This window comes from Corapipo altera, unplaced genomic scaffold, assembly GCF_003945725.1.
Source record: "Corapipo altera isolate COAL_440 unplaced genomic scaffold, ASM394572v1 66, whole genome shotgun sequence".
Taxonomy (NCBI): domain Eukaryota; kingdom Metazoa; phylum Chordata; class Aves; order Passeriformes; family Pipridae; genus Corapipo; species Corapipo altera.
Window position 1 is genome coordinate 2308327 of NW_020884924.1, and position 72089 is coordinate 2380415.

General features: G+C 35.4%; 2 long non-coding RNA genes across 2 annotated transcripts; both read left to right on the plus strand.

Annotated features, from left to right (window-relative positions):
- Positions 1–6347: 6347 nt before the first annotated feature.
- LOC113953857 lies at positions 6348–20864 on the plus strand. The gene is made up of 3 exons (XR_003530043.1): positions 6348–6465; positions 6761–6838; positions 20274–20864. It is a non-coding gene; the product is annotated as an uncharacterized LOC113953857 (long non-coding RNA).
- A 4161-nt stretch (positions 20865–25025) lies between these two features.
- On the plus strand, positions 25026–37452 carry LOC113953858. The gene is made up of 3 exons (XR_003530044.1): positions 25026–25120; positions 32095–32230; positions 35556–37452. It is a non-coding gene; the product is annotated as an uncharacterized LOC113953858 (long non-coding RNA).
- The last annotated feature ends 34637 nt before the right edge of the window (positions 37453–72089 follow it).

Genomic DNA, 72089 nt, shown 5'->3' on the forward strand with positions numbered 1-72089 from the left:
TGAGGCTTTTCTTTAATGTTCCAAACATCTTGTGATTCGGATAATGCCAATTGACAGTAAGGCCAAGATCTATAAAGTTAAATCTTCTGTCTACTAGCTTGGCATTTTGTAAAATGTGATATAATTTTTGCTACTTTTCTCACTTAGTCATCTAGTATGATATTTGCAAATTCTTAAATGATTCAAAAGTAATTAAAATGTAAATTAAGAGAAGTACTGTCTTATGGGGAAAACCAGAGGACTACTGGGTGGTTGTTTTTTTTTTTTGTCTTTAGGGCTGCAATTTTTAAGAACTTTTATCAGTCAGCTGTTCTGGACAGAATAAGTTTTGCAATCAGCATGGATGGCACCAAACACACCAAGGGGATAGAAGTCTCCTGGGTAAATAAATTCAATAAGTTCATTTAGTTATAATCCAGATCCATCAACTTCTGCATTAAAATTATAATTTACATAATTTGCAGTTTGGTAATTGCATGGTTTAGGTGATTCAAATTTCAATTAATCTGAAGTCAGTCTACAAAATGGTAAAAAAATTTGTGCCAAGTTGAAAATTGATTACAGAATAACTATAGTTCATTGTATATCTCTTTAAAAATTAACAGGACACATACAAATTAATATTAAAATAACTATCAAGATGCCTGCTTGCAACTCTAAATGCCCTAAAATGCTTAGAAGATTTCAGACCGCGCCTGTATGAGAAAGTATAGTTGCACAAAGGAGTGGATGTGTTGGGCTGGAATTTAAGGAACTGGTGCTTGTGAGGACTTGTGAGGATTTCCTATGGACAAGATACAGTATGGTCTAATGAGACTCCTCTAGCCAGCAAGTTGAGTGCAGGACTCATGATCCTAAGTTGCATCTTCTGACAAAGAAGTGATCGGGAGATTGCTTCACTGTAAAACCACAATGAGAGCTGAGCTAGAGCTCTCCTGTAGCAACATCCTTGGGGACTCAATAACCCCACGAACACTTTATCAGCCAGTTACACAGGTTTCTATGGCCTAGGGAGCCATTGCTCAGGTTTTCCCGAGCAGATATTTCTTGAGCTATACCAGGAAACTCACAAGTACTACCAGAGAACAGAAAAATGATGGATGTCCCAGAAAGCCTCACAGACCCTGTCAGATACTACTCGAAAATATGAAAGATCTTATCCAGCATACAAGACTGGTGTCCTTGTATGTTTTTGTAAAATCTACTTGATTTTATAGCTATCATTGGGAGTTTGGGAAGTGATGGCATTGAAAAGACTGCCAAGTTTTTAATTGTGTTCATTCCAATGTTCTGTCTTAAGCTATGCAAAACTCCCAGGAGTCAGCCATATTTTAGAAAATCTTGGCTGGCATATGCTTGCTATTAAGTACAAGTGGATGATAGTAAAATTACCTATATATCTGTTAGACATGAGTTTAAGGACCTTTCTAACTTTGAAATTTGGGGTGTTTAGAATATTTTTTATGGAAATAGAATATAGTGACACTTGCCTAGTTTTATCAGTATTTACAAGAGCTTTTCTGAATTAGTGCTTTCAAATATGCCTTAACTGTGCTAATACTGAACTTTCCATGGGATTAATATGACATTTTTAACAAACAAATAATCAGTTTGTTTGCGATCAGACTATAATTTAGGTATTTACATGTACCTTTTCTTGTCTGAGAATAACAGAATTTATGCTTGGATAGCTCATCTATACAGTTCAACTTATTGACTATTAAAAAATTGGTGAGAATGACTGCAACATTGTGTGGGTTTTTTTTTTTTTCTCATCAAAGTAATACGTGAATTAATTATTTTTATATTACCTGAGATGTTAAAGTCACTTTGTATCTGATTATTCTTATGATAGTTTAAGACAAATCAATGGACATTAGCAATGATTATCAGTCTAATAAAATATGTGTGTATGTGCTTTTCCATCCTGGAAATAAAAATAAATGTTCAAAATACAGCTATTGCCAACAGTTATTATCCAGTAGCCTAAAGTATGAAATTCTCAAAAAATTATGCATGTATTCAGCTCTTCATTGTTTTTCTTAAACCAGCTCATGACAGAATTTTAAATAACTAAAGGCAATTTTCTGAAATCACTGACTGGGAGGTGAGGTGAGAGTAAGGGCAGTGCACATATAACAAGTTAGCAGATATTTTCAGGTTTTCTTTCACAACATAATAATAGTAATTTATACCAGGCAGAATGAGTTTTAATTGAACATCTTTCAAGTTGCAGTACAGCGAGTAGCTTGGATTAATGTTAGCAAATGTAGAGAGCTTAATGTTCAGTTTCAGAGCGTGCAGTAACTTTCTGTTTTATCAACATGCCAGACTGGAGCTTAAAGCATATTTGGCATATTTACATATTCATAATGCACTGTTACTTTGCAGATTCTACAGTGTCACATTGGCACTACATGGTGAGAAAATGCAAAAGCAAGTTAACATTATGGCTGTTTATAATCTCCAATATTTTTCCAATTGTCTTTATTTACAGATGGCTTCTTAGGCCAACAGTTTGCACAATAACTAATCAAACTAATTTGTTGCTGGCTCAGAATGTAATGCTTTGATTAGAAAATTTAGTTTCAGATCTATACTTCCCATATATAAACTAATTGTGGTACAATTTGTAATTACTTGTTTCTCCATGCAGTTCAAGTTGGCAGAATTATGGATGAATACTCTAGAGAGAAAAGGCTTAGGCTCAGTGCTTAGAGTTTTGGAGTTATTCACTTCAGTAGACATACTGAAACCACAGATATCTGAATGGAAAGACGTTTATTCCATAGATATAACCTATATCTAAGCCAAACGTATTCATTCTATTTCACTTATAAAAGCAGCAACCTCTCTGTATTGTCATTGGATCCCCATTTTTTTGTTCAAGGAAATTGGCTGTTTCAAAGATCCAAGTTGTACTTGGATATTTTGCTCACTGACTAAGGAATACTGTGATTTATTTAAATAATGTGTCAGTGCAATCCTTTGATTTGTTTTCAGTGAGGAGATAGTGAAATGTACTGCTGTATTTACACTTATTTAAAAGCACAGAGAAAAAACACACACGTGTGTGGTTTCTTTACAGTTGTGTATATATATATATGCACATGTTTCAAGAAAAAAAAAAGGCATAGGATCAGTATCATATCTCACCTTCAAACAAATATGTTAATTTGAATTGAAATAGGCAAGATTCCTTGTTCTTGAGAAGTGCAGTGCATGTGAAAACAATATACTCTCTTGTCCTATTAGTTAAAGCCCAACATATTCTATTCAGAGGAAACAATGGCTCTGGACTGTGATTTGTCTCCCTTTCACTCTGTTAGATAGCTTCCTGCTTCCTTCTTTGTGTAAAGCATGAAAGAAGAATATGTCCCACAAATACCTTCTTCGTACTGAATGAAGTTTAAAGGTAGGTAAAAACGTGATCAGTATTGATAAATCTGCATTTAAATCGACAAACATAATTCTCAGGTTCTCTCAGTAATCACATCATTTTTATAGCATTAAACCTACCATTATATATCCTTGCTTCACTGTGTGATTCAATGTGAACACTTCTTGGAACAATTAATATGTCATTATCTTTTAAAAGTATTAATTGTAGAAGAACCAAATGCATTCCTTTAAAGTATAGAATATTAAGAGCAGAAAATTTTACTGTTAGTCCTCTTCTGATTTCAAAATTTATGTGACAGTGAATGCAATTAGTCCATTTTCTCATTAATTTTCCTGAGAAAATATGCACAGGCATGAACAAGAAGCAGACTTGACTTAATAAAAAAATATTTTAAACTAAGTTTATAAATGCTTAAAGTAATGTTTCAAAATTTTAAAAAATCTGTCAAGTGGCTTAAATTTTCGTATTTCTGTAGCTTTGCTCTTAATATAGCATAAAAGCAGTTCTGTCAGATTAAAAAAGGCAAATATAAATGTCTGATTAATTCATGTTTATTTTGATCACATCATGTTACATCAGACCAGAACAACATAACACAAGCTGACAGAAATGTAACTTAAACTACACTATTCACTTACAGTCAGAAGTATGAACTTTTGGAATGAAAATCAAATTGATTGAAAGTTCATCATCCCCTTCCCTTCATCTTCCTTCTCTTCTGTTTTCAGAGATAAATACAAGTATGGTGGTATCGGCAGAGAGGTTCGGACAGAATTGCACACAAATCAATATGATTGGCAAAAATGTCCCCTTTATTAGAGGAAAGGCAGCTTATATACTGCCCGTGGCACAGAGACATGTGATTCTTCCCCAGGTTACATTGGATACATAAGGAAAACATACTGTGGTGTACAGTACTAATTGGATAACAGTAGGTGTCCATAAAACTTGTTTTCCTGACAGAACAACTCCTCCTTCACCTTGGCACAAGGCCTGCAGCCATACCAGTGGCGCAGTGTCTTTTACTGTCTGCACCAAACCATGCCAAGGTGAAGGTCTCAGAAACGCAATAGAAATTGTTCACACAATTTCTGTCCTCCGACATGGTGGTGTTATTTGGGAAAAATTTTCTGGGAGAACCAAGTGAAAAGAGGCTGGACAGAAGAAGAACAAGGGAAAATATAGGACACTACATTACCATTTGTCAAAAAACACTTTATATTCTGCAAAAGGAGTTCTAAAGATTATTATATTAAGAGTAGCTAAGCTTTGCTTTTGGCTTTATACTTCTAGTAATTTTTAAAATGTGGAGTTTGATAGGAATGACCATCTGTGGCATTCAAAGCCCATTAATTTTATTGCAGATATAAGTATGTACCAGTGACTTACGGAAGATGACTGTAGTCCAACTTAGGAAGACTGGCTTTTCAATTACTCTCAGATGTCTAAAAACATACCCTGATTAATTCTACCTTGCCAAGGCAAGTAAGTTTCCAATAGTCAGATAATTGGATCTTTCAAAATGGAAATAAATAGCAGCACCTAGTTACTGAGCTGTCCCAAGTCATGACTTGGATGTGGTTCTTTTCATAACAGGAAGTAGTAGACCCCAGAGCAGCAAGACTCATCTCCTGGAGAGCTCAGATAAATGTCTGGAGTTAAGTAAATATATCTAGAACTGTCTCATCCTTTAGCAATAAAACACCACTGAACCTCTCTCAGGACTGGTTTCAGTTGTCCAGCCAGCAAAAGGCTGACATGTACATGCCGACACCAGGATCCTCTCATTCTTCCAGGATGATTTGTAACCACTTTGCTAAATTTTCCTTCTTGTCTATTCCTACCTTAAAGTATAAGTCTGAGGTATAAAAAGAAGTTAATGTAGGTATGTGTATTCTTTCCTATCCTCAACTTGCAGCAGTCAATAATGTTGACACTAAAACAGGCTACAGAGAATTGCTTTGTTTTGTGTTGAGAAAGATCAGAAACCTGAAAACAATGGATACCTTATCACAAGACACAGAGTAAAGCTATATACCGTGACTATTCTGTGGTATATGAAGTAGTGCATAAACTATATTGCTATTCTGGAGGTCATTTCTCAATGGCAACACTCATTACTGTCTAAGGCAAACATTTCATCCTGTGAACCACAGCCTGGACCTATAACTGAAGCAGGTATAATGTTTGCTCTCTCAACTGTATTTTGTAATAGATGAAAATACACAATATGTGTCACACAGATAAAGTTATTGGTTTAATAACAATCTGTTCTTAATTACGATGTATAGCACTGACAAAAGAAGCACAATAGCTTCTAGGTAATTTTTTGTGAAATACTGGGTTCCAGGTCAGCAGCAGTTTCTTTGGACTGTAATGGGAGTTAGAAAGCTATATTTCTGTGTATTGCCTTGAAAATTTAGGGGCAGATGTCATGCAACAGGCAGCAAACAAAGCTGTCACTGGCCTAAGCAGATTTCGTCAATGCTGTGGTGTTGGTGACAAATTTAAATATCTGAAGAAATAGCACAGTCCTTTATTTCTGACACCAATTTGGCAAATTTGACTGTTTCACCTTTGCTCATCTACACCCTTCCCTAATAAGAATTTCATCCACAGATATTGCTGATAAGTGTTCTTTTCCCTCCCTCGTAATATTTACATCAGGAGATAGCACAGAAATAAATATTTTCTCATAGATTTTTAGTGACATTACCTGTTAGGAATCATGTAGGCAGACTACTTTACTCTTTTTCATTCATAAATATGAATTACTGTAGACTGTCAAGCACTATTCTCTATTTATTCTAGGAGCCATGATTTCTGGGGGCAATCTAGATGTTTATTAGATTTCATTAACATTCTTTGTGACTTTTTAAGTAATAATGACCAAAGTTCAGACCACTATTCAAGGATTAATGATTAACTGGAAGTTACGAAAGCGTGAGGCATAACAGAAGACCATTAGCTCCAGGTTCTTTTACAAAAGAAAAAAATTCCCTTTCCTCCAAAAAAATACTCAAAAGCCCCAAAGCATAGCAGAACCTTGAGAGACAGAGATAGTAAGTTTGAAACATTGTTTGAAATAAAGCTGTTAAAACTGAAAAATTATAAAGAACTTGCACATGGTATACAAGTTTGATTAACATTCCATTCGTCTTCATGCGTCTCTCTAATATTAGCTGTTAATTCCTCTGCAATAGGTGTACATTAAATATACACTTCGTTCATAAACAGCATCTAGAAATGACTGGGTAGAAATAAAGTAAAAAGAAGATGCTATAAAAGGAACATAATAGAAGAAACAAACATTTTTGTTTATGATTTGCATTTCCTTTTTATTTTTTTTTTTGGCAGCACATACTAGGAAGCATCAGAACATTGAAAACCAGCTGTTATTACATTCTAATGGGAAAAATCCAAATCATTTGAAAGGTAAGTTTTCCCCTACTCTTCCATGATAAATTCAAGTCACTTTATTTCCATAAAACATCTTTCGTGTAAAGTACCTGAAAATTATCCATACTGAAACATAAAATAATGAAATGGCATTCATAGGAAGGGTTTCAATGGGTTTTATAAAGATAACAGGCCAAAATAAATGAAATTGGACCAACTTACTCACAACATGTACATGAATTTTCCAATAACCCTGAAGATAAGTTCCGATTTACACTGTGAATCCTGTTCCTTCAGCCCTCACAGGATAAATTTAAGTTTCAATCTATTTAAATTTATTTGACGTTGTTCTTTCCTGTTTTGTTTTGTTTCCTTTGCATGTATATGCTGTTATTATCATTTATCTTTTTGTTTTACTTACAATAACACTAGTAAACAATCAAGATGAAACAAAGAAAAATGTAAAGAAAAAACACTAACTGCAACACCGATTAAATCAGTTCTGATCTTCATATTTATAGCAGACCATTCAACTATTCTACTTCACCATATTACGAAAAAGTAATTTGACTATACATAAGTGGTTAAAGGGGGAAAAAATCATACAATGCAACTATTGTTTACGTTCTACTATATCTAATAAACAATTTGAATTATTAGCAATGGCATATTTCTCAACTACTTACTGTTTCCGTAAAGAGTTTCAGAAAAAAAAAAGAAAAAATTATTTTTTTCTTCAGATCTTTATTTTATGAAAAGAAGGGATTGATTAGAACATGTAAGCAGACAGATATCTTTTGCTATCTGTAAATCTGATCCCAGTAGAACATAGAAAGAATTCATGTGACTTGGTGACCAGATGCACTTTGACTGACCTTCCCTGTGCAAATGTCGTGTCTGATATTTCTTTATCATTTGTGCTCCTCTTTAACAGTTAAACAAGACAGATAAGCAATGCTGACATCTGCATGTTTAGGAGTGTCATGGTTTGAGATAGCTCCAAAATCTAATTCTATAGTTCCATCCCCCCTCCCACATCTCAACCTAATGTGAGATGGGTTTTTCCAGACAAAACACAACCAGACTCAGAATGGGGGAAAGGGAATATATTACAATGACTGTACAAATAAATACTATAACACATTATACACAAAATCACAACTATCTCTACCATGACATATTGTATTTACAATGGATCAGATCTCTTCTCCCCTCCAAATAAAAGTCCAGGAGGGAAAGAAGGACAGATCCCTTCCAGTCTCTCAGGGCAGCAGCTTCTTCTAAGGCAGCAGGTCTTCTCATCTCATGCATGCAACAGTAACTGGATTGTTGTAGCTGGATCTCTGTTCAATACACACAAGGGGGTCTCCAAACCCCTCAGCTCTCCTTCGGTCCAAGCGAAAGCCTCACCTGTGGACTGTGAGCAGGGACCAGACTCACGTCACCACAGGTATATCATGAAATGCAGGGGCATCTTCGTGAAAGTCCCTTCCTCAGGGGATTCAAATTCCCCTTTGCAGAGCTCCGTGCTCTGTCTCAAGGCTGCTAGCTTAGCAGCAGCAGCGAGGGGGGTCAAGGTCAACCACCCCCCCCCCGCATTCCTTCTCCGTCCTGGTCCAGCTTCAGGACGCCTTTGAGCTTCTCAGTTCCTCTCTGCAGTGCATGCTGCACTTCAAGGCTCTTTCAAGTAAGAGTCCATCATCTTCCTCCTTTCCAGGAGGTCTCAAAGGAGTTTTAGGGGTTTGGTACAGTTCCTACCCCCAGAACTCCGAAGCTCTGCTGCAGACTCTCTTCTCCTCAACTCTCCTTCCAGGTGTCTTCTCTGCGGTGCTGCATGTCTCTGTTGCTCCATCTTATCTCTTCTGGCTCTCTGCCACCGCTTCTCTGGTCAGTGCCAGCTTGGCTGCTGCTTTTCTCCGGCCGTTGCCCAGTTTGGAGAAAACATCTCCCAGCTCACAACTACATAAAGCTTTATGCTGTTCCAGGTCCCTGTAGCCCTCAACTGGGGCTGGGGGGCCCCAGAGGCCCCGAGGGGCTCCGGACCCCTTTCCTCGTGGCTCCTACAACAATGGTTACTTCTCTAACAACCCAACTACAACTCTTCCGGTGCTTGTGATATGTTTACATTTCTGCAGGAGCGCTCATTGGGCAGAACTTCAAAACTTCCAGGGGTTTGCACCCCTGGGGGTTACCACTTTTGAGCCTCTGGGGGAAAACAAGGTTCAAACCACTACAAGGAGGCATGAGTGAGACCCAAAAAATGTTGTGTATCCTCATTACATATTTCTAACTTAAACTTAATTTCTAATAGGTTTTGAGTTATATAGACAAAAATTCAATTGTAAAATATGTAAGAATTTTCCCTGAAGTGCTGAGAGTTAAACATCTCTGAAAGTAAAAAGAAAGAAGATCCACTCCCCTTCATTTGGTCATAAGAGGAACATCCTCTAAAATATCCTTCAGACTGATTAGATGCATTTCCCAGGATTCACTGAAATGTTCTTTTTAGACATGATTTTCAATCCCAAATGATTAGATATTTCCATAATTGTCCAGTTTGTGAATGATCTATAGCATACTCTGCAATCATCTAGGTCATTGGTCATGTATTTTTTATAAAAAAGAATTATAATTTCTTGTCAAATTACACAAGCTACCACTATTACAGCTTTCCTAATGGTGATGCTTGTTTCTATCTTACATGTTAGGTTATTTAATGTTAATGTACTTATAAAAGCAACAAACTTTACTTTAATGCTAAGATTTATTTAGTGGGGGTTTTTTGGTTTATTTTTTGGGGGGAGTTTTTAATGAAAAAAGTCATCAGAATTGGAGAGGTGATGCTTGCAGATGACTAAATGATATGTTAGACATTTATATAAAGACTCTGAGAACTGGTGAAATTAGATATCAATATTTACCTTATTATTATCTAGTAACTGAGCAGAAGATGTGGTAGTGTACATATTTACCAATACAATGCACCAGGTCATTTTATGTTGAGGATAGACCCAATAGTCTGATGGAGTATGAGGTAAAGAGTAAAGTTGTAAACAGTGAGTTATCAAATCAAGGTAACTACATGCTCAGATTACTCAGTCATGGAAGATCTGTGAGACGGATGAAGCTGAACATCTATGACTACTTTAACTATCACTTATTTTCTTCCTTTTGCAGTATAGACAACATTAAGTTTAATTTTGAAAATAATAAATTCTTAAAACAAAATCCATTGCAATATATGTTTGCATATAGTGCCAAAATATGATTAATAGTGTCTGTTGTTGATTAGCCTGTGCTATTTGCTGCCAGTAGTCTGGAACTGGGTGAGATGACTGCCTTGACCTTGTACCTTGATTCCTATCACGAACATGTTATTCCATCTTAGAAAGCATAGTCAGCTGAACAAGGCTCCTGCTGGATAAGTGCCATGGGGAGACTAAAAAAGTAAGTAACCCAAACAAGCAGTAAAAATTCCTATGATCTCTCTGGGGAGAAGCAAGAAGTAGAAATGTAGGCAAGACTCAAGGGTGTCAGTGAGAAAGTTTCTTGTCATAGGCACCAAGAACTAGGCTGGAGGAGAGACAGTCCTTTAAGGACAGAAGGGACTGGGAGGTTTCTTTTTTACTTATGTTTTTATCGTGTACCTTAGCAGGTATGTTCTACTTATCTTTAGTTTTGATTCTGTCTTTTATTAACTTAATAGTATGCAAGATTTCATGTGGCTTCTGTTATATTTGCTTCAAGCAATGTTAGACTTACTAAGACATTCTGACTGGCTCAAGGTCTCATCACAGGTTCATTTAACATGTTTTTTTAATTCAGAAATAGACTAAAAAAAACCACTTGGACATGCTTTCCTCATTTACATGGTATGGTTTTATAGACATAGGCCTGCCTCACCAAGTTGAAATGAACTGCCCTAGTTTAAATAAAGAATCAAATTCTGTTGGAAGTATTTTGAATAGTTATTTATGAAAAAAACACAACTGCTACTTTGACATTGTGTCAAACTTCCCTGAAAAGAAGAAAATTTGAAAATCAAAATATTTAACTCCAAATAAAATACTTTTTTATTCACTTCAAAGAAAGAGTCAAGACTATATTTACACATTAAGAAATGAAGCAAAACTGATCTTTTGTCTCAAACTGATATGCTGCTTGGTGCCACATGCTGTGAGTTTTTGGGATTGGAATGCTGAGCTTGCAAGTCAGTTTCTCAGCTGTAAGAAATAGAAATTCATGTTTTTATATCACGATAGAGCTACTTGGAAATAACCCTTATTTAATTTTATCAGAAGTTAGGTTTCTCTTAAACATAGATCAGAAACAACAGCCTCTGGAATGTCTGGTTAAAAAACAGGTTTTTGTAGTTTTCCAGATTGTCAGAATCAAAAGAATTTCTGAAACAATCATTTTTGCTCTCATTTTTTGTGCCCTAGTCACAAGGAAAAGAGTTAAAGAAGATTGTGCTGGAATCCTGATTCCATGCACACTGCTAACATTATTTTCTTCTTACAAATTTCAGAAGTAGTTTATTTATTTTATTTCAGATAGTTTTTTACATGAGAACATTTTTTTGTATACATGTAAATCCAATTTTTGAAAGCAGTTCACTTGCTTCAAGGTTTTCTTCACTGGTAATCATTAGCTTAATATTCTACCACAATGAAGTCCTTAAGAAAATTTACTCTTAGGATTACAACTTCCTTTGTCTTCCTTTAAAAAACAAAAACTTTTTAAAGTTTTCTCTGTTCCCATCTGGTAATGTGTCCCTCTTTTTTTCTTCTCTTTAAGTCAATGTCCTCTCTAAGAGTACTATGGGAGACTCAAAATTACATAGCATAATTCAGTAAAGTTTATGCTATATATTGTGAGCTATTTGACCAACAGTTTATCATCCATCTGCCTGTAAAACACAGAACTCACTGTACTTCCATGAACAAATATATACTAGCTACCCAAGAATCTTACTCATAAAATATCTTAATGACTTCAGTTTTTTACAAGTAAGTTATCAATTGACAATTGTAATGATAGTGCTCAGCCCTGCAACAATTTAGGAAATTAATGTACTCTATCAATGAAACACAAATTAATTAATTAATTAATTATGTGTTCTGGTTTGCTAGAGAAGGTGTGAATAACTGTATTGATGCCAAACCTATTGCTCTGTATTTACAAAGTATGCCTGAAGACTGCTTTCCACAGTAGAAACATGCAAAATTAAAGGGGTTGGGGATGGCTTCAATGACAGTAGAATAGTTCTAGCTACCAGATAATAATTTTAATGTGTGACTTGATATGAAAAGCAACACTCAAATTTCCAACTCACTGCAAATCAAGTGACATACTGCATAAAATAAATATGCAACAGAGATAAAAAGTATATTTAACTTTATGTGGGCATGTATGGCTCATTGAATACTTTCACACTTTTCATGAGATTTCTTTGAAAAAGCTATGAAATAGAGTGCACCAGGGAAAACCTTTTTATAATAAAGTGTAAAAGAATAACTGATGGATAGTAACTGACAACCAGATACTAAAATGAAACTTTAAAATTCATTTCATCATAAAAATAACAAAAAAAAAAGGATTTATATCTTTACTTTAGAAAAAAGGTTAGACTCCCTAGTGTTACTATAAATCATAAATAAAATAACTTTATTAATCTTAAATAACAAAGATACGAACAAAAGGTTTTCTCCCTAATGTTTCAGCACTATCAAGGCAACTTTATCCAGGAAACTTTAGCAGTATATTTTATCTACAACTAACAAATGGACACAGAATCTTGAACACTTCATATACCAAAACTAACTCTGCATATTATTTCTCTTACTTAAATGAACATAAATCATATCTTTACTCTTAAACCACTTTTTATGTAATACTCTTTAACACTTCCCCTGAAAATTGCTTTCAGGTTGCAGTCACAGCACAGCTGCACTTGTAGTTTGTTTTGAGTGTGATATTTTCTGCTGCTAGCATGGTAAGGTACCTTTTCAGTCTCATGAACACTAGGTATAAAGACAATTTAGGATGTGGGAAATTTGGAAAATTTCAAACATTTCAAACATTTTTGATTTGTTTACTCCTAACATCAAACCAATACCTTCTAAAATCTGAATCTGATTCACTACAGCATAACCAATGCTTCTTACATTAGAAGGTGCTCCCACTATTCTAGTACCAACCCTTTTTTTTGTTTCTTAGTATAAATCAGACTCATCAATGCTTCCACTGCTTGTTTTATCTTGAAAATTCTTGTATTTTTGTTTACACAGGCCAGAAGAGAAGTCTTTTTGGTATTTTTGAAGCATTTTTTCATGCTATTCCTGAACAAATAACACATCATTTTAAGAAAGCATTCAGTGTCTGGTGCATGCAAGAGAACAAACTTTGACTTTGTGATTCCAAATATTTTATTGCATGATCTCATAAAACATATTTAAATTCTCATTTTCTTTTATGACAAATGCATTAATCTTTGGTATTTCAAAGAAAACCTTGCATAAGTACCAGTGTAACATATCAAAGGAGATGTCTTTCTTACTGAACAGGTTGTGTCTTCTGAATTACAAATTTGTTAGTATTTGACTGATTTATTACATAAATTCAAATTGTTTGCCAGTTGTGCCTGCGATTCAGGTTTAATTTCAAACTTTGAAAAATGTCTAGGGAAGAAGGTATGAAGCATATGTTGCTGAAGTTTCTTAGAAAAGATTTGATGTCTGCACATCCTGTAGCAAAGTGTTCATCTTTAAGATCTGAAAACCAAAGTCCTTAGTCTAGTAGTATGTTATTATGAACTGTATTTTCTTTTAAGACTTATATTACGAATATTTAAATGAGTATGCATAAATTTATAGATCAACATATCCATTTTTATTTAATATCTCTTTTTCGTATTAATAAGTCTTCAATTAGACTGTTAATATTTCAATTACACTAATAAATTACTGGCTTTACACATCAGGTATTTCCTTTAAATCCATAAAGACATTTTGGATGTAATAGAAATTGCTCAAATATCTTGACATTAGGTGTCTAGATGTATTTAATTCGCTTCAGTGGCTTGTTAATGGTATATAAGTCATCAAGTACTTTGAAGTAGAAATACCAGGGTTTTTTTAGCTCATTTAAGGCGGAAACTAGATACCAAAACGTGTCACAGAAAGGCAGGGTCATGGAATCATAGAATGTTTTGGGTTGGAAGGGACCTTAAAGAACATCTAGTTCCAACCCTGACAGGGACACCTTTGAGTAGAACAGGTTGCTTGATGACTGATTCAACCTGGCCTTGAACACTTCCAGGGATGGGCTACCCACAACTTCTATGGGGTACCTGTTCCAGTGTCTCACCACTCTCCTGGTGAAAAATTTCTTACTAATATCTAATCTAAATCTACCCTCTTTCAGTTTAAAACCATAATCCCTTATTCTATCATTATAAACTCTTGTAAAAAGCCTGTCTTCAGCTTTCCTTGTAGACCCCCTTTAGGTACTGGAAGTCTGCTATGCATCTCTTTGAATGGACTGTAAAAGTCAGTAACAGAGATACTTTTTTTTCTATAACAGACACCAAACTGAACACAGAGTTGAGCTAAATGTTAATGTCCACAGTTTTAGATGACCTCGGTTTAGACTTCAGGTCAGTCTCTGCGATTTGTCTGTATAATATCTGCAAACGGGCCTTTCTTAAAACAACATAGTATTAAGAAGATTGAATTTCAGCTGAAATGAATGAATGGAAGAATACATAGAGGGAGACAATATATTTCTGATTCTTTTCTATGCATACTTTTTCATTTTCTTAGATTATTTTTGTTTCAGATTTTCTCTGAATCAGAAAAAGATGTATAACAAAAAAATTATTCTGGAAATTGCCTGAAAGCTGTCTGAAAATCTCTCATGGCAACTAGTTAGTTTGGAAACCTTTATTATTTGAAATTTAAATATAGATACTTTTAAGTCCAGCGTAACACTCATTGATTAGCTGCATAGATACATATTATTGTGTGTTTAGATCAGATTAGAAAGAGTGATGTTTGTTACATAAAAATTTACATGAGAATTTTTGACCTGTGTACTCATATGAATTTACAGTGAAGTTTAATATTTTTCTTGTGTTGTATCGTAAAAAAAATTCCCTTCGAGCATCAGATTGGAGTTTCTTTTCTTCTAGAATCACAGTTTAAATATATACTGCTTGCAAAATACCTAAGAAAAAAGGGAAATTCCATTAAAAATAACTATAATAATGATTCTCACCGCAATTTCTTTTTTTTTTTTTATACCCATATTCATTTCCTGAACTTGGTAGGCTCTGAAAGTAAAAATGCCTATATTTGTGACCTGGAGATTAGTAAATCTAGGCCGTTTTATATGAGCTTTGTGACATCAGATATAAATGTAATCAAAACTTGCTTAGTGTTCCACTGTTTTACTAAGGCTATCTGAGATACTTAATTTTCCTGAATCAAGACAAGCTCTGGGAATAGCTTCCTAGATATAAATAATAGCTGAGAACTTGGCTAAAACTGGGAAGAATTAAAAGAAATTCCACAATTAATTCTCCATCGAGAATTTGTTAGTCTACGTAGATACGAGGTCACTGCATTTACTCAATACCAGGAATAATTGAACAAGCCAAATTTCTGCAGTAGTTGTATTTTCATGATCTGAACATGGTATCACTGAGACCAAGAGCTAAGAAATTAATTTGACATTTATGTGACAATGAGATCTTTTCACTGTACTAGAAAACATTGTTTTTTTAAAAAAATGATAGTAAAAGGCATCACCTTTATACCTCACGGCACAGGCTCGCCCTCAGTTGATCATGAGGAGGTGAGTCAGTTAAAATGCAAGGTCAGCTATAGAGACAGTTCCTGCTGCTTCCACTGAAGTGAGTAGGCCTAATTTCTGGTGGGAATAAAATACTGAACTACAGAGATCTGCAGTCTGATTTTTCATGGTAGCACATGTATTTCATAAAAACCCTTTTTCCATTTAGCTCTAAGACACAATTTTAAAGGGTCATTTGTTAACTCTGTCTGCAAACATGTAAGGGCACTTGAACCTGTTGAGCTCCAATTCCATCCAGAAGCAGTAAACCTTACTAGAGGTTTTTAAAATAATTAATAGTCTGAATAAGTCCATTATCATTTAAGATCTATTTTAGCTACACATATTAATATTCTGTTTTTGTAGCAAAGCTATTTAGATACTGCCATTCATTGATAATAAGTCATTTATTCCTCATTAACTGTTAGGATGGATGTAGATACTCATTACAGCAAGACAACAGACTCATTTAACTGCACACAGTACTTGATTATACACATGAACATTGACTGGAATACAAATTTCATTCTACATAAGTCTCAACTTGGTTGTTATTCTCACCATGAAATAAAGTATCTTATCTGCTGTAATTCTTTTTTCTTTTTTAGTGTCTTTTTTAAAAGGCAAGAAAGAACATAATAATGATTGTCAATAATCTCATTTTAGGTAAATACTGACACAAGAAATAAAGGTTCCTCATGTAAACTGCTGTTGGGTTTTAAAAATGTGCCTTTGCTTGATAGTTCTCCTAAAATTAGTACAGTCTTAAAATAAATGAGACTCAGATTTTAGAAATGTGAGACCTTAACAAATACTCATTACGCTGGTCATGGACACAAGCTTTTACTTTCTCATGAAATACAGATATTCTATGTCCCAGCTACAGAAATCAAAGGCCAATCTCTCCCTGCCAAGTGGAATTAAAAGTATATTCTCTGTCATCTTTTGCTCTATAATTGTGACTTATTTTTTCCTATGTTTGTAATTTCTTTCTTTTCGTTTTTCAATTTTAGCTGTTTACATTTATTGAAAATCATTGTGTGTATATGTAGAAGAATTACAATCACCCTTCAGTTATTATTAAATACTATGCCACTTCTATGCCCAGAGCATTGTACAAGGGTTTTAGTAATGTAAGAAAATTACAGCTTAGAGATAAACTGAGGCTTTGTGTGATAGGTAGGTCAAGTCTACTGCTCTATCTCATGAAAGGAACTATGACTCAGTAACACAACTGCATTTACTGTTGGAAATATAAGATAATTTTGTGGTGTTTTTCCATGGCCCTACTCAAGGCTTCCCCATTGCAAATATATATGCATGTATTCTGCAAAGATATGAGTTCATTCCCAGGGGGTGTACATAGGAACTTTGCTGCATAGTCAGTGATGTTTACCCTTTCTGCAGGCAAATTACTCCTTCATAAATGCAAAACCAGCAGCCCCACCTACTCCTTATTGAAATACACAGAATAGGTAACAGAACTGTCCAAAGCAGCTTAAAAAACGGGAGGAGAACAGAACTCAGATTTAAAGAAGAATAGCTTCATGAAGTCAGTTGTCTCAGATCTGCTGTTCATCTGGTGGAGAGCTTCACAGAGAAATTCCCAGCTGCCTAGAGCAATAGTTCTTCTTTCCCACTCTGAGTGAAGAAGATTGGATTAGCTTTTGGCAACAATTAACACTTCACATGAAGAAATTCAGGGTTTTAGTGTGAGTAAAGTCCTTTTATATTTCTTTCTGTATACTAAGGGGAGCACGTTGAATCTGGCATCCCGCTGCATGCACATCCAGACAATGCGATGTCTACATGTGGTGTAGCATATATATGTAATGTCACATACATATGCAGTTACATATGATGTAACTATACATGAAAACTGAAAAAAAAAAAACAAAAAACCAAACCCAGAGTTATTAAGCAATAATATTTTACCTTTTCTTTGGCATTTGAGATTTATTAAGATTGGACTACCTAGTTTTTAAGACAAAAACTCCCAAAGAAATATTCTGAAAAGCAGATTTTTTTCTTAAGAAGAAATCTGTGTGGTCAAAATATAATTTTACACTGAAGAATACCTCTGCTGGAAAATGTTCAACTAGCTTTATTTGAAAATTTTTCATATGGAGGAGACAAGACATACAGTATCTTGCAGGACTAAACTGTTCAAAGATCTACAAAAAAAACCCAGTACAGGATATGCTATATATAGGCAGTAATACTGAAGGCTCCAAGGGTTCCTAATTTCTTCCAGCTGAAACCAGTATTCCTGAAAACTATTCTCAGAAGTAAATCTTAATAAAGACTCTTTCCATCCATGTTTGAACCTTCTGTTCTCTTCCATTTCCTCTCAAGTCCTTAAAAGTTTTTGTTTTCTAATGGCAATATATATTTTGAAATTCTGTTAGTGAGGAAAAAATGTCAAATTATCATGTCTGTGAATGTAATAATACACTGAATACTTTAGAATCAAGAATTAGAGTGCAAGAAGTAGACAACATCATAATTTGTCATAGATTCCATGACCTGAACATTTTTTTTATACTATGTCATGCTTCCAGAATTATGCAAATGTATGTTTTATTAATTTAATTCACTTGATAATTTAGATATTAAAAAATCCTCTAAAAATATCTATTTTTTTAAAAAAAAATGCTACTACATAGAAGTAAACTACTACAAAAGTAATTTATTAATTGGACCACAAAACTGAAATTCTTGTTATTACATTACTCTCCCAAAAAATATAGGAAATTCTATGTTTCATTATCCTAGTGAGCCATACTGAACTTTGTAACAAAGCAAGTACTATTTATAATTTTCTTTAAAGTGCACAGTTTAATTGGCAAAATGTCAAGGCTGATTCAATCAGATTGGTGGCATGATCGTTGACAACATTCTCCAAGAATTCTGATTCATATTAGAAATTGAAGACATATGTTGCGGGAGAAGATGCCTTAACAATGAAAATATTGTTGGTTCAGACAGATGGTAACTTTTTTAGTAAGGAAGATGATAGCAAGAATGTGACAGTTGAATAAAAGTTAAAACCTATTAAAACTGACAAGGTCAAAGATAGGATGGGGCAACAAGGAGGTGGATTTCAAAATAACTGTTAAAAATAATACTTTATAAAAGAAAAGTTTTCTCTCCATGATGATCTTCATCACCAAAAATGTTTGCTTTTTTTTTTTTTTTTTTTTTTCCCCTGGATGCATAACTGGTACAAAACTGCCACTGTTTGGAAAAAAAAAAAGAGTCCCTAAAGTTCATTCAAAGTTTAATTCTTTTTATCTTGCAAATCAATACTGCTTTATGTTACTGGATTCTTTATTCAGAAGTAGTCTTTCAAGGCCAGACTGTGTAGCCTGTATTCACAAGAGTGAACATGTAAGTTCTTCTGCTATAGCCAATAAATTTAATTGCTTATTTATAGATTGGTAACACATTATGGGTTTCTCTGTTCCTTTCCATTTCCAGACAGTGACTTTAAATCTTCATTTTACTTTGCTTTTTTATTTTTTCTTAACTGGTAAGTTTTCTTATTTTATCTCATAGTTAAGTTTTTTTTATGTCTATGCATGATTAGGTAGAGTTAAACTTGCTATTTGACATCAATAGCACTTTTCAAATAATTCAATTTTGAAAGCTTAGAAGGCAAATAAGAGCTTGAAATATGAAACATTAAAATTACAACCATTTAATAAAGCCCACCTCTAAATACCAGATTCCAACCAGAATTTATAAATTAAACTGCTTTGTCAGTGTTATATAATCTCATGTAAAAGAAAAAAAAAGGTACAGAACTACAGTAATACTTTGACTTGTGATAAAACAATATTATTTGTACAAAGACTAGTTTAAACATATCAGTCATTTTATTTACTTTTCATCATGATAATTTTTCTGCTGACAAGAAAAATATTCTATCAAACATCAAAAAACATTTTATTTGTGCCCTTATAGGCTTGAAATTATTTATCTTAAAATCACATCGAACCATCAGAAAACCAACAAAAATTAAATTAAATTTAGGAGAAGCTGATTCCCCAACATTCAGGAATCAAAATTCTACTATTCCAGAATAAGACAATGTTTTCTCAGAGCTGTAATGCTGACCCACCCTTCGAAATAGGTTCTTCTCATTAAGTCATTGAAGTTTATATGAGACTTTTAGTTTCTACAGTGAATACTTTCTGGGATTTTTATTCTACTGAATAGCTACCAATACTTGATGTTATCTTTATTAGGTGTCATTAAAGGGACAGAGAAAGTTGTAAGATATTTATTGTAAGGAATTGTATTTTCTGCCTAGCACTAAGCAAAATTTCATTAAAGTTTTCTGCTGGATGACGTTGCTACATTACTGTTTACTGACCAAAAGCCTCTTTTAATAACTCTTATAACAGAAATAAAACACATGTACCCAGTTGTGGCATACTCATGTGAATTTAGGACAAAGCCATACAACAGTGCTGGCTACCATCTCAATTCTTATTTACAGTTTTACCATACTTTGAAATTCTTAAATTTGAAACAGAGAATTATTCTTATGTGGTATTTTGTAAAACAATGTCATAACCCAATCCTTGTTAATAATGCCTCTTACCTTTCACAGGAAGGGATGAATATGCAGGTGGATTATCCAGGCTTACATGGATACAAGTATCAGAGCAGCATAGAACTGAGAAAATCTTGAAGTCTTCTTTGGTATTCAGCACTATTTCATGACAGACTCTCATTTCAAATGGTGTGTTAAGGACAACTGATCTAGCACGTAGGGGTAACCTAAATACTAAGTCATCTAAAAATATTATTTCCACTTTTATTGGTGATTATAAAAGATCAGAATATGCACTATCTCTCAGTCAACCATACGTTCATTAGAATTCAGAATGAAAAATAAGATCTGTATTCTCTGAAAGAAAAATGAAAATTATGCAAGGAAATCACTAAGAAACAAAGAAACTTCTGAGAAATATCTCGTTGGTCTTTGGAAGTATTTATGTGAGAGAAAATGACTGGCATCCATTGATACCACTTTCATGATACTTTGGGTCTTATGGATTCTGTAGTATGTAACAGCTCCGTTCCAGAATCCTTCTGTAACAGATTCTTATTACAAAAGGGAAGATGTTCTTTTTTCACTGAAGGTATCAAATGATTGCTGAGTGCAATATAGACAGGATTTCAGAATACATGATTGGACTTTTTCTTCTCCTTTGTTTCTAGGATAACATCAAACCCCCATCCCTCAGGACTGATATTTTTCTTACTGAAAGCATAATTCCTTCTGATCCAATTGTGAGTTCCAACTGTATTAAGACTGAAGGCTGGAAGTCTGCCACATCCATCTAGAATTTTAATTAGATAAAAGTATGTGCTTAGACTTAAGCACAGACTTAAACTCTTGTTTGAGTGGGATCTATGTCAGTATCTTGGCAGGAGCTCAGTAAATACAGCCCAAAGCAATTAAAAAAATAAGGGTTTTTTTAAGGTAATGACTTTACCTATGACTTCACTGAATGTACAGTCAAGCCCAATAATTGATGAATAAGCTTAACTTAAACATAGAATCAAATTTATATGATCTCTTAGACAGCAATGTTAGATGAAGTTTTGTCAATTCAAAAGACTCCTAGACACTTTGTCCTATTAAAACAACTAATTCCTCTTTAAAATTTTAGAAATAACTGGGGTTTATATAACTCTAAATACATCAAAAGAGAAAATCGATGACATCTGAAGTGCAAATTTTAAAATTTTCTGCTATCTAGAAACAAGTAAAAAATTCCTTAGGAAAGTTAATTTATTTTTTCTTCCACCCTCCAAATGTGCTTTACAAAATAATTTCCTAATATCCAAATTAGGTCAATTAAATTTTCAGTATTTAAAAATTGTTATAGGTTTTCTATTTCTTTATCAGAAGTAAAATTAGTTATGTGTTGGATTAAGTAAATAGATTTACTTCCCTAGGAAAGCAAAATAAAGTCCACACATTCACTTATTGGAATGAAACACCATGGCGAGTGTTTAAAATGCATGAGAAAGAATTCACACCTAAAAACAGATGTCTAACAAGATGCATTAAAAAAATCCAGCAACACAGTTTTCTTTATCTGTTTTAGAGTTTTTTTTTTCCTATCTCTTCTTTTAATAATAAATCTTTCTTGTGTTTCCATTATATTTGTTTAAAGCCCTATCTTTTATCTACCTCTCTCTGTTGCCTGTCCCGAACTTCTCAGTGTATTCTCCAGTGCATTTCTAGCTCCTCTAAGACTTTTTTTTGATAACTTTAAAACATTCTGATTTTGAAGGTCTTCTTTAAGTTAGGGTAGCTGCAGTATGTCACAACCAGTGTTCATATTTTAGCATGAACTTTCATTTCAGTTCTTCATACAATCTTTTACTTGCAAATTCAGGATTTAAGAAAATAATTAGATTTCTTTTTCAAATGAAGCTTAGCTCACCCTGCATTCTAAATAGTCATAGAATCTTCCAGATTAATTAGAAGTCCTATAACTTACAGAATAAATTAACAGTTGAACCAAACAGAAAAAGCAGTGATTAGAACATAAATTGTTTTATAATTTTCAGACTGGAGAAAAAGAGTTTGATGCAAAGAGATTCTCACCATATGATTGTTGCTTAAAGAAAAATCAAATTATCTGGGAAAATTAAGATCTATTAATTAGAATATTTAGTTTTGAAACCATGTTGTTAGCTGGGGATGCTGGGAGACTTGGAAATAAAGTTATCAATTTTATCTGTTAATTATAAATTATTAGAAAAAGAGGAGAGATATCTGATTTCCCCAAAAATATCCTTTGATCTAAAATTGGGCTCTTAGCAGCCAAGGAAGTTAATGAAAAATTGTGTAGAAGCTATGCCCAGCAGGAATAATAATTTCCTTCTTCTTTAAAAGTTCTGTCATACCTACATAAATAGATCAGAAGTTATTTCACAATTTCATATAAAACCTGAAATGCAAATATGCCACATAAACACATAGGTGTGTTTCGGAATTGTAATCCTACCCAGTACATTTTTCAGTCACTTGAATGTATGGAGCCCTGATATCGCATAAGCAACTGAATTCACAGTGGATGAGACACCAGGAACGTTTGTGAGAATTATGGTGCCTCTATTAACCTTCAGGGTTCTACATCAAACAGGTAGACTATACTTGTAGAATCTCTTCTGAGATGTTTCTGCTTTATTGTGATTTACAACAAGGTGCCAGCTCATGAGATCTGGGAAGAAATGAATACCCAAATTAAACACTAAAACACTTTTTTTTTTTTTTTTTGGAGGAACAAAAAAACAACTAAATACTACCCACAAATTTACAGCCTTTGCCTTCTAAAAATATCACAAACTAAACATGTATTAGATGGACTAAGAGAGAAAATATTTACCTATAATGGGAAAATCAATTTTTAAGTATGTTTCCACTCTTACAGAAGTGTAAAGTTCAAAATAAGTATCATGCCTTTGTGCCTCCTGGTTCTTCTGAAATGGAGAAGAACAGAGTAGTCAAATCTCTCAGAACTTTTGTTTTAAATGTTATCCAGTTATATTTCTGAGTCAAAGGAGGGGTCTGCCTCTAAGACCATGGGTCTGCAGATCAGCATTATAAGCTGCGAGATCTGTAACTCCTCTTTCCATCAGTCCTCTGTATGCTCTTATAAAAAAGGCTTCTGTCCTTTATGTAGCATTCAGTAACAGGGTTTGGTAACCATTTAACTCAGAAATTTCGTTTAAAATGAAAGGCAGTTTTTTGTTAGATTTTGCAGTGTAATCACTTTATTACTTTCCAGAACATAGGGGTAGTGAACAACTTAAAAAGATTCTTAATTTATTTTATTTATTTATTTTTTTTTCAATCCTCCTCCATTGGAAGAAAGGATAACATTTTCCTTAAACCATAGGCAAAACTAAATAATGCAGTTAATCCCCAACAAGACATTAAAATAAATATAACAGGAGTATTTAGGTGACACATTGAAGACTGACATACATTTATCAATAAAACTGCCAGCATTTAATTATCTAAAGGAAAAAAATAAAACTTGTATACATGCTTGTCTATATCTCTAAAAATTTTGGGAATATGTAAGAAAAAAAAAATATGAGATTTCATTTAAGACGATTTCTATCCCATAATATATATTAATATGGCAGAGGAAATTATCTTAAAAAATATTGATGAAAAGAAACATAGGCCTTTTTTACATTACTTATCTTACTCTAGTTGTACTGTTTCTATGCAAATAAAGTGCGTGTTTACTTCAAGTTGAGTACCTAAAACTCAGTCTACATAAACTTGCTGAGCACTTCTAAAACATAAGTAGCATAATTTATTTGGCATCATTCTAATTAATTTGTGTTTTACCACTTTAAAAGTGGAGTTGAAATATATTTTATTTTTAATAAGCCTTATGTTACTGAGCTACAGCTCTGCCCTCACAGTTTTATATGACAAGCAGGATCACTGAGTAAAGGAGATAAATTTACTGTCCTAAACAATGAAGTGGATTCTCTGCTTCCCTTGGCTCTGTTTTGCAGTTACTTGATCGTGCTTTTCAACTGCACTATTTAAATAAAAAATTCTTAAATAAGAATGGCTTTAATGCTGTACATCACTTCTATGATAATTACAGTAATATTGTTGGCACTCAGAAGTCTGTAAATATTTTTTACCATCTACTAAAGTGTTTTAATGTGGTAGTTATTAAATCAAGGAAAACTGAAAGAGAAAATAAGATGCACTACCATGAACTGAAAGATAATGAAGACAATACAGTGGCACTGATTCATAATATTTGTATACTTGTTCTACACTGAACTATGACTAGCATTTAATCATATTACCAAAAACTTTTATTCCTCTGCTCTTTGCCCTCCTTTCTTTACCACAGAGAATTAGAGGTGAGGTAGTTACAAACTCATCGATCTCTTTGAAATTAGGCACAAGTAAATGCTTTTTTCTGGTATTCAGAGTCTTCTTCGTCCTTGCACCAGGTTTCTGATAGAGCAGGAGGCAAGCATGTGAGTCAAATGTTCAGCCCATAAGAAGGAAAATATTTCATCAACAATATATTATTACAGGTTGTAGATTTAGCACAACTTTCAGAGGGGCTGGAAATTTTCAGAGATAATGGTCTAGTCTATTTTGGTTAATTAACCACTGTAACTTTTGGCTTGGGATGTGTTATTTCAACACATTAACTGCTGAAATAGATTTCTATATTTACATTATATAAGATCAGTAGTTTTCCTTTTTTTTTTTTTAAATTCTTTCCAACAATAATGGTCTATAGGATTGTTTTTTTACTTGGTTTTATATGTGAATATTTCTGGCAGGAGAGAAAACTAAAATGTACATAAGCATTTTTGGATTTTTATGGTAACAACAAAGATCATTGTAATGTCATCTGAATTCACCACCAGAATGAGAAACAAGTATGTCCTTTTTTAGCAACCAAAATATTGTTTGTATTTTTTCTGTATTTACTTCTGTTTCATCAATTATTATAGACCTCTACTGCTCCTACTTTCATATGCAGATCTGTGTAAAACTCTTCTAAAATAGTGATGTCATATGATCAAGGGAAACTTACCAAAGAAAGTTTTACATTTTCTAAAAAGCTAGAACATATGAATATACATCATAAGATAATACATACTATTTACTTCCTTATAGTTTTCATTTAGCCTTACTGACTCTGAGGTCAAATCCAACAATAAATCTGCAGCAATTTCCTTAGGTTCAGTGTTTTGACATGGAGAGGTTCTGAATGAGGGTCAAGATCAAAATCTGTAATCAAAATTGTATAAGTATTTTTAAGTTTTTTGAAAGGCACATCTTATATTACAGGCAAAGAACAGGTAAATAGTTAATGAAAATACATTTTGAAAATAAATTTGATACATTTTAGACTGACAACTTAGCAATATGAATCGATCAAGTTGAATGACAACATAAATGCCGTGCCAAGAATCCTATAATTAAGGTGATCTTTCATAATGGTCTTGGAATTAAAGTAAAATCCAACAGCTTCTCTGTGGAGAAAATGGAAATGGACAATCTGACTAGACTTTAATTGTGGAGGGATGCAATACTCTATTTTCTTAGTTACTAATATATTTTTTTGACAAAAATAAAAGAAACTGTATAAACAGCCAGTGTAATTAGGTTGAGTAAGGTGGATATAAAGCAAAATTCAGTTCAGATTCTTTCCCATTGATTAGCTCAGACTAATAGTGTAGCATATTCCCACAAACTACATTATCAATACTCACGCAAAGAGAAAAAATCAGAAAAAATCAGAAAAAATCAGAAAAAAAAAAGAAAAAATCAGCAACTCTAAACTTGAAGAAGCAAAAAAACCAGTAAAATATCAGAAAACTGAGGGATTTAACTTGTATTGCCCTACTGAGTGAATTACAATTTCAGCGTAGTCAGTTGTAATAATGTTTACTGCTTGCATACAGACACTTGAAAATTACTGTTACAGAAATATGTTGAATGTAAGGCATTAAACATTGCCACAGGAATGAAGTCTTTCAGATGTTGTAAAAGTTATCTTACCTTCTATTTGGTTGAACTACATTGCAATATACTTTCTTAACTGACAAATAAGTTGATTCTTGCTGTTACTTGTATTACCATAATTCTTAGAAGTCTATTAGAGGCCAGGATCTCTCTACCAAACGTGAGCCAAGAAGACAATCCCTATCCAAAGAATTTTCAAACTAAGTAGAAGACGAGACAACAGATGGAGTGAGACAGATGGTTGGAGGCTAGGAGTGGTAAAATAAAGCCCAGAGATCATATTAGGCAGTGGTTTTAGAATCTATGAATTTACCAGTTGTGAGGTGCTTTGAAGATAGCATGAAAAAACAGAATTTTAATTGGCTTTCTGAGGAATTACAATGAAGACCTGAAGATATCTATAAAGGCTTCTTGTGTGGGGAAATTAACATTTTTAATATCTACCTATCTATCTATACGTACATTTATATGTTTATGCGTACATAGATACCTGTCTGAAAATCTTGTAAGCAATGATAATTTAACTTGTATTTGTGCATAAGATTCCCCTCACTAAGGTGAGTCAAAAGAAAAGGATAGGTGGAAAGTAATTTAGATGACAACCTGAAAAATATGATTTAGGAAACAGCTAATTAACCAGTACAAAGATATCTTTATTTTATTGCATTTGCATGGCCAGGTTTTGGTAGTGGAGGGGCTACAGGAGTGGCTTCTGTGAGAAGCTGCCAGAAGCTTCCCCCATGTCTGGTAGAGCCATTGCCAACCGGTTCCAGGATGGACCTGCCACTGATCAAGGCTGAGCCAATCAGAGAAGGTAGTAATATCTTTGTGTTAACATATATAAGAAGGAAAAAAAGTTATTGTATAGATGCAGCACGTTGACCCTGGGTGGTCACCAGGAACCCACTAAAGCTATTCTCTCACTTCCCTCTGCAACTGGACAGAGGAGAGAAAATATAACGAAGAGTTCATGCGTTGAGATAAGGACCGGGAGATCGCTCACTGATCACTGTCATAGGCAAAACAGATTCAAAGTGGGGATATTAATTAAATTTATTACTAACAGAATCAGAGAAGGAGAATGAGAAGTAAAATAAATCTTAAAAACATCTTTCCCCATCCCTCCTTCCTTCCCAAGTTCTACTTTCTCCTCCACCAGCAGTTCAGGGAGACGGGGAATGGGAGTTACACTCAGTTCATCACAGGTTGTTGCTGCTGCTGCTCAGAGAAAGGAGTCTTTCCCCTTCTCCCTGTGGAGACAGTCCCCCACAAACTTCTCCAGTGTGAGTCCATCCCCTGGGCAACAGTTCTTCACAAACTACTGCAATGTGGGTCACTTTTCCATGGGATGCAGTCCTTCAGGCACAGGCTGCTCCAGGATGGGCTCCTCTCTCCACAGGTCAGCAGGTCCCTGCCAGGAACCTCCTCCAGCATGGGCCTCCTGCAGGGTCACAGCCGCCTTCGGGCATCCACCTGCTCTGGTGTGGGTGTCCTCCATGGGCTGCAGGTGGAACTCTGCATCCCTGTTGACCTCCATGGGCTGCAGAGTCACAGCTGCTTCATTTTGGTCTTCACCGCAGGCTGCAGGGGAACCTCAACTCTGATGCCTGGATTACCTCCTCCTCCTCCTTCTTCACTGACCTTGGTGTCTCCAGAGTTGTTCACATGTTCTCACTCTGTTCTTCTCTGGCTGCAGTTTTCATCTGCCCAACAACTTTTTCGTCCTTAAATATGTTATTATGGAGGCGTTACTATCATTCCTACCTGCCTTGGCCTTGGCCACTGGCAGGTCTGTCTTATAACCAGCTGATGTTGGCTCTACAGGACATGGTGAAAGCTTCTGGCAGCTTCTCACAGAAGCCACCCCTGTAGCCCTTCTGCTATCAAAACCTGGCCACAAAAACCTGTACAACAGGTAAGGGAATGGTCTGAAGCTGTGTTAGGGGAGGTTTAGGTTAGACATTAGAAAAAGGTTCTTCATCCAGAGGATGGCTGGGCTCTGGAACAGGCTCCCCCGGGGAACACCAAGCCTGACAGAGTTCAAGAAGTGTTTTGGATGATACTCTTAGGCACATTGTGTGACTCTTGGGGCTGGTCCTTTGCAGGGCTAAGAGTTAGACTTGATGATTCTTGTGGGTCGCTTCCAATTCAGCATATTCTGTGTGATCTGTAACTGTGCTCAGAGAAGAGTGGAGTGAGAACAAGCTGTGACCCCTTGGGAAGCCCATGCTGGCTCCTGGTAGGATCCCATGGACCCGTGGAGAGAAAAACCCACACTAGAGCAGGTTTCCTGGTAGGACTTGTGATCCTATGGGGGACCCACACTGGAACAGGCTGTTTTTGAAGGACTGCACCCTCTGGAAAGGTACCCATGTTGCAGCAGTTTGTGAAGAGCTATAGCACATGGGAAGGACTTGCAACTGTCTCCTGTGGAAGGGACCCCATGCTGGAATAGGGGGAGGACTCTGCTCCCTGACCAGCGGCAGTAATACCCTGTGATGAATTGACTGTAACCCCCATTCCCCATCTCCATGTGTATCCGGGGAGAAAGAGGTAGAGCCTGAAAAAGAGGGAAGGGTGGGGAAAAAGTGTTTTTAAGGATTGTTTTACTTCTGATTATCCTACTCTGATTTTGTTTGGTAAGAAATTCAATTAAATTCCTCAAGTCAAGCCTGTTTTGTCTGTTACGGTAATCAAGAGTGATCTCTCTTTGTCCTTACCTAAACTCACGACCTTTTGTTAATTTTTTTCTCCCCTGTTCACTTACAGAGGCAAATGATAGAACGGCTTTGGTGGGCACCTGGCATCTTGCCAGGTTCAACCCACCACTAATCTAAGTCTACCTTTTCATTCTGAAGATGTATTCCCTCAAGTCAGATGGTATTTTTAATCCAAATAATATTCGTGTGAATAACTTTACTATGTGTATACTTTTGAACAGTAACCCACAAGAATCAGCTCTGTGATGGATCTCACACTCTTCTGAATGAACATAGATTATTGAAAAAACTTAAACTTCACATACCTCTGAGAGAAGTTTCAGGCTTTTCAGATATGAGGAACAAACAAAATTCCTGCTGCCAGTAATGTACTTTAACCTCTGGTGGAATACTCTTGGCTCACAGATGGAAATTCTACATTGATAGTGTGTCTTGACATGACCTACTATCCAGAGTGACAAGCATTCATGGGGATAATGTTTCCCTGATTCCCACACCGACTGACAAGCATAATTAATCTTCTCCTGCTGAAGAAGAAACAAGTATTGATTCAGATACTAAGCAAGGAGATCAAGTAATGTCAAAAAGCTTAATTTTACCATGCTGTTATTGAGAAAAGGAGGAAATGCATGTTTTCTACATTTTCTCTTCTAAACTGCTACCATAGGCTTGAGTTGCTTCATTTGGAACCAGTATCAAGAACTGAAGTCCAACAACTTTCAGAAATTCTGTGGCAATATAAGTGGCAAACGTTTCTGGGAATGGTCAGTCATCAGCAGGGAAAAACAAGTGAGATCGTGTGGTAGGTTGACCTTAGCTGGAAATAAGGTGCCCATCAGGCTGTTCTTTCACTCCCCTCCTCAACACGACAGGGAGGGGAGAAAATAAGATGGAAAAGAACTCATGGTTCAAGACAAAGTCATTTTAACAAGGCAAAGGCACAAGCTTTGTGCAAGAAAGCTGTGAATTTTCCTTTGCTGTGAAGTCAAGAAAAACAAAAGATTAATCTCTGTGTTCCATCAGCAGGCCATGTCAAGCCACTTCCTGGGAAGTAGGACTTCAGTATGTACTGTGGTGGCTTCAGAAGACAACTGTTATAACAAAAAATGTCCCCCCAATCCTTCTTTCTTTCAGCTTTTAGAGCTGAGCAAGCACGATATGGTATGGAATATGGTCAGTTTGGGACAGCTGTCCTGGTTAGGTGCCCCTCTAAGACCTTGTCTATCTCCAGCCTTCTAGTAAGGGATGAATATTGGAGAGACAGTTCTGATGCTGTACCAAGAACTGCTCAGCAGTAGCCAAAACACTGATGCATTTTCAACACCTTTCTAGCTACCAATACAAGGCAGAGCACTATGAGGGCTGCTTTGGGAAAAATTAATCTCAACCAGAACCAATACAGATAGAAAACAGTTCTGGAGAAAATTTTTCATCATCAGGACAGGGAAGCAGGCTATCCAGAGTGCAGTTGTGCAACTTGACCCTGTTTTGAGCAGAAAATTAGACTAGAGATGTCATGAGGTCCCTTCCAACCTGAATTACTCTGTGAAACAATGTAACCTAATTTAGAACTGGGAACCTACTGCTGAAGGAAGACACAACACACCATGAACTGTAGAGAATAGTAGATCTGTCAGAATGCTTTACTGCCTTATAATTTTGACCTCATAATTCAGGAGAAATGCTTTTGGAAAGTGTTTCTAGTATGGACCTTCACAAAGACAATGGAAGTGTCTAACATGGAAGCACTATGGTTGCAATATTGCCATTGCAAACAGAACAAGAACAAGTACTAACTTTGAAAGAGATCACCAGTGGGAAATGTGGTATCTGAATGATAGCAAACCAAGACTATTGACACTGAAAGTGTCCGTATTCACAATTGAAAAGACAGGTCCAACACATTAAAAGACAGATCTGGTGTGCCCAGAACTTTAAAGGAAAAGGAGAGATAATTATTTGGAAGACTAGAGAGTTTAATATGAAGTTTCTGAAATAATTTCTGCTGCATGGGAAAGACTACATCAAGATACAGGGGGAATTGCACAAAGAGAATAAGAGGTAAAATCCTAGAGAAAATAGAGTGTACTTGCACTCTGAGTTTGCATCATGTTTCCATCTGCAGAATTTCTGTTCCTTTCAATACACAGTAATTGCTTGTAATTATTAGAAAGATAAATTCTGACCAGTAATGAGAGATCTTCAGAACTAAAGGCTGTATACTTGAGTAAAAAATGAGCTGCCCTCCACAAAAAAATCAAAACACAAGTTACAGGTTTCACATTTCATAATATTATGGAAAAAAACCCCCACAAAACCCAAACCAAATCAAAACACCTACAAAGCAGAGTTAACATCATAAATGTAATTTTCAGTTTGTTATTTTTTGTTGTATTCTAAATTTTTTCTAGTGTCTTCATTTTTTTTCTTTTTTTTTTTTCCTTCTGGCAACGCAAAAAATTGTTTTAACTAGTTTGCATTAGATTTTTAGCTTTCTTCCCCTCCACTTTCTATCCAGTTCCATTCTGAGGAAAAGGGTAAAAGTAAAGAAAATCCATGTAAAAGTGAGGACTCAGGTCCTCCCCTTGTTCACTATATGTGTGTGAGTATCAAAGCACAAACACAAAATTATACACACCTTTGAGGTTAAAAAACATTCCTATGCAAAATTGAAATAATTTTAAAATGTTGATTTTTAATTTTTTTTTTTAATTTTAAGATGGAAAGAAAATGTCTTCAGCGATATTCCTAAATTCCAAATATTTCAATCAGTGGTACATAAAAATAATTGTTAATACTTTCTGTATGATATAATTCTTTCTATATGAATTCCTCTTATTTTTGCCTAAATTATACTATGTTCTTGAGGAAACTAAAGATATCTATACTTGATAAAAAGAGTTAAAGTACTGTAAAAGGATATAAATACCCTAGTCACATAATTAATATTAAAAAATGGTCTGCTTTATTTGTACACTTTTGTGCTTAGTGACTGGATGTTGCATTCTGGATGAAGTGAATAATATTTGCACAGCATCTTTAAAAAAAGAAACAAAAGAATAATAGTTTATTTTTCCTTTGACATTAATGGTATCATATCAATACCTTAGGGGAGTCTTAGAGGATAATACATCTCTTTTCTTCTCAATGTTTATATGTAGATTTGGAATTACCAGTATGGTTCGTGACAGCTTTCTGAAGAAACCTTTTTGCAAGTTTTGTGAAGAAACCTTCATAGGAAGCAGGCCACATATGAAGACCAGTGTTTTCTTGAGTGGGAGGAATGTGTGCATGTGTGTAGGTATTTTAGGATTTTTTCCTGTTTTTTTTTTCACTATCTAGTACTTGAAAGGATTCAGAGTAACTGATTTTTTAATAGCTTGACCAACTCTTAAAAAAAAGCTACTAACCTAAATGTTTCATTTTTCAAAGTCTGGATTTAAGACTTTGAAATTAGGAAGATTTTTTTCTATTTCTATTTATTCTGTTAAATTATATTCTCAGTGACAAGTATATAGCAAAGGTAATATTTTTCTCTGATGTAAAAGAACAGTATCTATACATGTCTTAATATGTTTTGAGACAAACTATAGGAGAACAAATTGATTTTTCAGTGCATTTGTTATTCTCAAGACTCCTGAAATGATATCAAGTGAGGAAAGCTAATAGTCCTGTTTATTAAGTCAGTCTTTATTCATCAGATTTTCTCAGGTAATTAGTGCATTTTTACAACTAAAATGAGGGAAATAGTTTCCACAAAGAATCCAAAGGGTATACTTCCTGCTAATGTAAAATAGCTCGAGTGAACCTACTACTATGTAGACTCATTATTTTTTTTTAATCTAATTTGATATCTGATTTTTTGTTCACTTCTCTTATGCTGATTTAGGTCATTTTCCTGAGAAACTATGTTTCAGTCAATTTAACTACGAATTGATTTGTAAATACATGGTAAAATAGTTTACAATTAGGTTTTTCATTTAAACTTTTAAAAAAAGTACTGTTACTTTTCACTTTTTCTTCCTGTTGGGAAGTATGGTATCTTTCAGATGTATTTACTACAGCCTAATTGTGCTAGGCTTTGGAACTATGATACTTCCTGTTCATATTTTTTTTTTCTCACATGAGCACTCTTACGAACCTGCATTTTTTCTTTATGCAGTACACTGTCATCATCTTAGAAATAAATGTGTATACATTTGCAGTTTAAATAAGAAATTAATAGAAGTAGTAAAGGAAAACAAATTACAATGCTCTCAATAATTCTGGTTTCTCAAATCCCGATGAAGATTGGAGGAATCCACTCTCTTCCTGTATATTAAAAAAAAATATATATACTTTTTAATAAGAGAAAGTGTCTGAAACCTATGCAGCTCCTTATAAAGATTATTACAGACCACTACAAATATTTTGTTATTTTTTTTCCTATAAGGAAAAAAAATGATAGGAAGGTCATGAACTATATTGAAAATGCTAGGTTGGGTGAAACAGTAGCAAGAAGAAATACAGTAGAAAAAAAGAAAAATATTTCAAACTGTCCACTCAAAGCCTATATGAAATTTGAACTTCCTACAAACGCAGGCAACAATTCTTTTCTAAATTTAAATAAAGATTAGACCCTTTTTTAAAAATTTCTTTAATCAGAAGGTAGTTGTTTAATTTTAATGAAGATTTATTTGATATACGTTGCTCTGAGGAAGTAGGAGAGAATTTATTTTAATAATTTTTGAAGACATGGGATAAGAAATTGCAAAAGAAGATTGGTATTCATTGAGCTGTAATTTATGAAGAAATAAAAAAAAAGGAATGAGAACAGAGAATCTAGTTGATGATTCTTGGTTTTTCCCATGGGATTAAGCAGCCTTATCTCACAGTGCCTTCAGAGGGTGTTAAGAATATTCTGAATTTCTTTTATGTACCCCGTTCATTCACTTGAAAGCATGAAAATATTCTTCCTCTATCTTTTTTCCTACTCAATTTTTAAAAATCAAACTCAATCAGTTCTGTATTGTTATTAAAATGTATTTTCACTAGTGCATAAATTCCTGGCAGATAAGAAATTATATAATACCACATCCATTTCAAACATTCAAGCATTTTTAAAAGACTTATTAAAGAATATGGAACACAGCTTTTTGAACCACAATGATATTTTATCAGCCATGGAAACAAGTGGAAAAAAATTAATGTTGGTACACTTTCAAGCTTCACAGAACAAACTCTCCAGATAACACAAGATAATCAGTAACGAAGTCTAAACTGCCTTTCCATCTTCTTGTCTAAAAATGGAACTTTTCCTAGTTACAGTTTTCAACCTAATTGAAGTGTTATTGAAGATTTCTTTTTACAAAGACAACTGTTATCCCTATGAAATTAAAACATTTATGAGGAACAGCTTGATGACTGAATAGTTTTTTCCTTTGTAATGTTAATTATTCTTATAAAAAAGACACAAACAAAAAATGGTCTGTATCAAGTTTCAGGCACAAAACGTGAAAGAAGACATTTTTTCATCAAATATGCTAAGACTGCATATTTGCTTTACAGATCATTACCTATCTGAGGTCAGACTCCCAAAGGTACTAAAAGATGTTAAAAAGTAGCCATTTTGGAACATAACTTTACCTATATAGATTTGTACAGTTCAACCACGTGGCTACCCAAATACGTGCATAGTTTTGATACATTTTAACTGAGTGTTTCATTGTTAATAAATATCTTGAAACAGAGGACTTTCAGAGGTTAGTTTAGATGGAAAAAACACGCCAAATCTACTGTACATGTGTGTGTTTCTCTCTGTTTGAGTAGTTCTCACTATAGTTGCACCATTGCACAGAGAACTTCTTTAAGCACACACTTAGTTGTATGATGATTTAAGCACGATTTTAGCCAAAAGTCCTGAAGTCTAGCACATGCTTAAATGCTTTAATTTCAAGATTATTTTTTATTTACAACACTACTGCTGACATAAATCCAAAAAATGAGGAATAAGATTGGAACTAATCTTATCTTCTTGTACATTTTTATAAAATCTGTACAGTCTTCACGGTTTTTATAAAATCAATATTTCTTTTTCAGTAATGTAAGAAGCAAAACTCCTAGCATCTAGATCTACAAGCTTTTCTTGTAGTCTCATGCTATCTATCTGATTCTAGAGATTAATAATAATAATAGTTATTAATTTCATAGAACCATAAAATGGATCTGATTGGAAGGGGCATCATTTACATCATCATTTACACATCATTTAGATCCAGCCTCTCTGCCATAGACAGGGACACCTTTCACTAGATCAGGTTTCTAAGAGCCCCATCCAACATGACCTTATGTCATCAACCACAAAGAGAATGGGAAAAGTAAGAGAACAATCTGTCTATGCTACCTTTATCAAAATATGAGCTAAAAAGAACCCAAACAAAAGCCTAACAAAACCCAAATCAACTGAAAAATAAAGCAGTTTGCAGATGATGGTCACATGATCTTATACAGGTGTTAAAAAAGTGTTCTGCTTTTCCATTGTACTGCTGTAAATCAACTGCCATCACTCAGAGAAGTCAGGGAAACTTCCATGTCCTAGATTAAAACAATATTTAATTTTTTTTTATTTCTTGTATTTCTGAAGTTTTGGTAAACAAGAATTTCATAGATCTCTTGGAAATACCTGGAACAGATCTAACTTCCACTATTGGCCCATCACAGACCAGCGTGACACCCTCTTCATTAATAACTGCTTCTTACATGACTCTTGAAGTTTTCCATAGTTTCTTACAGTTTTCCATAGTTGCTCCTATGGGAATAAATGAATCAACATTGCATTTATAAAAACAAAACCAGAGTATGATAAAATAGAGCTGTTGTAATGGAACGCATTACAACATTACACGGATTAGTTTGCATGCTTAAAATATTAACCTGCTATAGAAAATATTGAGGGAAGAGAGGAGAGGGGAGGTAAATCTGGTAATTTTTCAAAATATTTTTCTCAATAATAATAATGAAAAATACTGTAGGTAACTTAAGGAGTTGCCCAATTTAGTATGTAAGTATAAAAAAATGACACAAAATAGACATGTTTTTCTATGTCCAAAGGAAATTGTTGACTGACTAACAATTTCTGTAGCTGTAGTTAGTTTTAAGTACAGTTAAAGCAAAAAACCGGCAACCTACATCTTGAGTGCTTAATACTACTTTTCAAAAAAAACAAGAAAAAATTTTTATCCTGCCATTTTGTTAGATCAAGTACAACTGAGAAAATAGATTTTGTTATTAAAAAAAGGTCCTTTAATTATATTTGATTGATACAATTATTATCAAAGTTTTGATAGGATTTGGATTTTTGTTCCTATACTTGATAGGAATTTATAAATCATGAATTTTATGTAAAATAAAATAATTACAAATTAGACTGAATTCTTGCCCATATATTTAACACATTTGCTTGTATTTAGAAATATTTAAATTCAAGGGACTAAAGTTTTTGTCAGATGACTAATACTTAGAGGATTCTACAGCTCACAATTTAACAGAAATGTTAACATTAGAAAGTAATTCCACTTAAGCTCATTTTAAAAACACAGACCTGGGTTTCCATTTTGACCTCCTTTACTCATGTAATCTTCAGTATATCACTACTGGAGACATGTGACCTACTGAATTTCACATTTTTTAGAAGATTATAAAGACTCTAAAGTATAATGTATAAAAGTACTAATTTTACAAATCAGTGACTACAGTGTATTTGTTTACAATAGATAGTACATTAAAAGTACATAGTACTTGATCTTCATGCCAAGAAGTGTTCAATAGCCATATATTCTATATTATTTCCATCGGTAGGAGGCCCTGATTTGTCCACTGAACTGTAAAAGGACACATTTCAGATTGTTTAGCTTCTCATGTCTTCCTTCTCCTCTTTGAAAGAGAATTTCCAAAGACCAGACAAGATCAAGTTGTTATTAATTCATCTAACTTTCTTGAAGTTATTTGCCTGTGATTTTATTTTTGTTCAATACTAAGACTGAATTATTCTTCCTTTTGACTTCAAATACATATATATATATTCAATATATATTTGTAAAATTGCCTTCCATCAGCTCACGTGTCTTCTGTTTCTTAGTGAAAGAAACAGCAAGAGTTAACTGAGATATCTGGGCCTGGTGAGAAGGTGAGAAAGTCCTCCCTAACATCTACTCTGGTTGTGCTGCTAAGACTCGTTCTGTTGTGTTCACTGGATCAAAAAAGTAGAAGAATACTAGAAGCAGTATACAATAAGCCTAGGGGTAATAAATTAAGATAAAGTACGATAAGGTAGGATAAGGTAGACATTTGAATAGGAGAAACAGGCCTAGGCTGAAAGTGAAGGTTTTCTCCAAGCTTCAGTAATCGGGGCAAGAACAATAGAAAGGTAGAGAGGTCAGAGCAAGAAAGATGAGAAAAAGATCCTCAACTTGAAGGAAAAGGCCCGATGTACCCACGAAACTGAGTGTCAAAAGAAGCACCGCCCTAAGCCCCGCCTAGACTCCGCCTATCATCAATATGTATAGATGCTGCAATCATATGAATATGTAAAAAAATCATGTATGAAAACTATATAAAAACCCTGATTTTATGTGATACCTTCGAGCAAGTTTGTCCAGCACGAGTTAGCTTGTTCCCAACATTGAATAAACAAATACCTTACTACTTAAAGATACAAAAGTTTCTGAGTAGTTAATCATTCCGAGGTTTTTTGGCATCACTAGTTCTGACGTAATCCCTAAATAGCAACCAAAGTCATCAGAAAACCAGAAGATAGAATTCTCTGAATTACTGAAAACGTACTCCTCTTGTAATTATTTACCTCTAGGGTACTGGAAGTAAGATATCATCCTTCCACTTTTTGATCCCTAATGTAGGACTTTGTGGAGTCTTTGAATGCTTTGAATGATTCACATCTGAAACAAACTTGTTGCTGTAATTCTAGAATAAAATTTGGTAAAATTAACTGAGTATTTGTATGATTCATCTAATTATTTTTAGCACATGCATTTTTTTTCTCCACTTCATGGTTATATTATTGTTTTGCATTCCTTTATATTTTTTTATGAGGTTTGGTAAGGGTATATAGTAACTATGAGCATAAGTGAATGATTTTTTTCTTGACTTTTAAACTATATAAGTTTCTTCACACTACTGGAAAATATTACACAACAGTCTTTGCTTATCACTGTTTCTGCTACATAATTTTCTCTTATGCTTTTGTGGATCATTTTAAAAGGTCTACAGAATCTTTACCTTTTGGACAACTGTAAATGAAAGTTTATCTACAATGCAATACAACTGTATCTGCAAATGTACAGACAAAAATAATATAAAAGTAACTCCTTTGCCAGCACTTCACTATCTCTAATTCAATTAATTTTTGCCCTCTGTGCTAGGTATTAAACAAGCAAATAAACAAAACTCCAGACCTGTCAGATAATGTTGAAAAATCATCTAGCACAAACTACAGATAAAATTGAATACCTTTCAATCATTCCTGAAAGAAAGATGTTTAATCTGCCTTTCCAAACCCCCAGGAGAGGGGATTCCATAAATTCTATTGCAAAATATTCCAAAGTTCCATTACATACATCAAAAGAAAGATATTTCTAACCACAATTTATCCAATTTGACAGAATTTTCTGAACTATGGTTCAGCATGAGGACTGGTTCCGACAACTTCTTCAAAGCTATTTTTCCTAAATGTGAAAAGAATAATTTCATAATATAAAAGAAATATGAAAGAAGGAAAGAAGGGGAGAAATAAGGTAGATTAGAATAATCTTACCGACATAGTCAGGGTTCTTGTTACTTGGTACCTCCTGAAAAGGAACCTTTGCCTCATCTCTGTTTAAAAAATATGCCTTCACTTTTATTCCATAAGAGTACCTTCTTTCTCTTACAAGATCGAATACACTACATAAAAATTTCACAATCATCATAGCATCTATCATTATATTATCCTGGAACCATATCCTTATTCTTCCCTTCATATTCCCAAGGTAAAGAATATTGGCAGACCAAGAGGGAGGATGTGGTACCTAGAAATTGGCCATGGATCTTCTATTTCCCATCTGAAAGCTTTGCTCACAAGCTTGCTCTCAGTCCCCCTCAACTTCTTTCATCTTGAGAATCCTCATTAGTAGTAATAACATGCACATAATTAAAGCCCAATGAAGTATCAACTACATCCTTAAGTTTTTCTTTATACTTTGACTCAAAAGCTTCTTCCTAGCAAGCATTGCACTTGGAAATTGTGCTCTTCAAGCATGACAATGTTGTCATTGCAAAGATAGTTACTGATTTTCTTTCATGTTACATACATCTAAGAGGTTGCAGACCAACCTTCTGTTTTCATAGTATCATTCCCTCTTCCCTTTCAAAAATGTAGTTTCAGTTACCTGTTTAAAAACACCTTTGTTTATTCTATTTCTTTTGGAGTTCTTCCTTCAATCTGGATTTTTTTGTGTTGATTTGTTGGGGTTTTTTTCCCCTTCTTGATTATGTTTTTGTTTTGTTTTGTTTTTTAAATTTCAGGTTTCAGTCTTTTCTCTTCTCTACTCAACCAAATGTCTTCAATATTTCTGAATAGTCTAAGCCATGCCTCACTGAATTCACTGAAATCTTTTATGCATATTTATATTCTGTCTCTCTTACTCTGTGTTTTACATTGTAAAGTTGTTTCCTTGAGAATGACTGTTTCCTGGATGTGAAACTCCCATCTACTTTGTCTGGTAGCTCTTGACTTGAAGAATGTATTTGCAAACAAAGGATATGCTGAATTGACAAATGCAAAGAGATTTGTGTCTTGGTCACAGGTTTTTCTCTGCAAGCAAAGGGATTTTCTCATTTCCTCTGTATCCCATCCAGAGACCAGAATGTGCGTCATTCAAAACATGTCTCATCCTCTATACTATTAATTCTTCTTTACAAGACTTTACCACTTATTTTGCAGTAACTTTTACAGAAGCTTTTGTCAAACTTCTCTAACACTTATTATCCATTTTGTTATCCATTGACACAGAGATAGCAGAGACAGTTTTTTAAAATCATATGTGTTCTATTTCTTTTCAGATTTTTCCCAAGTACAGTAAAAGTAGCTTTTACTGGAAAAGGTTTCCAGTAAAGAAATAAAGTAGGAAAGTTGCTAGTTTTTCTAGTTTAGCAGGATTTTTTGTATTGTTTTTTTTTTCTCTTCCCAGTGTATTCTTTCCTTTTGTTTTCTGTTGTCTAAAAACCTGATAAATAAGAAGCGTTTTGGAACATTCCTAGTCCATACAGAAAGCAAGCAAGTAAGCGTTTATGTGAAATGAATGGTAAATTACTTTGGATATAAAGAACTGGGTAAATAATGCATATTACTGTATCATCATCCCCAGCTGTTATAATTAATAATTATAAAAACTATTGCTACATAAATTTAATATAATTAAATACTTACAGCTATAGTAATTTAATATAACCAACATGTTTAATGAAATATGATTAATATATTATAATAATATGTTGCTCACAAAAAAGTAAATCAGTTTACATAGACCTTTAAACAGCAATCAACAGTGAAAAGTTAAGATTGTCGATTCAAGACTAATCAGAATAATTTTCATTGCATATGACCTTAATAATTTTTGAGAACATTTTATTTCTTTCATGAATTTCCCTTAGATTTTATTATACACAGATAACACATAGATTACATACAGATAACAGCTGGTTTTTGCAGACATATGGTAAGGCCAGGATGAAGATGAAGGAGAAAATTACTTCATCATCAAAAAATTTTTAAAGCTAAAAATTGCTAATAACACTGATACATTAACTATGGACAAAAATTGGCCTCTTTGAGATCCACTTTGATCTGAGGGGGCTGTGTAATGTTCTCACAGTATGAAATTTATTTATGATTTTAAGAATGTGGAAAGAAGTTCTCATTAAAGACCTTAGTTCACTAATTTTTACTTTAGATGTAATTTTTTACAAGAAAAAATTACATGAATAAATGCAACTGCTAAAGTAGTTACCAAAATATTCTATGTTGTGATTGTTCTGTTATTTTATTATTTTAAATTACCTTTTTATATGTAAGGTAAAAACAAAGAGATTTTATAACATGAAAAATGTCTTCAATTTTCCAAATAAATTTCTGGATAACTACTGAATATTACACAGTTCTGTTAAACAGAAATGAAAAAACATCTCTAATCTTCCAAGTTGCTCTCAAGATCTTGTTAAACCTTTTAAGTCCTTTGACATTTTATTTCACAGTGACAACTCCTCCTAAATCCCATGCACTTATGGCTAAAAATGGTCACCCACTGTTTAACATACCATAATCCAGAATCCAACTTTAAATCCTTAGTCTCTTTAGCCTACAGATTCAATAAGGTATTAAAATGCTTTCTTACCTTAAAACAAATAAGCTGATTATGGACTTTCCTTTAAGACTCTGCCCTGTAAGAAAGTGCTATTTCATGTAAACACTTTTTTTTTTTTTTTTAACTTAGTAGTAATTAATATAAGAAGATTGAGAATAATATAGGTTTCCAGACTTTCTAACTCTTGAGAGTATTCCTACTGATACCTAGGATTTAGTGGCTCCAGGCTTCCAAGCTGTTTGCAAAGAATGGAAAAATTGTAAGTATTCTGTACTAAGAAAGAGCTTTCAGGACACCAAGGTTCCCTTGTTTTAAAAGAGGATATATTCTTGCCTAAGAAAGAACATATACACCTACCTTTAACTACTGATGGGCTTCTGAAGAATGTAACAATCAGTTGTTACATTTGACTTACCAAAATTTAAAAAATCAAACCAAACCAAACCAAAAAAACCTGGAAAGATTGCACAAATATGTTCTCAATTGTTCTGTGTTATATAGCAGTCTATAACTTCCTCTTGAGAGGAAGAGGAGGGGCAGACACTGATCTCTTCTCTGTGGTGACCAGTCACAGAACCCAATGGAATGGTCTGAAGGTTTGTCAGGGGAGGTTTAGGTTAAATATTAGTAAAAGGTTCTTCACTCAGAGAGTGGTTGGGCACTGGAACAGGCTCCCCAGGGAAGTGGTCACAGCACCAAGCCTGACAGAGTTCAAGAAGTGTTTGGACAATGTTCTCAGGTACATGGTGTGATTCTTGGGGCTCTCCTGTGCAGGACCAGGAGCTGGACTTCAATGATCCTTGTGGGACCCTTTCAACTCAGGACATTCTATGATTCTATGCCTGATAAGTAACTTTCCTTTAAATTTTCTAGCTTTTGATAGGAATCAAAGTGAAAAGTTTCCTGAAACCTCAAACAAAGGAAATATCAGGCTGCTCAGAATAATTCTGCTGAAGTTCACCATTATGAATTTACATGTTTTAATTATGTTTGGCTGACAGAAAGTCCTATTTTCAGTTTATATAAGAATCATATATGCATCTTTGCATGACACAAAAATACAAACTTTTTTTTGCTGATACTTTTACAGTGCTATATACTTTTACTGTACAAATAAATAGATGAGTAGATTATCTTTCTCATTGCCAGGCAAATCTAATTTTTGGTGACTACTGTAAACCACATTAACGATATTGATTGATAACTATTTATGAAAACAAACTCCAGAATAACATGTACTGTAGGCATCTAAAATGACTAAGTAAACTGATTAACTAAACATGAGTGATTTTATTGCTTGATCCTTACACTGCAGGAACTATTTAATCAGTAACTTATTCGTCAGTGACTTTAAAGTATAAGTGTTATTAGAATATGCCTCTGAGATAAATAGCAGAAGGTTTATTTTTATATTTGTTAAGCAACTAACTCTATAATGGCATGTTTGCAAGTTCTTGGTAATTAAAATTAATTTTTTCTTCTAAAAGGAAAGAGTTGTATGGCATTGATCCAAATTGTTTCAGAGTAAATGGAAAAATACTTTTAATTTCAGCAGGTTGAATCAGGTCCTTGTAGAACAAAGACAAAAAGAAAGGAAACAGGATAACATATTTGAGACTATTATTTGAGTACCAGTAAAAGCATGTACAGCAGGAATACATTTTCATATACATATGAATGCATTAGCAGTATAATAACTGAAACCATGCACCGACCAGCAACACCATTGTGCAAGGCTTTGCAGTAGGAAATGTAGTTAACATTTCTGAGACAATATGTTTGAATATTTCCTTTCACAAAATGATCCTAAAAATAATTAGTCTGTTTTTTAAATTACATGTATAATCTGTACAAATTTTTATTCCATTACTTATTATGTAGATTGCAGTATTACCAAATTGCTGGTCTTTGTTTTCTTCCTTTTACTTTACTTTGAAAAATCTTATTTAATTTCTTTTTCATTTGAGTAGGTTTCATGTTGTATAACTTGGCATTTGGTGGAGTTGTTAGCTTCCTCTGAGGCCAATAAAGAGATGGGTTTCCACAGGAGACTATAAACCCATGATAGAATGCAATGAGTCATTATTCTTTCTCCATTGATTTGAGTGAGAATATGAAAAACTGGATTAGAGAAGAGTATTTAGATACTTGAAGTCAGAGAACATGAGATGACTGTAGATATCTTGGTGAATAGATATTGTCTTATGTAACTTAGTAATATAACCATCCCTGTTAATTACTGTCACAACTCCATTACAGGTGCATATATCAAACAACTACTGCTTAGCAATGTCTTTAAAATTTCATATAATTTTGCATTCCTCCACATCCACATTCTTATTTCCCCTGTACACAAAAACCTATCAGTTGTTACCTCATCTTTCTGATTTATCATTTTTCTTTATTTCTAAACATAGGAAAAATTTTTTAACTCTGTAATATTATGATGATTTCATCCATTTTAAACTATGTATAAGAAGACATATATCCTTGAAATTATATTGTATCAGCCAAATTTGACTGTATATGACTCTGGAATTTAAAAGTGCAAAATCTTAAAGATATTCTTAATGCTTTAAGCTCTTTTAATGTTCATTCTTTAGCAATGATCACTTTTAATTTGTAGGGTTTTGAGACTCAGTAAAGACAATACGTACAATTCCACTTTGAAAAATCATTTAAGGCATTAGAATCGTAAAGATTTTGTGATGAATTTTAGAACTGAATTTTAGAACTGACTGTTATAATGAGATACTGGCTGACATAAATCATGAGAGCAGAATAGACTATAATTTCTTACAATAGTATATTTATTTTATTGCATAACACTATGATCAGAAGGTTATTTAAACGGAAACTAACAGCAAACTTACATGCCAAGAAACCTACTTCCCACTTTTAAAAGGAAACAAATTAAAGTTATACTTCCAGACAGATTATAGTTTCACAATAAACAGAGTAAAATAACTGAGAACCATACTGTCTAGGGAGGCACAATCTCTTTGTGTGCTGAGACTAAGGCAAAATGAAAATCCAGTTAGTCTATTATACCTCCTGCATTACAATGAGGCAAAGTCAATGCTAGCATTCACACAGATAGTAATGAGTTAGCCAGTGTTTTCCCGATCCCAGTAGCTAACCACCAGCACGTTGGAGGGGGTGGGTAGAACATGACACTACATGACACTACTCTGCAAATATTTCAGAAGGTTTTGTTTACTTCAACATGATTCACTTTGAATTTGGTACTAGTGATGGTTATGAGCCTAAGTGCCATTTTCTGTCTCCATTCCATCACAGACTCTTGCTTGCTTTAGTTTGATATCTCTGAATGAATCAGGCAAGGCAGAGAGATTGCCTCAAAATAACTTTGTTGATATGATGAAAAAGCACAGTGTAATCAATCATGATAAAGAAATACGTACAGGCTATGTAACAAAGCACTAAAACTTAATGAATGGCAGCAGTCTTTGCTGTGTTTTGCCAAAGTGAACAATTTGATGAATTCTATTTCCATTAGCTAGCACTTTTTTAATTGTAGATAGTTTGGCTCAGTACAGTACAATTACCAGCTTTCCTTTCTTTTTGATGTAACCATGAATTCTCAATTCTTGTATGCTAGTTAGTTGTTCAGAGCCAAGGGAAAGCATTTTCTCTTGATTAAACTGGTTTAAAAAGAATTTTGACTTGCTTAATTAGCTTCTCTAGAACTGGTAATAACCACACATCCTCCACTGTGAACCATGTAATTATTGTGACATTCATTCTCTCCCTGGGATACTTTATTCCTGTTGTGATCATTTCTCTTTTTTCAATTGCTGGCTGGTGGTTTAACTTCTGCTTATTAATAAGCACCATAAGACATGTTTGACTATTACTCAGGATCTTCAGTGTCCTTCCATATGATGCAAAGACTGTATCCATAAATAGAAACAGCATGCTGGTTACTAGTGATAAAGCATTAAAATAAAACAGAAAAAAAATTCAACAAAGCTTTTGAAATTATTGTAACATTTTGTAACTGCTTTCAAACACCCCTGTATCAGTTTGTCACTCTACCAAATCCTTACCTCAAGTTTGCAAAGGGAGGACAGAGTGATGGAAAAAAATATTATTTCCTGAACTTTAAAAGCCAGAAATCATATAGATTTCTTAAAGAACACGCCACCGTTATAATCCCCTCTACTTTTAACTGTGCTATACCTCTAAGGAGAACAATGTACTTTAGTTCTTCTGGTGCAAGTTAGAATGGCTACAAGCCTCAATACAAACCTGGGTATTATATAGACCACTCTCCTTTCTTTTAGTCAGAAACACTACTGTTACACTGGGACCGTGGTTGTTGAAAGAAACACTACAATGCTTGCACATTGCTAACTATTCTATAAAGATGTTTGCAATGATGAGAGAGAACTTATTTTTAGACCTACAGTATTTAATGTCATGGTTTAACACCAGCCAGCAGCCAAGCCCCATGCACCCACTTACTCACTTCCCCACCAGCAGGGTCAGGGAGAGAATCTGAAGGGTAAAAGGTAGAAAACTCCTGGGTTGAGATAAAGACAGTTTAATATTGAAAGCTGTGCACACCAGCAAAGGAAAACAAAACATTAATCACTGCTTCCCATGGACAGGCACGTGTTCAACCATCCCCAGGAGAGCAGAGTCCCATCACACATAACGCTGACTTGGGAAGACAAACATCATCACTCCAAATCCCCCTTCCTCCTTCTTCCCCCCAGCTTTATATACTGAAAATGATGTCATATGGTATGGAATATCCCTCTGGCCACTTTGGGTCACCTGTCCCATCTGTGTCTCCTCCTAACCTCCCATGTACCCTCAACTTCCTTACCAGCGTGGCAGTACAAAAAGCAGAAAAGGCTTTGGTTTTTTGTAAGCCCTGCTCAGCAATAATAAAAACATCTCTATATTATCAACCCTGTGTTCAGCACAAATCCAAAACACAACCCCATATCAGACACTGTGAAGAAAATTAAATCTATGCCAGCTGCAATAAACACACTGAAAAATGGACACTAATAGATTGAAAAGATTGAATCAGTTTGTATACATAGAAGGGTTTTGGAGAAGATCAATTTGAAAATTCCCTAAATGTAACTGTAAAACATAACGAACAGTAAAATCAGTAGGAACACTGGCATTTCTGCCCTTGACCATTTTGTTCTTTCTAGGTTTGAGGAATAGCTTCTTTCTGGCTGTTGGAAAGAAAACCCGTTTCCTAATCTTTTACATTTCCTAAACAGTCAATCTACTAATGTGCCATACTGACTTATCTATCTGCATGACGCTTCATGATCCTGGGCATGAGTTTTTTTTTCTTCTGAGTTGTTCTGGGTATTGTGGCTTGCTTGATTTACTTCTTAGTCCCTTTTATATTTTAGCAGACAGTCTAAGAGACAAGTTTCAAGAAAACTAGAATGGGTAAGATAGTTCTGGGGAGTATAATCACCGCTGATCATCTCCCTTAATTAATTTATTTATTTACCAATTATTTCAGTTCATAAGTAATGATTCCTTAAATATTATTGTCATTAACTGTTTTACATATGAAAACTGTTACATATTGTCAGGGCTCTAGGGCACTACCAGATCTTGCTGGTCCTTCCCAGCCTCCCCTGGGAACTACTTTCACTCCCACATATGGATCCAGGAGCCAAACTTCAGCTGATGCAGAGACTCTCAGTTCCTTGCCCCATAGAAGTGCTGGTCTTCAACCCTATCTCCAAAATGGACCTCAGGCTCTTTCTCCAGCCCGATCTCTGTTACCTTCTCCTGTTACCAGATGGATTCTGACACCAGCTTGTCACTTGCCTTCTCAGGACTGTTGATACAGCCAGCTACAACGCTTGGTTCTGCTCACCATAGTCAGATCCTAAGGGATGGTGCCTGTCAGTGAGAGCTCTGCCAGACCTAGGGTCACCCTTGGCTCACAGCTCCCAGTCCCTTAGGGAACAGCTGGCCCTTGCTGCACACTGACAGATATCTGAACGTGTACTCTGAGTGACATCCAGTATGAGTGGCTCCAGGGTACATATTTTATTCGTAAATGGTTTTTGAAAATGCACCATACTCTTCTCAGTGTGACAGACAACTCTTTTCTTTACTGAAGACTTCATGTAAGACTTTGTGGTTCTAAATCTCCAGAGAGCATTATTTCAATAATCATTATTACTCATATATTATTTAATAATCTCAAATTTGTAGATACAGTACAAGTCATGCAACAGTGTTTTTCCGTGAATTACCTCAACAAATCTGAGTTTACTTCAGTATTAACTGTCACTACTTCTATACTACAAATTATCAGATTTTTTTCTTTTTTTTTTTTCTTAATATTGCTAAGGCTTGTTATACAAATTTATATTGCCCAAATCTGGCTTGTTAAAATCTAATTTACAGTTTCTGCCTCAAGAGGATAAGAAGCGGTGTCCGTGTGCTCCATTGTATATCCCTGAGAAACAATTCACTTTTGAACTCTGCATTTTTTCACGGTAAATTGGTTCTGTGCTAGGAAAATAAACACATTTGTTTTCATGAAATGCTGTAGGGAAAAAAAAACACCACCATTTCTTTCTAGACAAATAAGCAATAATGGAACTAGTATCTGTATTAGAAGTTGCCATTTTGTATTTACATAATAATACATAGTTGGTTTCTTTTACCTTTAACCTCTCATTTGTTATCAAATCCATGTAATTAACATCTATTTCTTTGAATATCATTTGACGATTCGAATCATACAAAATAATAGTTATTTTGATATAACCATACAAGGGGGATGGGGTGGGGGGGTGGAGAGAGGATACCCAGCAATGTATAAAATTACTTCTTCAAATGGAAGTTTTAGACACTTTGCTTTAATCTTTACACTCTCTGTTCTAAGCATGTTTGCTTTACCTAAATTGCTGTAAAAGCATTTTTTTTTTTTTTTTTTTGTATATAATGACTTTTCCAACTACAGTCACTACTCCTTAATACACTTCTGTCAAGGTTCAGTTTAGAAAAACACAAAACACATTTTAGCAACTTCCAACTTGCCTTATACCATTTGGGAAAAGTTGTCTTGACCCTTCCCTGCCACTAGTTTATCACTAACTTTTTTAATTTAAAGAAGAGAACATTTTCATATTTACATTTACATAGATGTAAAATATTCACATCCTTGTCCATTCATAACTTTGTCAGTCCAAAATATCCAAATAGATTAAAATCCATGTAGCACAGTGCTACTGACCATAATGGAAGGGGTTGCCTGGGCTCTGAGGAAGAAACATAGAAGTTGGGCTTTTCAAGAGCCCTGAAATAGCAAACTTGAAAGATGAGTGAGATAGTTATTTTGTTGCTTGAATTATTATTTTAAGTTTAAAATTATTTTCTTAAATTATAGTATAAATAATTTTCTAAAGCAACACCTTCCTTGGAGACGCTTTGGTGGCTATAACTGCCTTCACTTTAGATAAGTACAGTTGAGAATCTAAGGTAAGAACAAAAGAATGACATCATCCCAGAGCAAGAAACAAGTCAAGGCTAGACACCTGAGGTCCAGAGCAAAAAACATGTGAGAGACATGGGAATTCAGAGATGTAAGCTGTCCCTAAATACAGAATAGAGTTACAGTCAGCTTAAGTCTGTCATTATACCATTAAGGCAATTACATCTTGTCATTGACATGGATAACTGCTACTATGTTTTAGCACAGGAAGGTGGTATACCTGGGCTTCACAATTACTGGATACTCGCTTTTGTTTTATTCCTTTATATTGTTCTTAAATGTAAAACAGATTTTATTCCTTCAGAATAAACTAAGAAAAGGGCCTACTTAGCAAAAAAAGAGTAGTAAAAAGTCTAGTTGGAGACCAGTGACTAGTGGTGTATCTGGGACCAATATCAGGTCCAATTCTGTTTAACATCTTAATTAATGATCTCAATGACAGGGTAGAGTATACCCTGTAAAGGAATAAAGGAAATTAGTTGCTTAGTGTAGACATGCTGAAACCTCAGGCCACACACTGTGAACTTTTTGCTGGATACACTGGGCTTTATAGCTGCTTAAGTAAAAGGGATCCCCAGAGCCAGTTCACACTGGGAGATAAGGGAATATGGAAGGTCACCATCCCAAACAGCTATCTGCAACCCTAGAGGTAAACAGAGAAATGGTCTGCCTAGAGACAGTGAAGAAAATAAGTGAAGAACAGGAAGACCCCCATCCCTGATATTATTATTGGACTAAATGGCCGCATGAGGGGTGAAAATTTTAGATTGTAAGGGTATTATTGCCCAGGGATGTCTTTGGTCAGCGTCCTTTTCTGAAAACACTCAGCTCAAGCTGTCCTTATTGCAGTACCTTTCAATTTTTAAATTCTTTTTTTCCTGGAAGTGGACATCTGAGATGTTGATGTGGGAAACCTAGGGTGAAGAAATTTCTTTAACATACCCTCCGCAAGTTTACAGCTGACACCACATCGGTAAGAGTGGTTTACTGCAGGTAGTGAGGCCATCCAGAGGGAATTCAAGAGGCTGAAGAAATGGACTGACAGGAACCTCAAAAGGAGAAGTGTAAAGTCCTGCACGTGGTGAGGAATAACACCATGCAGTGACTTGGGGGTTACCCAACTCAGCAGAAAAAGTCTCGGAGGTCCTGGGGAACACCAGGTTGAACATGAGCCAGAATGTTCTTTGCTGCAAAGAAGGTGACTGGTATCCTGGGCTACGTGAGGCAAAGTATTGCCAACAGCTTGAGGGAAGTGATTCTTCACTTTTATCCAGCTCTGGTGAGACATCTGCATTACTGCATTCAGTTTTGGGGCCCTGAGGCACGCCAATTAGAGTTCAGCAAAGTGTCACAAGGATAACAAAAGGACTTGAGCAGGTCACAGATGAGGAAAAGCTGAGAGACCTGGGACTGTTTAGCCTGGAGAAGGCTCAGGGAGAATCTTATCAATGTATATAAACACCTGAAAGGAGGATGCAAAGAGGACAGAGCCAGGCTCTTCCTAGTGGTGACCGGTGACAGGACAAGGGCACAAAGGTGAAAACACCTTTCTCTCTTTTTTTTTTTTTTCTTAATAATGTAGCTTGTTCTATTAAGTCTTGGGAAGATAAAAATCTCTCAGTCTGTACAACTGTAGCTAGGGCACCACTGTTTGGCTGCAGCACGAGTGTTGCTTTTTTCATACCAAGTTTTATATAGGTTTGTAGTCAGGAGGTGCGGTCAACCTCACTATCTCTACAAACACATTTATAGATTTGGAGTGGAATCCATAAGTCAAATCAAATTAAACAGCCACATAGAAAGCTTTGGCAACACTTGGAAAAGTGATTTATAAGGTAGGTTTGGTAAGGTATACCAGCTCTACATAATTCAGGGAAGGTTGGTAAAACAGTTAAACAGTTTTCTTACTACTAACTATATAAATCTGCATTCTGAAAAACTGATCTTTTCATATACTTGCTAATATTCAGTATCACTTGTTATTCAGTTTATCAACTGATAATACAGGATAATGAATTTAATCTATTTTCTGATGGACCTAAATCCAAGTGAAAAAAATTGACTTTCCTGAAACATACAAAATCATTTAATTAAATGAATTCAAATGCTATTTCCTTAGTTAAAAGCTATTCATAAATCTTGAACTAGTGTAGAATCAACTACAGTTGGTAGCAATTCTAAGACTTTTCGTTTGTGGTTTATTATAATTATTATTACCATAGTTATTATTTTAATGATTATTATTCCAAGTCTTTTGGCCAAAATGCTATATACATACACAAAAACTGATTTTTTACAGCAGATTGTTCCTTACCCAGTACTGACTTACTACTTCCTTTTACATCTCTTAAATAAATGTACCAACTGCAATTATGTAATTTAAATTGCAATGATTTAATCAGAAAAAAAAAAATCAAATTATTAGTTAGAAATTAGTTAGAAACTACCACAAAACTCACCCAACACACTTAAACATGACACTTTAGTTTCAGACAATACTATAAAGATTTCCTTAAGAAGACTGGACCAGATACATTTGTTTAACTCTTCAGAGGAGTTTTAACTGAAAATGTTACAAGTATAGGAATTTAGATGTCACATATCTACTTCTTTCTTAAGGCTTTTAAATGGATGTTTCATATACCCCTCAGTTTAGGAATGACACTGAGGTGCTGAGGAGTGTCCAAAGAAGGGCAACGAGGCTGGTGAAGGGACTTGAGCACAGGCCCTGTGAGGAACAGCTGAGGGAGCTGGGGTTGTTTAGCTTGGAGAAAAGAGACTCAGGGGAGAACTCATCACTCTCTATAACTACCTGAAAGTAGACTGAAGAGAGGTGGGGGATGGTCTCTTCTCCCAGGTAACCAGCAGTAGGACAAGAGGGCACAGTCTTAAACTCTGCCAGGGGAGGTTTAGGTTAGACATTAGAAAGAAATTCTTTACAGAGAGAGTGATCAAGACATTGGAATGGGTTGCCCAGGGAGGTAGTGGATTCACGGTCCCTGAAGATATTTAAGAAGAGACTGGATGTACACTTAGTGCCATGGTCTAATTGACAGGGTAGTGTTAGGTCATGAGTTGAACTCAATGATCTTAGAGGTCTTTTCCAACCTGGTGGGTCCTGTGGTTCTCTGATTCTGTTACCCATTTCTTAAGGCTTTTAAATGGATGGTCTTTATTTAGTCACACAGTTTTTAGGATTAAATTTATTTAAGAAAGATGACATTGCACATTAAATTAGAAACAGAGCAGAACCTTTGTAATAATTAAAAAAGTATACATCAGAGAGGGATTTGTCCGTCCTGTTTCTTAATAATGAAGAAAATGAACAAAAGCTAAACAAAATTTGCTTTTTGGACTGTCTTTTTATTGGGTGAGATTCTGGGGTTTTATTTAGTGATTCCTATTATCAGCCTATTATTTATTTTATATTTCAATACTCTCCATGATACTGTCCAACAGTATTACTGTCTGGACACTACTTCCATGGTTGGCAGCAGATCAGGAGGTGAAAGGCATCTCTGAATAAAAAAAACCTCAGTCTCCCGGCAGGTAGACGGGGAGCAGGTGAAAAAGCAGTGCCAAAAGTGCTCATTTTTAGCTCTCTGGTTAAATGCGTGTAAAGGATTCATGTAACGGTGCCACCTTCCCGGTAGGCGAGGAACGGGTTTCCTAATGGAGCCTGGCAATCTCCCAAATGGCTGTCCCTGGCACCTCGCCGACATCCCCGGCAGAGCTGAATCGCCCCCGTCCCTCTTGCCCGGCGGCCTCCGCTGCTTCTCCGTAGCCGCCCTCAGCCTTCCTTCGGGATCTGACTCCCAGGGCTGCAGCTTCCCAGGGCCATTCCCAGCGCCAGCGGCCGCCAGGGACCTGTTGCCAGACAACGCCTCGCCAAACCCCCGGAATGCGGGGCCAGCCCTGCAGAGGGATCACAGCGTACCTCGGTTAAAGCTGTGTCGGGTTTCTAAATTTTTTGTTTTCTTAAATTTTATTTTATTTTTATTTTTACATCATGTGTATAATGTATGAGTTAGAGAGCTATTACTACCTAAAATCAGAATAAATCATAAACAAGCAGCTGATACAGAGTTATTATCACAGTGGTGTGTGCATAAAAGTAGGAGTTTTTTTTAGGTATAGTATCATTTTCTTGTTTAGCAAAATTAGGAAAAATGTCTCAGCTAAATTTCTTTCTTGAATTTTTAGATTTTTTTTCATTGGTTGTTTTCATTTCTTTAATGGGTTAATTCAAGAGTAAAACCAGTGCTTGAAGTGAAAAGTCAGTGGTTTAGCTTTGACACTGACAGTAGGAAAAACTTCTTTCTTTATAGCCTTTTTTTTTTTTGCAGATGAATCTGCTGTATTTAACCTAAATGAACAATTTTTGTTTGGATGTCAGAAACTAATGTTTTGTCAAATATACTTTTTTTTAGGTTTGAGATTCATATTGGATCAGAATTCATATTCTCATTTTACAATATCAGACTTTTATTAGCAGTTCTCATAATGGTTAGTGATGACAAAGTTCCACTCAGAAATTCAGGGTGATATTGGGAACACGTTTTATTAGGATATGTACAAACATATAATAAAAGAGAATCCCTGCACCCAGCTATTTGTAGTATAAATACACAAGACAAAAAATGTATAAAATGAAGTGTGATAAAACAAAAGGTAAAAAATTTAAATAATTTCCAAAGGCTACACAGTACAAGTATTACAAAGGAGAAAAGAGTCCTGGAATTCTGATCCACTGTATACCTAGACCACTTGTGGCACAGATTTCACTAGATTATTATCCTATATAATATTACTTTTCAGAGCTTGAATGCATTTGACTGAGACTCAAAACACAGAATCTATATTTACTTGGTCTATGCCTACAGAGTGTGCAAAGACTTATGCAGGACAAAAGCAACTCAGGCAATTTTTTTCCATTGTCAAGTACATTTTTTCCAATGTACTCAAGTGAACTCCACTTGCTAAATACAGGTGTTAAAGTCAGATGAGTCTCAACTTCTCATCCTGAAATGACCACCTATTGATTTTTCATCAGTCTAGTGTAGATATTTCTTAAAGGACATGTTATGTTTCAGAGATGTCTTTTTACACTGTCTTTGATTTTCTGTTTCTCTCTGCCTATGATACATCCCCAGGAAATTCTGCTGCTAGTCTGTTCTTGTATCTTAAAACTTTTTTCCAAAATCATCTTCTTTGTCACTTTTCCATCATCTTACACAACTAATCAATCATCTTGTCATTCACTTCACAATCTTGTGGTTATTTTTTGCTTTCTTCTTTTCTTTCCCTAACCCTTGCTGGATCTCATTATTTTATTCTTAGTAATGTTTTGAAATCCCATTTTTTTACATCACTTTCACACTGTAAAATCCTAGAAAATGCACTGGTCTTTCTCACATTCTGTGACCATTTTCTGTGTTCTGACTTTGTATCACTCCTTCGGGCCATATTGCAACAGGCCATGTGCAACAGAGATGAATTTGTTTCTAAATAGTTTCTTAGTCATTCAAACCTTTAATCTGATTCTAGAGGCTTTTCATTCACTTCTACTTTTTAGCATAAAATTCAAACTTAGTGAGCTCTATATACTTTATGTTTCTAATTTGCATAATTAAACATGTATAACAAGTACAATAGAAATCTGTACATTCCAGTAGAATTAGTGTTTTACTGGGAAGTTCTAGTGGAGAGTGCAGGAGATATATACCAGAGTATTTCTGAAGATTTTGTTGCTCATGTCAGGATGGACCTGTGACCACAGTCGTGTTCGTAGACACAACAATCTGAGCATTGTCAGAACTCTGCACAGACTTCCAATCAAATTTTAACAGATTATTTTTCTTTCTGTTTCTTAAAAACATATCTTTATCTGATATTATATTTAATGCTGGCTCCATATACTTAGATTAGAGGTCTCAATTTGATTCAACTACTCTATGTTGAAAATTATGGTCATGACATAATTTTAGCTAATTTTAATGTTCTGTAGAACATTATTCTGGAGTATGAGACTGTCTATCTGATATGTTGATGCTTTCTTACAGAAGATTACAGCCTCCTTCATTTCCTGTGGGTTTGAGGAACACAAATATGTAGGTAGATACATACACATACTTTAAATCACTATATGTGGGTAATCTTATTACACTGTATATGGATCAGGGGAAAAAAGAGGCACTTGTCAGGTGAAAGAATATATATGATGGATTCAGTAGCTAAAGTACATGCACACACACAAAAAAAGAAGTAAGAGAACATATAGACAGATCTAAATGTATCACCCAATGAGGGGGAAAATACTGTAGAACAATAACCCCACATATTCTACCAGGATTGAGAAATGTTCTTATTAAAGAATAGATTTGGTATTCTAACTGTAGCAGAATTTATGATAACTTACAGTGAGAAAGACAGCTATAGAATCATTGTTCTATATGCATATGCTGCGGTACTAAGTTTTCTAAAAGTGACTTTGGGGTTTTTCTTGTTTGTTTGGCTGGGTTTTGATTTTTGGGTGTTTATTTCTTTGTTTTTTCTTTAAAAAATAAAATTAAAGCACCAAGATTTAGTTAGGTTAAGAAACAGGTGCTTGATTTTGTTCTGGTTTTAGCGTTACACTTTTTTTTTTCCAATAGAACACCCAGATTATGGTTTGGCTTTGAGTTTTTTTAATAATAGTAAAGCTATTAAAACTGGGATAAACAGTAGCTATATTGTAACATTTCTTATTTTAAAGGATTCTGAAATATGTTGCAAGCGTAATCCAATAAAATGTAAAGTGAAGACCTCAATCATCATGAAAACAGATATAGTTTAAAACTGAAAAAAGATGCAGTATCCGAATGCAATTTCAGATGGAGTTAATAAGGAGAAAGAAATAACAAAACTGATTTGAATTTGTCCAAAACACTCATGTTGACAGTACTGCTCCTTTCGGGATGGTCAATGTGTTTTAGTCATGAACAGTGTAACTGATTGGTCCAAGGGGACTAAAAAGATGATTTGTTTCTGGTTGTCAGCATAGTATTATTGTGACAAGATTTTTCTTACTAGCTATAATCAACTCAAGCAACAACAGTGTCTCTGCTTCACAGCTCCAATGCCATGGTGCTGCTGTCTCCTTTCCTATTATGTTGCCATGCCTGTCAAATATTCAGTAGAACTCCAGAATCAGAACTGTCATAGAAACAGAAATATAAAATCATATTGTCAAACTGCCAAAGATTTCACTGCAATGATATTTTCTTGTTAGAATCAGTCTGGGTTTAAATGTCCCAATCAATGGAACACTTTCTACTTTCTATAAGGAAGCTACAGAAAAAGGTTAGAGATATTCCCCATATACAATTTTTTTTTTAGTACAGTCCTCCTGTACTGCCTCAGAGGGAGTTGTACTGATTTCTGAATCTGCAATTGGTCTTATAACTAGATAATTCTGTAGAGCTGCTGTGAGTTAACCCTCAGCTAAGCACCATATAGTTGGTCACTCACTCTCCACCACAATCCAGTGGGTTGAAGGAGAGAATAAGAAGACCAAAGCAAGAAAACTCATGGGTTGAGATACAGATGGTTTGACAAACAAAGGAAAGACAAAACAAACAAACAAACAAACAAAAACAACACCAAAACCCAAAACCAACCAACCAAACAAAAACAAACAAGAGGAGAAAAAAACCCCCCAGAAAACATCCAAAAAATCCCGATCAGTTCAACACCTCCCAACCACTCTCCAGGCAATGGTTACTTTCCTGCCCACCCCCCTAGAAAAAAAACAGCAAAAACCTCTGCTTCTTATTGCCTAGCATAATCTTATATGGTATGGGATATCCCTTGATGGTCTTGAATAAGCTTTGATGGTTGTGTCCCAACTTCTTTCATGCCCCCAGCATACTCACTTGTGAGGCAGAGTTGGAAAAAGAGAAAGACCTCCATGCTATTCAAACACTGCTCAGCAATACCTAAAATGTGTTATCAACACTGGTTTAATCATAAATGCAAGGTGCAGCACCACACTGGCTGCTGGGAAAAAAATTATTGCCATCCCTGCCAGACCCAGTACAAGAGGTCATCCAAACACATAGCCCTTCATCCTACCTTGAGCTAAAGAATAATGTTAGAAATTTTGTTGCATAGGATGCAACCTATATCACCAAGTGCAGTTTCATTCAGTAAGATTTCAGGTGCACTGGTGATGAACTTTAGCAAATGTTGGGAAAACGTGGAGCTTGCTAGATACATGTTTATTCTAGGTCTTTATTGCTCTGTGGGACTCTCAGGAAATGCTGGGACCATCAGGGTGCAGGGGAAAATGGAATCCCTATACAACTGGGTGACAAAAAAAATTATTCATCCCTGTCTCACTGGAGAGTTCTCTAACAGCTTTAGAGTTGCTTTAAAACACAATAGTAGCACTAAGGAGATTTAATGCAGCTGCTAATAATGACTGAAATCTCCAAAGAATTTCAGGTTTCCTACATTTTGAAAAAGAAAACTTTAGGTTCGAAGAAGATATTTTAACGGTACTTGCAGATGACTGTAGTCATACTGTGAGGACACTAAGAAACCTTAGCTGTGACATCACAAATAAATGTAATAAGGATTACAATCAATAGTTCAATGTGTAGGATACAATCATTTTAATTTTATAAATGTACACTACATGTATTTTTAAATCAGTTCAACAGTTGATAAGAAACAGGACTCCAGTTTTAGTACCAATTCAATGTTTATAAAAGTTTCATTTACAGGGTACCCTAGCCATTGAATTCTGTACAAACTGAAGTTTATGTACAGAAGCAAACAACTGGGAGAACTCCAGGGTGTAAGTCTTAAGAATGTATATCTACATTCTACAAATAGATAAAGAAATAGCTGTGTCTGGCTGAGGTTAGGATATCTCAGGAAGAATACTGTGACATAATTTGCTTATCATTAAAGAATTGGGAGTCAAAATTAATATCAAGATGTTTGGCATCAAACAACAGATCCATCCAGAATTACGGTAGTTGTGATATTCATCATTGCAGTGCTTAACTTTTGTACTCCTGAAACAAACACGGAGTCTAAACTGCATGCATAATTTTCCTATTGAATAGAAAATGCTAAGGCAGTAATCACATCATTAAGTCTCTAAGTTAGGCTTCTTATACGTTGTCAACTGCAAGAGACAGGCTTCTCTGAAACACATTAAAGAAAACAAGAAAAAAACTTCAGAGCTCCTAATCGTTCTGTGACTGAGCTAGCTCTCTGCATTGAGTGTGTCGGATTTACACTGACTAACTTAAATTCCACAGTTAGTTGATATAAACACTCCCCCTTGATCAGTTCAGATCAGGATTCACAACTAACTAGACTACCTAATAGGATGTCTATAAAAGGTTGTAGCTTAAATACTGCTGTTCTTGAGATATGATATGCAGAATTTTGAGCACATCTCTCAGAGAAGGACTCTTGTGTTGACACCCTCAGCTGAAGTCAAGTGCTTAATGTTTCTTCTTGCTAAAATGGGCAACAGTTTTTTCAAGGCAACAGCCTAGCTATTAAAGCACTCCCTCAAACCACAAGAGAGTTCAGTTTAGAGCAATTGTCAATATGAGAGAAAATTACATGTCTCACCAGTCAGAGAAGTGCCAACTATCTGCTGGCTGCTCTGGGGTACTTTTCTTGGTGAAGCTATACTGCTTTGCAAAAAGTATTAAAGTGATTTATGGGCACATTTCTCCTATTTAAAGATAATTAATAAGAAAGAAATAGCATCTATGTGTATCACTTAGTTCTACCAATTAGCATCATACTGGGTCTAGCTTTATAAAAATACCATGAATAGTGTCTTAAATAGTGTGTGGATTTTCTTTTTGCATGTGTTTCACTGTGGACAACCTTTCACGTGAGTGGTTTAGAAATGATTCCACATGCAAACTTCAGCATTCGTTTTCCTATGGTTTTATCAGCAGAACCAAATCCAACTCCCAGGCTTTGTGATATGAGGATTAACTCATTTCACCACTACCCTTTTCTACGGTGCCAATGAATAGTTTTGCCTACTCACACCAGTCAAGGCTGAGACAGTCCATTTGGCTGGCAGTGACAACCCTCAGACAACAGTTCTGCACCTGCTCTGATTCTTAACTTAAAGGATGGTTCTGTCTCAGTACATTTTTTTTCATAGTGTTGCCTTAGAGAGCTGTAGCTTGAATGAAGTCATTGTTTCCATCATTAACTGCTTGAATAATTCATTACTTAGCAGAAAACATCCCTCTTTGCTCTCTGTTTATTCCATTGTTTGTACATTTCAAAATAATTCAATGAGTAATAAAGTGACTATTTTGAAAAAAGAATTTGCTTACCCGAGAAAAAAATTATTTGGCACAATGAGTAAGGAACAAAGAAAAAAGAAATTTTATCTTTTTGGTGTTTTACACACACTCTGAAGTATGCACTTCAAAGTAACTGCTATGTCAACAAATAAACGTAGTGACCAATAAAAGTGAGCAGGTTATTTAATGCATAATTATATCTGTGATTAGTATGTAATTAATTTATTAATAATGGAGTTTCAATTTCCTTATAAAAATAGATACAGAAATCTTCTAAGCTTGGGAAGCTGAAGACATAGATTAGTATCAAGACTAGAATTGTCACAAAGATAAACTGTTCCAACTTGCACCAGTAAACAGTCAAGAGGTAATAGAGGACATAATTCAGTGCAGCATCTGCTTCATCTGCTTCCTGTGAGTTATGAATTATACGTTATGGGAATCATTCTATATCTAACCAAATACGTATGGGATATTTCTTAAGTCTGTCCTTAAAGCATACCAAGGTTTCCACATACTAGTCTGAAGTGACCTTTATTGCTTCATGTACCTTGATTCCTTTTTGTTTTAAACATTTTTTGGTAATAGATTTAAATGATGGGAACTCAAACATATTAGTAACGCACTTGAAATTATGGGTAATAGGATAATTGGCAAGATCGAGCTGCTGATAAGGCATAAGATAGAATATGTTACTTTATATGGTAGTAAAATATACTGACAGTCATCAATTCCTTGAAGTATGGAGCAGTTCTAAAATATAATCAGTTAGTGTTACTTCCTAAATCATTTTACAATCTTGTTAGCAATGTTTGTGCAGGTTAAAAGACACATAAGCTTTTTTTACAACCAGTTCCAGAGTAGGAAAAATCTGAAGAAGTGATAAAAGTTAAAATACTACTTCTGTGAATAAACCCAATACATAACAGTCTCCTAACATATTATAGCAGGAGCACCCTGTTCCCCTAGGTGATACCTGGCCAAAGCCAGTTTTTCACACCCTTATGTTTGTACCTTTTAGCACCTCACCATGGCTGTAGCAGGTACAACCATGACCACCCTTGGTGGTGGAATTGAGAAGGGTAGGACCCCTTGGACAACAGAAATGGCCTCCAGTCAATGAGAGTCAGAGAAATTTCTGCGCCATGACCATGTGTGACCATGAGCCCTGACCCATCAGGTTGTAAATGGGGTTCCTGACAAAAACCGTGTGTAGTGTTTCTCATAGCAGTTTGTGAGTGATGGGAAGTTTTCTCTGGGGACTGGGATGGCATCCAAGGGGACTTCCCAGGACTGAGTGTCCTCCCACTCCTTCCAGGTGAGTGACTACTTTACTACTGGATATCCTTGAGCAATTCAAGGACCCTTTGGGTAAAGCTAACTGATTTTCTGGCTAACTCTAAGAGGGTACCCCACTGTGTGTGTGAGTGTGTGCGCACCTTGGGTCATTGCTCCTGTCCACATAGTAACAGTATCCCTGACTGGCCATGCAGCTTGGAACCTGTTAAATGTCATTGGAGTGACATTTAACATTACCCCTGTCATTCATTAATTTTGGTCGTTGGTTTTGGTTGAGAATTAAAGTTTGTCTGTTTGTTATAGGTATGAAGTTGTTTTCATGTACTTCTGTGACATATATGCAACATCACTGTGCTGGTTTAAAAGTTAACCAGCAGGGGAAACCAACCCAACTCAAAAGAGAGATTACAATTCAGAATAACAATTTAATAAAATAATACAACAAGTATGACCACACGGACAAGCAACCGGCCCTAACCCACAAAGCCCAAATGTACAACCCAGCACCCCACGGCACAAACAAAACGGTGCTCCCTGGGCTACCCCTGAGTCCAAAACAAAGGGAGAGAGGAAAAACCTGCTGGTGGGAGAGCTGCTGCAGTCTGGCCAAAGTGGTGATTGCAGTTCAGTTGAGGGTGGTGGTCTCAGTCCGGCTGAGAGTGGTGAGCTGCAGTCCTCCTCTGGATCCCACGCTTGGTGGAAAGGTTCTGAAACTCCAGGTTTATACATTCTCCAGCTCAGGCAGCAATGCTTAGCCCCTCCCTCAGAGCGGGGAATTCCATAAAAGGATGCTCAATCCTTCCCTCAGAGTGGGGAATTCCATAAAAGGGTGTGAGGGTGCTCAGTCAGGGAATTCCACAAAAGGGCATGAGGACAGGAGCTAAGGGGGGGGGCGGGCCACCTCGCAGGCCTCTACTGACAACAGTTTCTGGGAAATGGCATGGAGGGCTATAGAATACACAGTTTTGGGCTACACCCATCCAATGATGAATCGGTCCCAGCTGTTCTAACTAGGACAATCACAAACGAAGATGAGTGAATAAAAATCAGTTGAACCAGTATGGCCAAACTCGAGTATGGGTGTATGAAAGAAGATGTAAAGTCTATAAAGGGTATCTATTCACTTGTAAGAGGCTGATCTGCTGTTCTGATGATAAAACACAGGAATAAAGGAATAAGTTTCTGATTCCTGCTGAAGTGATAAGGTTTTTTAAAAATTATTTTTCAGGGTCTGGGATTTAATTAAATGAGTTTTCAAGTACACATGTATAAATAAATGTAAATATATTCACATAAGAGAACATATAAGTATGTCTATGCAAGGTAATAAAGAGGATATTGTTAATACTAATATATTAGCAGTCCTTGGGCAATGAAAACTATGTAACTATGGGAATAAGTTGAGAGAATTGGGGTCCAACGCACTTTTGGAAAATTCATTTTAATGGAGTTCTCATATTACTAATGCAAGTAAAAGTGTCAAACAGAGTTTTTAATGGACTTACTGCATAACATTGTTTTTTTTTTTTTTTCATTTTACAGTGTGCAAATATTTTATATTTTACATTTTTTAGTTTATACCAAACTATACAACCTTTCCTGTGTTTTTAAGTCATGTTTCCAAAGCGACTAAACAAATTCAGACTCAAGGGGATGGATTAACTAATTTGCTATATGCACTTGGGACTATCCAACACATTGTAGTAGACTGTAATTTCATTTAGAATTTGGAAAATCTGTATTATTCATGCATGACAGAGGAAATAATAGGTGCAGTAAGCTTTTGAAAAATCTCTTATATAACTATTGACAAGAGAAAGCAAGGAGAAAAATTACTTCAATAAGTATTTGTAGAAGGGCATATACATGTGCATTTTAATAGACATATATGTACATGTACGCAGTACTTCTAAAAACATCGTTCTTAGCCTAGAATGCTAAAAATTTCTAATAATTTTAAAAATACTATCTTTTTCTACAACTTTTAACAATTTTTTGCATGTTTGGAGTGTATTGCAAAAGACATATAATTGTTTTCTAAAAAGGAATTTCTACTGCCATGTCTCAAGCTTCAAATACCTCAGTACACAGGTCGTTTCCTTTTACAAGTCTGTCCATGCTTTGTATAATGATCTCTCACAGCTGGGCCCCTCAGATCTATTGCAATTGAAATGAAAGATTAGTCAGAATAATAACATGCTAACACAGTGATGTTAGCAATGCTGTAAGATGTGTAGTTAAACTTATAATTATGGTAACTGCTACAGAGAAAAACTACAAATCCTGAGATCATCCTTAGTGACAATCCCTTTCTATCAGTGCTCTTAAAAGCTGCTCTAGTGAGACACACTATTACTACTGCTGGAGGATTTTGCCCCAACAACATGTAATCTCAATTTTAACATGCTATTCCTACTTTTCTCAGATCATTTGCCAAACCATGGAATCACTGCATAAAAATAGAATACTACATACGGAAGAGGAGAGACATGAGGTACTAGAAAAGGAAAATAAAGAATTAGAATAGTTTTGGCTTCCTACTGGACACTGAGAGACTCAGCCCCTTTCTTCTTTTATTGTGACTTTCTTGTTAAAGTGGAGGAGAATTTCCTAGATCTTCCATGAGCATCCATCTTGGTTTTCTTTGATACATCTACTCAAATATGGATTTCTTTCATGCAAGATCTATCTAATATAGCCTTTGGACCATGCCTGAACACTTGATGCTGCTGTTTAAACCTACTCCCAGGCCATGCAGTGAAACAACAGCTGACACATAACAGCAGTGGAAACAGGACGTCAGTAGTGTTATTTTTAAGGTTTCATACAAGGAATGGATTTTGAAAAGTATATGATCAAGGAAACAAAACCCAGTATCATTTTCAATTGCCAACAATTTGTCACTGGTGTAGGGTCTTGAGGTGTGCCCAGGCTTGGCTTAACCTGGCTAGGTTTCACTCTGGTAAAACCTGCTTCCTCAGGACCAGGCAAGTACTGGGTAGCCTGTTGTCCCTCAGCTTGGACAAAATCAATCTGGTTTCTTGCTGCATAAAAAATATCCCTTTCTGTACCCATAGTTACTGTGGCCAGGGAAAAGTCTAATTTAAGAAAAACCAAACAACTAGTGGCTGAGCATGGTCAAACTTAATGAGGAAAACTTAATGAGGAAAAAACCAAACAAACACAAGAAGGAGGAAGTAGACTATGCCTAGAGGGAATCCCATGTGGAACCAAAATTGAGGAGGACAATGTCAGGTGGGGACTTCTGGTGTTGGTTGAGGGGGAGCCGGGACAGGCTTTGGCAGAAACCCCTTCTGAGACCCAGTCCCACCCTGCAATGCTGGCCAAGGCCCTGGCCATGTTGTTACCTCTTCTGAACATGTGAGTGCTGCTAAGCAGCATTAATAATACCTTGGTTTCATAAGTGGTACTAGGACTTGATCATTTGATAACAACTCAAACTGTGGACTACCATAAGGGAAAGGCAGTAAGTTGCATCACACCAAATTTGTAATGATTTAACTTCTGTTGCACCTCAAGAGAAAAATCTGAGACTGTATTTATCCTGAGTTTTAAGTCAAACACAAGTAAATTAATTTTTACTGTAAAATTAGTATTGCTCTTTCTAGCAAGGCACTCCTAGAAATCCACTGCATTAAATATTTTCAATCTGACTTTGTCGAAAATACTCCTGAGAATGTGCACAGACTATCCTTTATTCATGGAGAAATCATGCAGAAAATAAGTATCAAGATCTTCAGCATAATAATTTGTGCAGAAAGAGAATCAGCAGAAAAACAACTTTTAAGAGAAATTTTGACACTTTTTCCTTCTGATGCACAACATTTTGGTCCCAAACCCATGATGTGGTCCTTCTATTTACACAGGGGTTTCCTCTCCTTCGGTGTCAAAAAATATCAAGAAAAGGAGGGAGCATATTCACCACAGACTGTCAGATGTCAAAGAGGAAATCCAGCACTTGGGAAAAGAAGAGTTGGGACCCTCCCTGGTGCACTACTGCTGCTTTTGCTTAGCTCATGAAGATTCATGTAGGGTGTCTCCACCCAGCCTCCTGCCCCACACCTATAGCTGACAGTTCTGCTCTGAAATGCTGATCCTGAGCACTCTGAGCACCCCAAGGACCTTCTTGGTGCCCTTCAGTTCCCCCAGGCCACACTGTAGCATGAGCAAAAAATCCCTTCCTCTGTCCTGGGAAACTACCTACAGGTATCCAGGTGGAAGACAGTGTTGCAAGCAACTGAGGTACAAGCATCAGGTGCAACCAAGCCTGATTTGTTGAGCAAATCTGTTAATCATCAATGCCATCCTGGAGCTGAAGTCTTAAGAAAGTATTTTGGACCCTTTGAATGCAAATTGTGACCCCCGTAGTATACATGATAAGGAAGCTGTTGCTCTTTTGCAATGGTCTCTTTAGTGTTTATTTAGACATCCAACTTAGGAAAAAGCCTCTCTTCTCTGCCCTTCCTGGGTAAAAGCAGGAAAATAATGTGGAAAAGGGGATGAAACTGTCAACATATGTGGTTGTTGCCATTCTTTTCAAAGAATCATAGAAGGTTTGGGTTGGAAGGGACCTCAATCTACTACCAACCCCTCTGCCACTGGCAGAGACAAGTTCCTCTAGACTAGGTTGCTCAAAGCCCCTTCCAAACTGGTTTTGAATACTTTTTCTCCCTAGTTCTTCCTGATCAGCTTGCATTTCTTAAGTTACCAGACATTTTATGACTACAAAAATCCAGAAAATATGAAAAAAGAAGATTTATGAATGCTTTGTTCCTTTGTGAGGGGAAGAAGAGGGGCACTGGTCTCTGGTGACCAGCGACAGGACCCAAAGGAATGACCTGAAGTTGTGTCAGGGAAGGTTTAGGTTGGATATTAGAAAAAGGTTCTTCACCCAAAGGGTGGTTGGCTACTGGAACAGGCTCCGCAGGGAAGTGGTCACAGCACCAAGTCTGACAGAATTCAAGAAGAATTTGGATGATAACCTTTAGTACATGGTGTGACTCTTGGGAATAGTCCTGTGCATGGCTAAGAGTTGAACTCAATGATCCTTGTGGGTCTCTTCCAACTCAGCATATTCTGTGATTTTGTAATCCTTCTTGTCCCTGAAGTTGGATTTGCACCTTTCCTTCCTTTGAAATTCCTGGATAAGGAGACTCAGCCAGTCTGATTACCACAGTGTTAACCTAGAGTGAGAAAACTGAGCCCTCTGAAATATCTAAAGTCCTGAAATGAGATTATAAATCATGAGATCATAAAAATGAATATAAGAAATTGCTATTTAAGTATCTCTATTGGCTTGGAAACCAATTTAACAAGCATGCATTTCAACTGTTTTGTTGCAAGGGCCACAGCAGTCAAGACAGGTTCTTAGTTATGCAAGCACCTGGACATGTGCAATGAGCCAATTGTAACATAACACATGTCATTTTACTCTTTCCCCAGGACAGATTATATTCATGTTCTGAATCTCAGTCTTGAAGAGACTCAAATTTCAGCCAAAATGAACATTGAGCAAGTTACTCTGATAATAATGTTTAGCAGCAGGCCCACCGCGTAGGCTAAGAGAAATAGCAGAGAAAATGTATTCCTCAAAATACATGTCACTGGAGTGTTATACGTCACTGTTACCTGGAGGAAACACATCTGGTGTTGTGCAAGAGGGCATTTGCTTTCTTGTTTAACACTGGTATTTGCTTTTCTCTGGAGATACCTGTTTAATGGTAAATCTGGAGCTCAGACTGGGGAGGTGAGGCATCCAAGACCTACTCTGTGAGTTCAGGTTGCTCTTGGCACTACTGTTTTCTCTGCTTTCTCTGGTAAGTCTCTTACCAGGGGCTGGAGCAGTGAAGGCAAAGTGCCTGAACTCTGGAATTCCCTCACGTGCTTACAGACAGACACTTGACTTTGGTGGGATACCAAAATACCCGAAATACTTCTGTCACTCTCACTATCCCTCTGTGATAAATAACTGTCTATGGGACAGGTAGTTGCAGAGGGAAATGCAGTTATTCATAGCTTGCCAGCCATCAGCCTCCAAAGCATTACTGGTTTGCTGGCCACCATCTCCCACTTTGGGAAGAATAAGTTCCTCCTGGGTGAAGAAATATCTACACATATACAGTATCAGTACAGTTCTTGCATTTATCTAAAACTTATCTTTTTTAAAACTTTCATGGGGTTTTGCTTTATTTTTTTTTTTATTTAATGTCATTGTAATTAATTTGTGACCATGTTCTCCTTTTGTTTTCTGTGAAATAGGGATCTTCTGAAGTAAACATAAGGTTTAATTTGTATTAAAATGCAGCATTGACTCTTTCCAACTGGCTATAACAAACCTAACTAATTCTATTTTATTCTTAGCTTTTGTTATCCTAGTAGGGTTTTTTAATACCACCTACATTTAAAAATCCAGTATTTGAAAGCAATTTCAGCTTCTCACAATCAAACTTCTGTATCATTCAGTCTACTTCAGACATTAAGAAAATAAAATTCCTAGCAGACATGTATGTATTTTAAAGATCTACATTGTGCTATATGAGATAAGAAGAAGAGATCAGATCTATTTTTTTCTTTTTAATGACAGGATTTCAAAGTTTTGTGAGGCCTTGAAGCAGTTGCTGCCTATGACATTGAGAAGCCAAATTTTTTTCTTGTTTGAGATGTTAGATTCCCTTTTACAGTCTAGTAAAGCCATAAGATAGTAAAATCTTTAACATTTGAATTTCCATAAACCATAAAACAAAGATATATGTAGAAATAAATTGTATTTCTCCTGAACACAGGATGAATTTGGGTTTTGGAGGGAATGATACTCTAAACATTCACAGAAGTAGGGATTTTTTAAAATACATTTCTCCCTAGGCTTGGGAGGTACTTAAGGTTTGGAGGGTAAATGATGCTTTAAAATAAACATCTGTGCTCCTTTGTAACCACTGTTTTATGGACATTCCCATTTTCCTTTTAATTAACTTTTTTGGCTGTATCTAATGCAAAAATACTATAGAGGAGATGGGAAAGGGGAGGGGAAAAAGGAAGGGAGGCAAGAGGAAGGAAGTTGAGTTGGCTAAAAGAATAATAAAATATAAAGGACAAAAGCAATTTTACAGAGTTTTATTATTTGCAAGTGACTGAAACACAAAGACTTGCAAGACTAACAGGTCTTTATAATAGGATACGACCTGTAGCAGTCATGAAAATGAAATCTGATTAGAAGTCTTATACAGGAGTTTGGAATTTAGGTGCTCTTTTACACCTAGAAGGTTGTTTCATTACATAAATCTACTAGATACTGATTGATTTCATTGGGAGTATTGTCACTGATTTTAATAGATTTGAAATCAAAGATTCACTGTTTTCTGTGAGTTCTAACTTTCATCACACCATAGTGCAATTGCTTTATCAGTTTATTAAAATTTTCTAATTAGTATTTCCTTTTGCAATTCCAAGTCTTGTTCCACGGTCTAAGACTCATTTTGGTGTATTTTTGTTTTATAAAAATATGACAACTTATTTATTTATTTTTGGGATACAAAAGCTAACACGATTTTATGTCTTGCTCTGTTTTCATTTTGTGAATACAGCAAAGTAGCTAGTGCTGTAAATTCCCAACTAATTCACAGTGACAAAATAAAAAAAAAAAAATCAAAAATAAGATAGGATCAATATCTTTGAAGTTTTGAAGCGTTTTATTTCATGCCATATGAATTAACTTTTGCATATATTTTTGTTGCAACCTGAAAATAAACAGTTTCAGTTACCATTTAAAAGTACTTTACCTTTTTAATGTCTTTAATGATTTAGATTTTCTAAGTTAAATCTGTCTATTTAAAGTTATTTGTTGAGATAATTTTAATTAAATGTATTTTATCTGTTGATTACTTATATTTTTAAAGATATGTCATGGTAAAAAAAGCCAAATGCCCAACCTAAAATAGAACATTACTGATTTTTCAGATGTATTTCTTAGCTTCAATATGCACTTTTGGTACACTAGGATGAAAAACTACTTATGACAATGCAGACTCCTCCACAACAAAACTTTAACAAATCTAGTTAGAACATTTAGCTTTGAATTTTCTTTAATCAGTTACCTCTTCTGCTAAGGAGAAGTATAAACTTCTATCTAGTATCAGTGTTTGATGTAAGGAATGTAAATACATTTTGTACATACACAGTGTTGTGGTTTATCTGTTGTATTGTTGTCATTGATCTTGACTGTTCAGTGATTGCTGGTTAATTACATACCATTAGTAAATCAACAGATTACTTTGATTCTCATTTGGTTTAAACCACATGAACAGAGCAGCGGTTTTTCCTGCAGTACCTCAGGATCCACAACTGTTGAATTAGGGTAGCTGCTTGTTCCATTTAGTACCTTTTAAAGGATCCATTTTGCATGAATTTGTCTTGAATTTTTAAACTTCATCTGCTTCTACTATTTCCTGCAGCAACCAGTTGCTAATCCAAAGCTATTCACTGCTTCAAGAAAAAGTTGTTATCTGGTTTAAAACAATTTCTTAGTAGTTTTATTGAGATTTGGTAATAGATTGGCTCTTTCTTTTGCCATTGCACTCATGATTTCATCAGCCTCAGTCTCCCGTCAGCGTTCTCATTCATAGATTGAAAAGTCTGAACCTTCTCAGTGTCTCCCTGTAAGGCAACTACTTTGTCCTTTTCAAGGTTTTAATTGCCCTTCTGTACCTTCTCCAGCCCTACTAACTGTGTTTCAATATACACAAGCCCTAAATTCAGGTGAGAACAAATTAAATGTTCCAGTTGGAAGGTACACTTCATGCTGCAATTTATGCAGTAAATCAACAGACATATGGGACACTGGAACAGGCTGTTGGGCACTGGAACAGGCTCTCCAAGACAGTGGTCACAGCATCAAGCCTGACAGAGTTCAAGAAGCATTTGGATGATACTCTCAGGCACATGGTGTGACTCTTGGGGATGGTCCTATGCAGTATCAGAAGTTGGACTCGGTGATCCTTGTAGATCCCTTCCAATTCAGTAGATTCTGTGATTCTGTGACATGGAAAATGTCCTTCATTTGTCTGTAGAAGCAGTTGTTTTCTTGCTTGAGTTAATAAACACTTAGTGAATACGTAGGAGAGAATAAGAGGATTTGAGGTAAAAAAAAAGGCCATAACAGCTAGCTGTGCATAGAAATGGAGAAGCATGAAGGATGATAAAAGTCCCTAGTCACAGTTTTTTAATGTTCATAGCTCATTGGATAGTTCACCTTAATTTCTTACATTTTTTGTAACTATGATGTTTATTTTGAAGTTATAAATAGAAAAGTTTATTCCTATTAAAATAATTGAGTTACACAAAATTTCAAGAAGACTAGCTAGCAACTGGTGTCTTTGGTGAGTGTGATTTCTAAATTCAGGATTATAGAATATGTCCTGTGTTCCAATTTATTTTTCTAACATCTTGAAGGTGCAACTCTGTGTATGAGTGAGTCAGTTAATTAAATAGTTTCAAGCAAGGACTAGGTATGAAGTGATGAGTAGCAACTAAGATCAATCTCTAGTATGATACAAAGGCATAAGGAAAATATTTCAGCTCCAAGAATCCTGATAAATCTGTAAAAAAGCTCTTTTAAATAAGAAGCCTGGATTGAAAGGAGTATTTTTGTTTAATGCAAAATTTATCCAGCCTGAGAAGAGCAATCCAAATCACTGGAAAGTGTTTATTTTCATCATTGTAGTTTCCTTTACATGTGGTAGCACTGGATGAGCAACAGTATCAAAATCAGGGATGAAAACGGTGCATTTCCTTTATCAGTGAACAGCAAAGAGAATAAACAAGAACAATCAGCCCTGTTTTGGACTGGACCCTGACTGAGAGAATTTTGAGATGTTTACTGCTAAGAGTTCCATCTGGAGATTGCCTCTGTAGTAGACACTGCAATTACTTGATTACTGAGTGGTAATTCCAAACAGAATTCTCCATCTAGGACTTCTTTTATTCGGATAGCTGTCATGGTTTTACCCCAGTTGGCAACCAAACACCACACAGACACTCAATCGCTCCCCCACCAGCAGGATTGGAGAGAGAATTGTAAGGGTAAAAGCTGGAAAACTCATGGGTTGATATAAAGACAGTTTAATATGGAAAGCAAAAGCCAAGCACACAAGCAAAGCAAAACACAGAATTGATTCACCACTTCCCATCACATGTAATGGTTACTTTTGAAGACAAAGGTCATCACTCCAAACGTCCCCACTTCTTCATTCTTCTCCCCTGGACTCTTTATATACCGAGCATGATGTCACATGGTCTAGAATATCCCTTTGGTCAGCTTGGATCACCTGTCCTGGTTGTGTCTCATCCCAACCTCTCATGAGCCCCTAACTTCCTTGCCAGCATGGCAGTATGAAAAGCAGAAAAGGCCTGGGCTCTGTGTAAACACTGCTCAGCAATAACAAAAACATCTCTATATTATCAACCCTGTGTTCAGCACAAATCCAAACACAGCCTCACACCAGCCACTGTGAAGAAAATTATCTCAAGTGAAACCAGCACAGTAGCCTATGGTATATGTAACATGAATAACTGTCTTCTGTTTCAAGGTGAATAATAAGATTTCTAGGTGTTTTGTGCACTCTTAATACACAGAGAAAATATGAAGGTTCATAGGTAGTGATTTGTCTGTAGCTTTCAATTCCATATCTATTTGTGCTTTGAAAAAACTCTGTTCTTTTTCTTTCTCTTATTTATTTATTTGTTTATTTATGGAAACAATCAAGGCTATCTCAGCTGTTTAGGAAAATTTAAAGATAAGAGGGGTATATTTTGCAAGCTAAAAGTTGCTGTGGCATTGAACTGAGTAGATGCAGGATGATTTCTGTGGCAGTTTATTATAAGACCTCACCATCTCCATTTTGGCAGGTTGTCAGAAGTGGTTAGATGACATCACAAGCCCAAACTCAACTACAGAAAGAAAGACATAAAAAAGCAGTTCTCTTTCCTTGGCCACCCTCAGTCGTGTCATGAGCCCCCTGTTGGGGGAGGGATGTCTGTTACAAAGTCTCATCAGGCTGAACAAGACACTGGACATGTGTCAGAAATATTTGTGTGTTATTGTACAATTGTCTTAGTTCCAGCAGCCAACACCCTACTTATTCTCAAATGTGCTGGCTAACAAGCCCTTAGTTATTACAACACACTTCATCAAGCCCCTCATCCTCACAACAAACCTCAGTATGGAGTATGGGGTGGAATATCATAGTCACGCTTTGCCCAGACAGACAAAGCGAAGGAGGAGAGAAATAAAGGTGGAAAAGGAAAACGTGAAGAAAGAAGATCACCAGTACCTAGATCTCACCTTAATCCTCCATGCAGATGATCTGGCGCTGGGGTAGTGAGACAAAAAACAAGAGAGGAAAAAGAGAGCATGCAGGACTAATCCCCTTCCTTTTATAGTTAACCTGGTAAAATAGTTTTTCGTACTATTTTGTTCTCACATGCACAACTAGTGTTTTTGAGCCCTTCAGGAAGTGAGTCAGGGTGGGTGAGGTGGGGGGGCAGTGACTGAGTACCAGTCTCAAGGCGGAAAAGGAAGTTGGCTCAGCACAATACTA